A 61,131-nucleotide genomic window follows, 5' to 3' on the forward strand; every position below is an offset into this window, starting at 1 on the left:
TGCGGCACAGTTCTAGGATCTTGGGAACCCTGTGTGGGTTCAAATCCAGCTACCGGACTTCCTGTGCGGAGTTTGTATGTTCTCCCCATGCTTGCGTGGGTTTCCTCTTCGGTTTCCTTCCACATTCCAAAGACATGCATTTTAGGTGGATTGGCCGGTCCAAATTGTCCCTAGGTGTGAATGAGCGAGCAAGTAGTCCTGCGATTGGCTGGCAACTAGTTCAGGGTGTCCCCTGCCCACTGCCCGATGATTGCTGGGATGGGCTCCAGCACCCCCGCCACCCTACTGTGAATAAGCTGTGCAGCTATTGAGATGAGATGAGATTCTGAATGCCAATATATTGCACTTTGGAATGACATTAACATTGTTTCACGTTTGTGATCTGAGATGTTTCTACAGTAAAAAACATCTGAATGAGGGCCTGTCCAAGACTGGTGATTCCATACTTTTTGCTAGGGGTCTAAGATGAGATTCTCTAGTTTGAATAATAGATGCATTAAAGGTCTTCAACTAGCAGTTCGGTTAAAATGTATCCGCCAAACAACAATGTCAACCTCTACGTTGAAGAGGAGATGGTTGCTATCAAGGCAGAATAGCAAAGAAAAAAAGCCATATCTGAGACTGGCTGACAAAAGGAAGAGAATAATATGGGCAAAAGAAGGTGAAAGAAAGTGTGACTTTTTCATGGAAAAAACAAAGATTGTCTGGGGGCCCCCTAAACTTTTAAACAGTAATATATATTTATAAATGAAAAACAAGATTGACCAAGGCTAAGGACAAGTTAAACGAATGTTTTTGACGGTTGCGCCCACACAGAAAGGAATATAACACACTACATCCTCCATCCCAGCTGTGATCGATTTGTGAGCTGCAAAGACAGGATGAGGGCCCAATGCCGGTGTTGGTGGTGCGAACGAGGGTCGTTGACACATGTTAATAGCCTCCCCTCGCGCTCTTTCCCTTCCTTTCGTCTACTTCTCCCCAGCTGCCGCCTGAATCGAAGAACTTCTAGAGGCATCCGCTGTGATTGGGCCAAACTGAGCTGGCCCCAAAAGTGGCCATCTTAAAGATCGTAACAGACAAAAAGGAAGTGAGTCACAAGCGGAAGAACCCGTAATTGGGAGTCCTTGGCTGCGGCAGAGAACCTTAGGACAACTTTTTAAAAATAAAAATAAAACCGTCATCTATTGAAAACACTTATTCCATGTTTTTATTAGCTGTACTGGTATTGCACTTGCATGTACCATAGTTTACACTAGAAATGTGCAGTCAGGGGAGGCAGGTGAGACTGTGCCTCACCTGTCATCGTGGAAATATATTCAATGGTTATGTTTAGTGTTAAGGTTCTTTTATCATTTCACCTCACAGTTAGTGTACATTCAAAATTGCAAACTTTTCAAATACAGAATTATGAATATTATTAATATAATTACAGTGGATCCTTTTAATATAGGTGTACGAAGTGTTTTAGCCCCTAATTGTGCCTCCGAAGAAAGCCAGTGCGAGCAGCAAAGTTGCTACAGGTGAAAAAAGAAAAGTAGTGCGTACAACTATTGCATTTAAGAAAGAAATAATAGCAAAATATGAAGGAGGTGTGCGACTGTCTGATCTTGCTAGGGAATACCCCACCGTCCACCTGCACCTTCTGCTGACCACCACAAAGGTAAGAAATCCTATTCATAATTCTTTTCTTTATAATTTAATTTTTTATTTTTACACGTTCATGTTAGCGTAATCTTTCGTACGGAAAAATACGATAACGCGAACGTACGATTAGCATGGGTTAGCTTTATGTTTACGTTGAACATTCAAGGTAAACATTCAGGGTGTTGGACCGGAGCCCCCTTTCCAATGAACCGCTCACCACTTGTTGTGGAGACCCGGGTGCTAAATGACTTGTAAACGACCTGATTTTTTTATTTTTACACGTTCATGTTAGAGTAATCTTTCGTACGGAAGATTACGATAACGCGAACATACGAATAGCCTGGGTTAGCTTTATGTTTACGTTAAACATTCAAGGTAAACATTCAGGGTGTTGGAACGGATTAAAACGATTTACATTATTTTTAATGGGAAAAATGATTTCGGTGATCAAACAAATCGGTTTTCGAACAGGGTTCTGGAACGGATTATAGTCGAGAACCGAGGTTCCACTGTATTATGTCATTCGTCACTGTGCTGAGTGTCTGCAAATGCAATGCGAGGCACAAAAATCTCATGCCTTATGGCAGAGGGCGATGGTGAGACCAAGGAATCTAATTTGGTGCACAGTGCACACCCCAGCCCCAAATTAAACATAATAATTAGTGGTGGTATTAGCAAGTCAATGCGGTAATTGTTTTCCTGTTGCATGGACTTTTTTTTTCACAAAGAAAGATTTCTTTTTATTGATGCTTTCATCCAAAAGGAGGATCACACAAATTTAATTCATTAGTTAAGGTTACACATTTTTCTTCTTTTTGTATCCTTCAGTTTGTATATTGCTTTCTTGCACTGACAATCAATTGATGAATAAAATGGAGATTATTGTATTTTCAAATCTGACTGTCCCCTATTAGACACACCACACCACACGTTACCATTGTACACTGATTTGGAAGTACAAATATGAATAAATATGGACTAACATAGGATACTAGTATTGTGTACTACGTAATGCATGCAATATAATGTGCTAAACGTGCGTTGAAAGCCACAGTGTAACACACTTTGTTTACACTCACCCGCACTTTGATGATAATAGATGACAACACAGAATATATATATACTGTACGTATAGTCTTTTCTATTTTGTATATGCATATTTCTATTGTTTCTTAGTTTAAAACCTCTGTTTTTATCAAAATTGTACACCGGGTTTGCAAAGAAAATATCATTGGCATTTTTATGTTAATGACAATAAAAACAATATTGAATCTTGAATCTTTCTATATTATACTATAATTTATTACAGCGTGTAATGTGTAATAGGTAATAAAAAAAAAAAGATCTAACCTGGCGCACACAGGCCCATGGTAGCCCCCAGGAACGACAAAATCACACCGGTGGGTCATTGTAATTCCTTAGGAAATTTGGGGACAATATTTTTTTTACAATGACCTTCTTTTATTAGTAACTGGCTTAAGGAATCAATAACACGATTAGCATCCTCACATACATGATCAACTATTTATTATAACTCTCAATCATCAATTATACTTAATACAGGAGAAATATGCTTTTTTGTTTGACTAAGCCTGTTTTTCATTTTATTATAAATTGAATTTTATTTTTGAATACCACCGGCTTTTTGCAAGCTCGGTCTTTTTCCCGTCAGCCCTTTTTTTTCCTTTTAGTCAAGTCAAGTCATTTTAATTTGTATAGCCCTTAATCACAACGAGTCTCAAAGGGCTTCACAGGTTATTACACAGACTATTTTTTCAGACTATTATTACACCATCCCCTGATCTGGAACCAACATGAGGGCAAGGAAAAACTCAAAAATCTCAACTCGAGGAAAATGAATAAACCTTGAGAAGGGACCGCACATGTGGCATCCCCCTTTCAGGATTACCAGACAGCAAAGGATGTTGCAATCACTAATAATACAGAGATATTGTCCACGAAAAGTATAGGTTATTCATATGCTATAGAGTAGAAGTGTGTTTTAAGCTTAGTTAAACATTTCCACTGAGGTTGCAGATCGGATCTCAGAAGAAAGAGCATTCCACAGCACCGGTGCCCGGATGGAGAACGCTCTTGAACCAGCTATGCTGTCAATTGTTTTTGAAAGTTGTTGATTTTGAGTTCATTGTAATCTTGTATTTGACGATCAGTGGAAAAAAACAAAAATGTAAATCGACGTATGCCACGATGTAAAATACACAACAGTCAATGCACGGCCCAGCACTGTCATTTGCTACATTATGTAATGTGTACCACAACACACCTGAGTTTGTTGTGTAATTCTTTGTGATCTGATATAGTACTAAACGTGTTATGTCCTTTTAAATGAGGGAGTCCAATGTGGGGATTGAGCTTTGGCGTGGTGGGACTTGATGTTGCTGATCATGCTCCAACGAGTCTCTTTGTCCAGCTGCCATTCAGCACGCGTCCTCATTGGCCTACATACTGTCTGCACTACGCAGCAAAATGCGACAGAAACAAAATGAAAATAAATCCAAACAGCTTCCCAACATCATTTTTGCCGTTCCATGTATTCCATTACTCCGCAAGCCTGGACAAATGATGATTGACACATTGGTTAGCCAATGAAACGCCGGTAAATAAATCCCAGCATACATCGCGGACTACTTGGCATTCGAGGGAAAATCTAGTCGGCGGCTGCAAGTTAGTTGCAAGACTTTGCAACTCAATATTGATAAATAAAGCGCATGGTCAGCTTTTTAAAAAAATAAAGGCTTTTAGGTGCACCTTATAGTGCGGAAAATACGGTAACCCTTTTTTGCTGTACCGGCCACCTGCACACTTTAAAGGTCTGCGTTGTGTTCTGGGTTGATGTTAGTAGTGGGGAGGGATCGAAATGTGGCTGAGACTTTCACCTTTACTTCCCTTTTCAGACCAAACAAAACACTTCTTCTCATAGCATTAGCAATGCTAGCTACCAAGTAATACAATGTTCCTCCTGCCATATTTACACATCTAAACAAATCGTCCAGTCTCTCTGACTTCAGTCCACACCATCTATACTACCATATTATAAATGGAGTATCCCCATACACCGGTGCTGATCTAAAAGATTGTAAAAGTCTGGATGCTCACCAGTTCGGTGTAGCTGGTACACGACAGGAAATGTCCCTCTCGCGTAAACCTAAAACGAATATGTATCTAAATTTTGGGGGAAAGTAAAGAGTAAAGCACAGGGGCACAACAACAATCCCTCCGTTTGACTGCAATAAACATTGTCGTCTTCGGTCTTCATCGAAAGGAACAGAGTTGAAATTTGATTGTTTTTAATGTTTTTTTGAATTCTCACAAAATCTGTGTTTTTGTTGTTTTACTTTTAATATTACGGGTACCTCATTCAATTGTTAAGTCATGGGCGTCTGCGACTGTCTTTTTTGTTTGGCACTTTATGGGCTTCAGCGCTTGCCGTAGCTTCAGCTAATTTGCATTGCGCTGAAGGTAAGATGTGCCCAATATCAGTTGGATAAAAAAATGCATATTTTTCTAGATATAGGAGCTGCTTTCACAAATTATTTTTGTATATAAAGATATATAAGTTGTGCTAAATGATGTATATTAAAAAAGCACTAAATAAGAAGTAAAGTAATACAGCTTGAAACGATGATGCAACATGTCTTGATGCAAACACGCCACGAGGTGCGGCCTGTTGAGTGATGACCCGTTTTTGTATTTTTAATGTTTTAGATTATTGCAGTCGTGAACAGATACCCTGACTTTTGTATTGTTTTGTTTACTGAATGCAGGTACGTGGGAAAGTTATGTTCAATTTTATTATTAAAGTTTCACAATTAATGTGCTCGCATGTTGTCTGCTTGCCGTAGCTTCAGCTAATTTGCATCGCGCTGAAGATCATTGCAGTCGTGAACAGATGCCCTGACTTTTGTATTGTTTTGTTTACTGAATGCAGGCAATAAACCGAGTTACTGTGAAACCTCGTGTCGCGCATGATTGAGGGTCGTTACAATACAATCCCAAATCGGGCTTAGAAGCTTGCCTACCTCACATGATTAAATCACAGTCATAAAAAGTGGTGATTCTATTCTTCTGTCGTGGTTATCTGTATTTGTTTTAACTCAACTGCCTATTAGACAGTCGTGCGCTCAAGTGCCTCTTGCCGTCCTTCATGGCTCTCATTCTGCCAGAGAAGGCAACGTGATGTCAAATGAAAAGGGGTCAGTGGTACGGAAAAAACGTAAATGACACAAACACACACAAACACACAAACACACGTACACTGCATTCAAGTCTCAAAATGATCATAGACGTCGACTTTGTGAATTGAAAACGGGATAAAACCATCGGAAGCCTCCCACCTTGGCCTCGCCATAATGCGCCTCGCTGTATAATTCCAGCTATTATGGAAAATTGCCTCCAATTTGTCACCATGGCGATTGATGCTTGCTCTTTTTTGGAAGCTTTGTGCTTCCTTGCAGGATTGAGTGAGAGCACAGCACTCAGCGTGGTTGTGTGTGTATGAATAGGCTGCAAGGCAGTGACCTGGTAATAGTCAACATAACCACGGGCCCTATTCCAAGATAGTTGCTATGGTGACGATAATTGGGTGGCAGAGCTGCACAGACGTGCACAAGTGCACGGAAATCGGGTTTCTGTTCGCTCTTAGAAGACCATTTGAATATATTTGGAGTTCTTTACACTAAATCAGGGGTTGGCACCCCAAAATGTTAATGCAGTTAGTCATTCCTTGCTCGTCTTTTGGTTTTGTTTGGTGTGATCCAAGACAAGCTGAGAATAGCCTGCAAATGTGGCCAGACATATTTCTGCTCATATCATATTGATGAATTACCGTAAATTCCGGACTATAGAGCGCACCTGATTATAAGCCGCACCCACCACATTTTAAGAGGAAAAACGATTTTGTACTTACACAAGCCGTACCTGTATATAAGCCGGATGCGCCCACATTAAAAAATGTAACACAAACACAAAATTAACCCAAACCCGACTTTAAGTCCCGCGATTGAAACTGAATGTTCTTCATGAAAGTACACAGTCCAAAAATCACATTTCCAAAGGTAAGGGTGGGAAGAATATATATCCACTATTGTCCGCCGCGTCCACAAACACTCACCTTTACCGGTCCCCACTTCCCGTCAGCCCGCATTCTTTTTGCCCCTTCTTTTTTATTCGCCCGTGCAAAACGTGAATAAGTGTCTGAAATAAATACATTACAAAAATATACAGTTGCAAATACATATTATACATGGTTACACATATTTACAAAGAAAGACGGTACACCGAGAGAGTTTTCAAAGCTTTAATAATAATAATAATAATATAACGTGCTTCGTTTTGCTTTCGCTTTTAATATAGGTGTACGAAGTGTTTTAGTCCTTTTTTTTATTTTTACACGTTAATGATAGCGTCATCTTTCGTACAGAAGATTATGATAACGTGAACGTACGATTAGCCTGGATTAGCTTTATGTTTACGTTAAACATTCAAGGTAACCATTCAGTGGGTTTGGAAACGGAGCCCAACATTCAGGGTGTTGGAACGGAGCCCCCTTTCCAATGAACCGCTCACCACTTGTTGTGGAGACCCGGGTGCTAAATGACTTGTAAACGACCTGATTTTTTTATTTTTACACGTTCATGTTAGCGTAATCTTTCGTACGGAAGATTAAGATAACGCGAACGTACGATTAGCCTGGGTTAGCTTTATATTTACGTTAAACATTCAAGGTAAACATTCAGGGTGTTGGAACGGAGCCCAACATTCAGGGTGTTGGAACGGAGCCCCCTTTCCAATGAACAGTCTTCCTCGGCGCATATATTCCACCGGTCTAAATCTTACCTTTTGTACTCGAGCGCCGCTGGCGGCCGTTAGAAAAATTACATAAATTGGCCGCATCACTTAATAACCCGCAGGGTTGAAAGTTTGGGGAAAAAGTAGCGGCTTATAGTCCGGAATTTGTTCTCAACTGACAGCTTTTAACATTCCTGGAGTGGAAAGGAGTCGATTCTGAGGGAATACCGCGGGTTCCTGAATCTCTGTCCAGAGTCAAGGTATTTGTTTAGACCAGGTGTGGGCAACCAAAGTGTTGAAAGAGCTGTATTGGATGAAAAAAAATGTTCGGAGCTGAAAACAATCACAAGCTTTATATAAGCGTTAGAAGTAAGGCAACACATAATGTGAATATATCTATATTTATTGAAAAATGTTAAGAATGATAGAGTCATGTTCATCCTCCTACGGAAACCATATAATTTTCCATGAACAAACATTTTTGAAAATGCGCAAGGGGGCCACGCAGAAGCGCCAAAAGAACGCGAGTGGCTCCATAGCGCTTGTTGCTGACCCCTGGACTAAATTAATATTTTTATGCATACAGCATTAACTTGGGCACTAGAAGAGTCAATATAATTCCTTGGAAATGCTAATAAGACAAAACGGATTGCAGGGATCATCGCTTGTTTTTGCTTAGCTATAGTATTGATTCGATCGCAGAGCTAGGATACTTGTCAACTTAAGTACCTTTATAGCTAGTCATTGAAAAGGTCAAGGCTGAAAATGACTGTCACGGCCCCACCCAATAATACATGAATTAATAGACCATGAGCCAAACATTAATTATATTCACAAAATAATTCCCAAAATTGTATTTTATTACATTGATAAATACTGTATCAATATTCCATGCATATTATCACCACAGTTTGTTATTCCATTAAAGGGACAGTGTGCCGTATTTAAGCACTAGATGCCGCAGTATTGAGTAGTGCAACCAAAAACGAGTGCTAAAAAGCACAAGGAAGAATACAAACAGCGGAGACTCAAATTGACCCAACCAAATCATTTTTCTTCTATTTTGTTTTGCCCAGCCTTTCGCAAGGTTTTGGTTTTCAGGCACACACATGTCAGCTCGCTCTAGGTGAATAAATGCAAATGTCTCCAGACTTGAGTACAAGTATTTAAACATATGGACAAACCTATTCTAGTCAGTGTGCATTTGCTTATTTTTAAAAATAATATAGTTGTTTTAATGAATGATTCTTTTTAACACTAGGAGGTGCACACTGTCTCTTTAAATAAACCCATCCTAATTAATTCACAACCATTGAGTGCTATAAGGTGAAATATATTTACAGAACTTGAGTTAAAATTGCTGCCTATTTGAATTAAGTTAATTGTGTTAGTTAAAATACAATTTTTCCCCAGAAAAACCTTAACAAGTAAAGTGGAAGCCACTTTTCCTTCTCCTCGTGTTTCTGTTTAGGCTTTTATTACAGAGTATTCTGGGCACAAATTAGGTACTCAGAGCAATGGTTGGAAAAGCAGAAGTGCACAGCCAAAATAGCTGACAATTACTCTTATACTCTGAGGGCAGAGCATGACAAAAATAAAAACCCAAAGTAGAATGATAATGGAAAATCCCACTTTGCAACAACCTTCTGGTTCTGTAAAATACTGTTGACATCCAAAGCCTTCTTCTGACTGCAAAATGAAACACCAGTGACACAATGTGGAAGTTGAAAAATAACAACTGAATAAATTGATGTATCAAGAACTCAAATAGTTACAACATAAATGAATAATCATGAAGTAAAATAATTAATAATTAGGTACAGAACAAGTGGTTTGATTAATTTGTCGGAAATGAAAATGGCTGGCAATCACTTTTATACCAAAAGGGCAACCTATCACTAAAAACAAAACTTAAGAGGAAATAGAAAAATCCCTACTTCACACTAGTCCTTTGGACCGGTTCTGGCATGTATTAATAAAACTCTAGTCTGTTTTCTATCTGCAAACTAAAATTAGCACTCAAAACAATGTAGTGAAAAAATGCGAATAACAACGAGTGAATGAATGAATTATTAAATAATTGCATCAAGAAATAATCACACCCAAATTAATGAATAGTCATGAAGTGAGTGAATCAAGACGTGAAGGAGTTATACATGACTTGAATGAATCTTGAAATTAATCTTACAATGACTGTGTGCGGTGACACATTTCAACATTAGAACACAACACATTAATACTTTTGTTAATAAAAGTTTCTTATATATAAAGGTGGGGTTTGTCGTTTGGGGTGTGCTTAAAAACTTCAAAGTAAAATATTTTCTCTATTAAGTACGTGTAAACAATGCCCACCACTAGTAACATTATGGTGCTACCGTGTACTACTGTTATCTCTGATCATTATTTAGTGACATTTGAGGTGCTAACTAAATGTAGAGTTAATAAAGCTGAGGGATTTAGCGGACGCAATATAAGCACTGGCACAGTTTCTGAGCTCTTTGAACTCCTTCCTGGAGCAGTTGCGTCCTTTCCTAAATACAATGGCTCGATTGACTCACTCATGAATGAGTTCAATACCACCCTGACTAGTGTGCTGGATTCAATAGCGCCCATAAAACTAAAATCACGTCCTAAAAGACGCACACCTTGGTTTACTGATGAAACTAGAACCCTTAAAAAAGAATGCAGGAAATGGGAGAGAAAATGGCGCGCTACCAAGCTTGAGGTTTTCCATCAAACCTGGTGTGACAGCTTGTTAAAGTATAAAGCGGCCCTTGCCTCTGCAAAATCGGCCTACCTTTCGAAGGTGATTGCGTCTCAAAAGAACAACCCCAAAGCCCTTTTTGACACTGTAGCATCGCTTACAAGGCAACAGGCTATCGCAGACAGTTCGACACACTCTGCTCAGGACTTAATGGTCTTCTTCACTAAGAAGATTCAATGCATACAGGAAGAAATTGCAAAAGATATTGTTAGTACCACACGTATTAAAGGACTGAAATTTACAGATGCACGACAGGGTTGCTGCCCTGGAAAAATGGCCGGTTTTAGTGAACTGTCACTTGATGATCTCAAACAAGTGGTGAATGCGGCCAAACCGACAACTTGCCAGTTCGACCCGCTCCCAGGTTCACTTATTAAAAGTCTTTTTAGCGTCCTTGGGCCTTCAGTTCTAAATATTATAAATACATCACTCTCCTCAGGTGTAGTTCCAGCAGCTTTTAAGTCCGCCGTTATTAAACCCACACTGAAACGACCCAACCTTGATCCAGAAATATTAAGTAATTACAGACCTGTGTCAAACCTACCTTTCCTCTCTAAAGTACTCGAAAGAGTAGTGGCACAGCAGCTGAATGCTTTCATATCGGAGAATAACCTTTTTGAATCCATGCAATCAGGATTCAGGGCTAACCACTCTACTGAGACAGCTCTGATCAAGGTAACAAATGATCTCCTAATGTCAATGGATTCTGGCGCTTCATCACTTTTGCTGCTGCTGGATCTTAGTGCTGCTTTTGACACAGTGCGCCACAATATCCTACTAGAACGGTTGGAAAAATGGATTGGTCTCTCTGGAGCCGTCCTCTCGTGGTTCAAATCCTACCTCTCAGATAGGACGCACTGTGTTAAATATGGTGAAACGACATCTGAGCCCTTTAATGTTACCTGCGGTGTTCCGCAGGGTTCAGTGCTCGGCCCCCTACTTTTCAACATTTACATGCTTCCATTAGGTGATATTATTCGCAAGTACAATATCAGCTTCCACTGCTACGCAGACGACACTCAACTATATCTTCCGTTGGAGGAATCTTCCACACTAAACTGTGGAAATTTGGAGGCCTGTCTCACTGAGATAAAAGAGTGGATGTCACTCAATTTCTTGCGTCTTAACTCTGAAAAGACCGAAATGTTAGTCATTGGTCCTTCTAAATGCCGGGACTTATTCTCAAAAACTGCTGTGAACATTGACAAATGTCACATCACACAGAGTGACTCAGTTAAAAATTTAGGTGTCATATTTGACCCTGATCTATCCTTTGAGATGCATGTAAAGCAAATTACTAGAACTGCCTTCTTCCATCTTCGCAACATTGCTAAAATCCGTTCAATACTGTCTCAGTCTGATGCGGAAACAATAATTCATGCATTTGTTACCTCCCGTCTCGATTACTGCAATGCACTACTCTCCGGTCTCCCGAAGTCCAGAATCAAGTCTCTTCAGCTAGTACAAAATGCCGCAGCGAGGCTTTTAACTAGGACAAAAAGTACGATCACATAACACCGATTTTGGCTAACTTGCATTGGCTCCCAGTTAGCCAAAGATGTGACTTCAAAGTTCTCTTAGTATTGTACAAAATCATACATGGACTTGCTCCCTCTTATCTTTCAGATCTGATCTGCCACTATGTCCCAGTCCGAAGCCTACGATCTGAGAGTGCTGGTCTTCTGATGATCCCGAGAGCATAGAAGTCTTCTGCTGGTTCGAGAGCGTTCTCCATCCGGGCACCGGTGCTGTGGAATGCTCTTCCCCCTGAGATTCGATCTGCAACCTCAGTGGAAATGTTTAAATCTAAACTTAAAACTCACTTCTACTCCATTGCATACGAATAACCTACTCCTCTTGTCGGTTGAAAATAGTTTGTGTAATATAGTGTAACAATCTGTGAAGCCCTTTGAGACTCTTCGTGATTTAGGGCTATACAAATAAAAATGACTTGACTTGACTTGACTAGTGTTTTTTCACCCTGCCTATCTGCTTTTATCTTACTTTTATCAGAGCGGTTCGGGACGCGCAACACATAAGGAATCAGGAAATGGGTGAGGGAAGGAGGCGGGGTTAGGAGTGATTTAGTGGTCATCACCATGTTTTTGTTAGTGTAGCATGAAAATGGCAAAAGGAATAAAAGGCCTGTTTAAAATATGGCCCAAACACCAACCCAAACCCCTAGAAAGATGACAAAACAAGAATATATTTTAATGCATCTAAAAACAAGTAAGTACTTGCACGCACTTCACAAGGAGCTTGGAAAATGAGCAATGATGACTTAAGCCAGAAGATGGCGTCAGCTAGTAAAAAAAAAAATCAAATCTGGACAGCACCTTTAAAACTTTTTATGAAAATGCAAAATAAGAAATTAGTTTTGTGATACCTATGGGATTTGTATATCATTCTGAACAACCACACATCTTATTAAAATATCAATAACAAGTTTTAATACTTCATCAATTGGTAGAGCTTGGCAGGTCACTTTACCAGCTATTGGTATCGGTGCCGTTACCTGCCCTTTTTTAAGGTATCAACAGCCAGGGTTGGGTAGGGTTACTTTAACTTGATTACTTTCAATTACTTTTGGATTACTCCAATACCAAATATGCTAATAAAAGACAAAAGAAACTAAATATGAATAAAATTATGACTCACAACACGTGGTAAGCTTTCTCTCTTGGCTTTGATCTCTTTAATCTCCGGCAAAACTAACATAAAATGCGACAGAAACAAAATGAAAACAAATCCAAACCGCTTGCCAACACCATTTTTGCCGTTCCATGTATTCCGTTACTCCCCAAGCCTGCACAAAATTTAGTCATTTTATTCATATATGTCACCAGTCACAGAGATAGGGAATTCCCTAATATCACTGGGAAGCCATTTGAAAATATACTCCTCAAAGAAACATCACGATTAGTCTGAAACAAGATACCTGAAAACCATAAAGCCTGTGTAACTCACCCAAAAGTGCTGGGTACTTCTACTCATGACACGATTCCCAGCAAATATGGTGTGGTTACATTCACGAAAGGTCAGTGAATCGAACCATGTAAAATATTTACTCCAGAACACACGATTATGCCGCCATATATAAAAAAAATCCACCTAAAAGCATTCCTGCATTGTTAGACGATCTTTATTGTATCCATCTGTTTGGCTCCATTACCCGTTAGGGTGGTCCTTGATGGGGGTCGAAATTTTTTTTTTTGAAATATTGGGCTCTGACCCCCCGCATATGTTCTTATATCGATAAAAACACACTGTGTGCAATTTTGAACAATTTGGATAATATTTAGAGGTAGCTCAACGACTTTGAAATTTCCCAAAATGGTAAAATTTTGGCAATTTTCGAGAAAAAACGGAAATCTTAACCCTATGTGTACGCTGTTTTAGAACATCCAATTTCAGTCCATTGCTTATAATTGTAACACAAGAAAAGTTACAAGTAACTTTGTACACTAGGTCTGATATAATGTGCGAAAAATCCTTATTTTTCATACCAAAATTTCAGAGGCCTTGAGCGACCTCTAAATATCCTTTGATTTTGATGAAACTTTGCCTAGTTACGTTTTGTATATATTGGAACATATTCAAGGGGTCAGAGCATGAAATTTTAAAAGTCGAAAAATAAGGACCACCCTATTACCTGTCCATTGAAAATGAACAGATTTGTCAGATTGTTTTCAATACTTGTTAGCCTCTGATGTTTTGATTGACGCCGCTCTTGGCCAAATGCAAGCTTTTTTGCAAACCTTCGCCTGTGAAAACCTATGAGGGCCTGTTTAAAAAAAAAAAAAAAAAAAAAAAAAAAAAAGAAATCATGACCAATTTGGATTCAAACAAATCCTTGACCAATAGTGACCAATGCAAATGTGGATTAACACATTGGTTAGGAAATTTCCCCCAAAAATATGTATATACTTACGGTAGCAATTCAAATCAGAGCCGAGAGTAAATTTGCGCAAAGCTAATTGTGATTCATTTTCATGCACCGTTTTTACGTGCAATCATGGATTGACTTCTATAGAAAGAGGAGTCAAACATTTACAACTCTTTCACATTGTCTAAAAAATGGCCGAAGAAAAATACAAAAATTCAAAGTTTTTAGGGCTTTGAACACGTCGTCTCTAAATGGCCACTTTTGAAAACGCCCTAGACCTAACATGAGAAAAATGTGTATAGTAAAGTTTATTTTTTCAGATTGCGATCCAATTCGACAAGGTACTTTGCAAGGCTCCACTCATCTGCATGCATTTGATTGCAAGTGAGAATAAAAACCTTCTTTTTCTGTGCGTTCCAACTCAGATTACTTAATGTTAGTAGCACTTGCCGTGTGTCACCTTTTCAAAGAGACCAAAACCATTGATACTCTCCAAACGGTTCAAGAACAGCATTTAATAAACTTTGGGTACGTGATTGGATTGGGATTTTTGGTGACTTTTACAGGAAATTAACGAGTTAAAAAGAGCATGGATAACAGAATGCGTGCAAACAACAACAAAATTGGTTTCAAAATATACTTCAGTCACTTCCTGTCTTCAGTCTTCCTGTCCTTTTTCGTTCTCCTCTCGCTGTATATCGTCATCATCATCATTAACATCTTCAGCATCGTCTTTTGACACACTGTGTGACTGACAACCTCCGCACCCCCTTAAACCACAAACGCTTTGCATTTCATGTGTGTTACAGCCCTCCAGCGTCTTTCTGACACGTCTACTCTTCTTTTTGTGCACTCAGGGATGCCCTATCGGGTGGGGGGTCTTAATGCCTGGGAGTTTGCCCACGTGCAGGTCCGTCTTGTTGTTTGTCTGTGCATGTGTTACACATGATCCAATTTTGATTCCTAAAAAACTCTTTGGGCAAGTTTCTGTCCAAAAGATCCCAAAATTTGCAGAACCAAGCTAAATATCTCAAGCAAATGTTGCAAACGATACCTTTGGCAATACTTAGTGAGACTTTTTACGCTTGATGGACTTGATTACCCAGTTCTACAGGGCCTGCATTCACAAAGGAAAGAAATGTGGCAAAAAACATGCTTAAGTTTTACCCAAAGGGACGGTGTTTATATATTGACCACTAGATGTCACTGTGTTCTGTTGTGCAACCAAAAGCAAGTGCTAAAATGCACAAGAAAGAACACATTCTACGGAGACTCAAAGTGACCAAACTGCACCATTTATATCATCACTTTTTTGTAAAGCCTTTCGCTTTAAAGCTTAGCACCCCGGTGCGGTGGTACAGTCAGACAGCGGACCTCGTCAAACAACTCTGGATCAGTTCGGTGCAAGAGATGGGTGTTCGACAATGTTTACATAAGGAACTTGGAATATTTTGTTAATGGAAGTTTTGTCTTTGACACCACAAACTTTATGCACTTTTCCTTTACCTGGTACGCAATTTTTGTTAAAATTTATACGACAGCTTTACAGCAAATTTATACTTTAACATTGTTGACATAAAGTACTTGAATATCTATGTTATGAAAGCTATCTTTGGCATTTCAGTCTGCATGCACGTTTACTTTACTTGGTATTGGCCTATACCATTTGGCATATTAAATGTAATCTTACTTTTCTATGCATATTCTTTCACATTTACTACCATTTCTAAAAATCTTGATTTAATAAATTAATTGCGATTAATCATGATTAATTTATTTCAAGTGAGTTGTCTGTCCCCGTGTGCCCTGCGATTGGCTGGCAACCAGTTCAGGGTGTCCCCTGCCCACTGCCCGGAGATGGCTGGGATGGGTTCCAGCACCCCTGCGACCCTAATAAGGATAAGCGGGACAGCTAATGAGATGAGATGAGATGAGAATTCCCAGCCCTTATACACGCGCACATATGTATTGAAGGATTTTATACTTTTGACTATAAGGGATTTTATATGATTGAATACAAGTTACATTTATTGAGTGCAATGAAGATTTTCGCTGAGGGGGCTTCACGTCACGCTGTTCCAAATGCGGAATGTTTTGGCTGGGCAATTTTGATAACAGGACTCTGACGCAAGACGGCAGGCATTGTTTTGATAAACGCTCTGCTGTTTTGAGTTTATCCAGACATCGAGGCGATGGGGTGGAGCCCACGTGGCACACCAGCTTGCGGAAAGAGGAGGCTGGCAGAGACTCGAGCGACACTAATTCGGCTAATTCAGCCATATTCGATGAAGTTCACTTAGTTAATTTGTTTAAGAAATTAAATCTGCCCCCGTGTGGAAATACCGGGGGCAGATTTAATTTATATATTTTTAATGTATATATATAAATATATATATATATATATATATATATATATATATATATATATATATATATATATATATATATATATATATGTATATTTATGTGTGTGTGTGTGTGTAGTTGAGGTGGGAGAAACAAACTGAGTAGAGTAGACAGCCCCTTGGGTCTGCATACCCACGTACACATGCACACACACATCATACACGCTGTGGACATTTGGATGTGGTTGTCGCGGCGACAAAGATTGTGTCACTCACAGCATCCCATCTAGCTATGCGGACATGCATGCAACACGGAAGGCAAACTCCAGCCGCTCAATTCACATTTTTTGTGTGCATGCAGCCAAATGATTGGCTTCTGTGTAGACGTGTATATATGATTTCCATTGTTCGGTCAACAGATCAGAAAGCGATAGACATTTTCTTCCCAAATATTTTGGAGGTAAAAAAAGTTAAAGAAAAGCAATTAATAACAAACCACAGCAATCGTGGAAAACATTTTAAAAATGGAAAATAACCCACAGACATTCTTTTTTTCCAAATTTTTCATAGATTTTTGTGACTTTGAGGTACATTTATGTAGCACCTAATTGTGGTAAAAAAAAAGTTGATTTATTTAAAAAAAAAACATTATTGACTTAAAAGAATAAGCAAAATTATACACGAACAATCATCTAAATATGCGGTTATAGGTTGAGAAATCTGCATTTATTTTTCATAAGATAAGCCTCACGTAGAGTGAGCTAAAATATCACTCTCTCGTCTTACTGATACGGGTATCCCCCCACCCCCCACCCCAAAAAAAGGAAAAAAACGTGTGTTTCGGTCAAAATAAGTCTCTGTGGCTTGTATTCTTCATTGTGCTTTTTAGAACTTGTTTTCAGTTACAGTACATTACACAATACAGCGAGAGTGACTTTATGCTCGTCACTGTAATTCTTTGTGAGTGTATCATGAAAACGGTGAAAGTAAGAAAAGCCCTGTTTCCCGTACAGAACAAATGCCAACCCAAAACCCCAAAAAGATGAAAAAAGAAGAGTTTGTTCGAGTGTGTCCAAACAATGCACGTACTTGAAAAGGAGCTTGACACAGGCCGCAATGATGGCGAGTAAAAAAGGTTCAAATTCTGTACAGCACCTTGAATGTTACATTATCATTGGTAATATTTGGATTAAAGCAACAAAAAACCTAATGAGCCATTTGGGACCCAAAAAAGACGTTTCTTTTTGGTGAACCGAGCCGAAAAGCTCTATAAAGTGCTAGAATTCCCATAACTACACCCTGTCATTTAAAACAGACAAAATAAAGATCCTGATTAACACAAAACAATACTTGATAGTTTCAGCAAACTACCTATTGCCACCTCTTTGATGAAATCGTGAAAATATGATCCACATCAGTCCTGCCTCGAAGCATTTTGACACCGATACCGATACGGTATCGAAGCCATCCATGCACTGATAAATCGCCCGGATCTTTTGCAGATGAATCGGGTTTAGGTGTGAAAGGAGGTGGGTTATCGGCAGAGGAAGCCGCCTCCTTCAAACGTATTTGGCGCTGATGGCTATTGAAAAGATAAACTCACAATTTTGCGCCATCATTTTATCTTTAATTACGCTTGTCACAAAGGAGACATTTTATATGGAAATGCGACCATATTAAACATCGCACATGCACGTGGTGCGCATTTTACAGCTGCTGTGTAATAAGTGCGTCCGTTTGAGTGTGTTTGATGTTCTTCTCACATTATTCACCATTCTGGAGCACTGATAGCACTCTCTTCATTACGCGCTTCATTAATTCCGATTATAATTGATTCCAGATCTGTGTGTGCTCGTGCCAGTGCACACGCTTGTGATGCACACGTGCACGAAAGACGTCCAAAAAAAGTGAAGGATTTAAAACGACAACAGATGCCGGGATGGTGAAAAAAATGCTGGATTCTGTGTTGCTAGGCAACGATCGTGGCTGGATGGCGGAGATAAACGGTGGGATGTACGACGCCCCCCGCTGAGGTGAGGGAGGGGGAGACAACAAGGAGAATGGAGATAGTAGTGAACGATGGGAGGGCGTAAAGAAGAGGGGGAGCGGGGAGGGGAGTGGGTGGGAAGCATGTGGCACCACTGATACGGTTTTTAGACATTTTTCTAAAGCAAAATTAAGGCAAAGAATTGTAACACTGCATGAGTAATCTTTCGTTTTTCGTAAGGGGTTCCAAAAAAGACCACTACCCACAAAACAAAAACCTGTCCTTATTTACTATTAAATACACCACTATGCAGTTAAATCCAAGAACAAACACTATTTACAGTCTCGAGCTTTTGTATAACAAATAAAAGTACTGTACAGCAATCTCTCTTGCTGTATCGGGGTTTACTTTTGGTGGTTTGGCTACTTTTCGGATTTTGATCATCCAATCTGTTTTGATTTCTGATTGGCTAGGCCAGGGTTCGGGAACCTTTTTGACTCAAAGAGCCATAAAAGCAAAAAATATTAATTTTATTTTGGGAAAGAGCCACACCATATATTATGAGACAAATTTACTAAATTGCTAAACCCGCGCCCCAGACAAAAGCTTAGTCTTCAGCACATTTATTTTTGATGATTTGATCAAAATTATGAAAAGAGAATAATGCCAGAGCCCCTGTCCCAAAATCAACAAACATACCACTTTAAACTTGTCTCTTTTTTGCAATTACTAAAGATCGGTTAAACTCCTTTAGACCCTTTTTTTCATACATATTGGTTTCAAAACCAGATGCAAGCAGTTATTGTGTAAAAACGTCACAACATTCTGCAAATAGGGAGCCTGATGAGCTCACTTTTGGCGCAGACGGCGTAGGGCGAGAGATGGGAGGGAGTGCTTGCACTTTTTGCATAGCTCCACCCATCCCTCCCACTCACCCAATCAAATGACTAAGTTCTCTTCCGGTGTTTTGGCGTATTTACAGTTCTGTGGATTCATCATAAGGTATCTGAACACTGAACACAGATTATATAGTGAACTTTAATATAAAGGATTCTTTAGCGTTGTACAGCAAAACGAGTTTTTTTTTCCCCCCTTTTTTTGTGTGACACCTTGACTGTAAATTGTAGTGAAAACGGGCCCTATATATACTGCGAAGTAATACCAATTTATTTAGCTCAGGTTTGGCTTTGCGTGTACCTGAATAGCATAGACGACTCAAGGATTGAACAAGATGGAGAAATTTTGCATGCAATCAAATTTGTCTCTAAGCTATAGATACTCATAGAAAGAGCCATATATGGCTCGCGAGCCATAGGTTCCCGACCCCAGGGCTAGGCAGTCAACCTGCTCCTTTTCTGCCTGTGTCTGTCTGTGCGTCAATAAAGTTGCGGGCTAAGTTGTACACAAATGTAATACAGCTTGATAGATCTTCATTACAAACGCGCAAATATTTTTCAATTCAAGTTTCTTTAAAATCTATCATCTCAACGATACGCTCTCTGGACCCATAAACATATCAAAACACAGAGCAAGATGCTTTCTATCGCCAACAAATAGGACTTCTCGACATACTGGAAGGTAAAAGCGTTTTTACGCCACACTTTTGGTTTCAAATAATGTCTACAAGATGGTGACAAAATATCATCTGAAGTAAGGATACTGTCCTGTAACCGCTAACACCGCAGCAAGATTATCTTCAAGATTGTAATTTGACTGAACAGAAGTTATTCCAAGATGGATTCCAAAAATGGGTGGAAATGGACACTACAGACGATGCCCTACTTACAAACGATGCTCTATAGAGATAAATAAAGTGAAGTTTAACTTACTTTTGGAAGATGAGCTTCAAGAGGCCCTCCTCCCTGGTAGAAAGTGGCCGAAAAAAAGTGTTCCGACTGTCTTCTCAACCGCATCAAGGTTTCTTATCCTACTTTCATTTCAAAAGAAACAGCTCGCCTCTTTTTTACACTTCACACAAACCATATTGAATGAATGCTCGAGATATTGAGCAATAAAAATGTCAAAGTTCTTAGTGCGCTGGAGATTTAGTACAGTATGTTCACACACGAATTAGGAAGAGGAAGCCGGATTTCTTTTTTGGGGTGGATGCTGGGTCAGCTCTCACAGCGCCACACTCCGGTAGCGGTGGAAAGAAGCACTACAGTACTGTGCTCTACTCGGATAAAGGCGCACTCAATATTATATTTTTCGAGATCCCGAATTTCTTTCTCGCGTGTAGCGTTTTTCGTAATTTGAATGTTCGCAAGTAGGGGAGTGTCTTTATCCTCTTTTTTTGACTTTAGATGATATTTTGTCGCCATCACGTGGACGTTGTTGGACAACAAAAATGTGGCATTAAAATGTTAATGTGAAAAAAAACATTCCAAACAACAAAAAAGATTGCGGTACAAACCAAAATGTCGGAAACAAGCTTTTCCCCCCCTCTTTGTGCCTTAATTACCACTAAATGGTAAATTTGATTTAATCCGATAATTAAGTCAATGAGAACTAATATAATTATGAAGTCTCTCTCTCTCTCTCTCTCTCTCTCTCTCTCTCTCTCTTTTTCTCTCTCTCTCTGTCTCTGTCTCTGTTCCCCCCCTTCTCTCTCTCCCTCCCATATTTTCATGGAACATATTTTACATTTTTCATTCGCCCAAAACACAATCCTCCCTATTTTCTTCAATCAATGTGATTCATCTGCGCGGTCGCTTCGGCCAGTGCTTAAATAATCAAAGTTGATGAGGCATTTTGGAGAAAATGTGGTCTGTCGAGAAGCACCTTAGCGCAAGCAGCTAATCTGCCCCATTGATTAGGACACAGCACTTTAACTGTGACTGTGACGTACAGATACTCTTGATGGATGCTCTTCCCTGCTGATTCCATCTCTCCATACGTAGCCATATTGAAAAGATACATCACCCGTGACATTGGATTCACGTTTATTAGCAAGGAAAAGAACCGAAGGGCTTTTTTTTTGTATTCCCAACTTTAAGACAAAAACAGACTGTACATGAAATGGTTGCTCACACAAGCACACGCGCCATTTTATTTAAAAGGTATGTTTTATTTCAGCATTTAGATCAGAATGACAACATTGTAGTTAAATTAATATTAACTGTGAAAATGAGTGAATAGGGTGAAAAAATGTAAGAAGCACGCATAATCCCAATGTACAGGACCAGTAGTATCAGGTGTTATCATATTAATAAGATTATTCTGTTTGAACATTGGACAACTGCAAAGGAGATTTCACAGGATGCTGGTTTGTTATTTTGACCATTATCGTGCACTGTTGTCCGTTGTTTGGACTATTACAGACGCTCCTCTACTTACGAACGAGATACCTTCCAGATGATCGTAATTGGTTCGTAAGTTGCTTCAGTGCTGGATTTTGTATGAAATGTATGCTTAAGGTTTATATAAGTATGTTTAAGGCTTGTATTGTCATGAACCAGAAACAAAGACCGGACCCAGTAGCGTCCATTTACTCAGTTTTATTGATAAAGAGGGAGAGCAGGGCTTGCATCCACGATCCGATGGTTGACGGACAAGGGTAGCAGGTGGCTGGAAATGCGGAAATGGCACTTCCATGTCGAGCGAAGATAATCGTAGACTTGCAGGAATACTGGTCGTTAGCTGGGACGGGAGAGCTGGGGCGGTATTGAGTTCAGAAGCGAGGTCGGCAACAGGTGTCAGGCAGGAAGCGGGGCAAAACAGGTCGCATGTCGGGATGGCAGAACAGGGCAGAATCGGGACCATAAACAGGTCAGCAACAGGTGTCAAGCAGAGGAAAACAGGGGAGGAAAAATGTCTGAAAGTATGAGCTTGCCTAGCTGGGAATATCGGTTCGCAACGATCTGACGGCTTCCTCTTGAAAGCCGGGGGTTTAAAAGGAGTCTCTTAGCCAATCAGCTCTCTTTATTATTTTGTATTTAAAAAAAATAAACATTTCATTAAATATTATGCTCTATAAAGATAAATAAAGTTAACTTACTTTTGGAAGATGAGCTAGTAGACTCTACTAAGTAGAGAGTGGCCAAAAAAAAGCAATCCAATAATTTTCTCAACCGCATCAAGCTTCCTTATTCCACTTTCATTTAAAAAAATAACGTTTCACCTCTTCTTTACACTTTACACCAACCATATTGAATGGATGCACAAGATATTAGACAATAAATATGTCAAATATTATTAGCGCGCTGGAGATTCAGTACAGTATGCTTACACACTAACTAGGAAGAGGAAGCAGATTTCTTCTTCGGGGTTGATGCTGGGTGAGCTCTCACAGCGCCACATGTCGGTAGCAGCAGAAAGAAGCACTACGGTAATGTCCTGTACTCGAAAAAAGTTGCACAATACAAAATCTAACTTACAGCAATGTCTGGATATTTTTCGACATCCCCAAAAAAATGTTCGTATGCACCCGTTGTTCATAACTCGAATGTTAAGTAGGTGTCTGTACATCATTGTCACAATCAGCCAACCATGTTGCTGTTCTTTCGATACCCACACCCTTTAGTTTGGAGCTACTTTTTTATTGTGTAACTTTTTTTTTAACCACAAAATTGTGTCCCAAAACTGAGACCAAAGGCAATTTACATTCCTTGCAGTGTTGAGACTAACGCGTTACAAAGTCACACGTTCCTGCAATGTGATTACTTTTCTTTTTTATGAGTACACGTTTTTAATCAATTTATGTTACTACTTGATACGTTACTATATTACTCTGCTACTTTATAAATGCAGATTATGAATTCTAGTGTCTTCTGTTTGTCAAGTGATCCTGCTTCTCTTTCATCGTCACAAACTTTCCTAAACTAAATACAGTTATGGTGGCATTGTCTCAAACAAAGAGTACAAGAATGCAGAATTTTTCCTGATATAGCTATTCTCCCTACCATATAAACTCAAATGTAAAATAAAACACTAAAATCAGGGAGTGACCTCATTTGGCTTTGTGTGACCAGTAGCAAGTGTTAGGCAGCACATGGTGATGGGGTCTTGTCTTATAAATGAACAACAGGCTGCTGGGAAACTAATTGGGCAAACGTGATCACAGGATTTGCAGCAAAAGTTTGCTGAATTTTTATTTGTAAAATTATTTTGCAATACACCATGCCTGGAAATAAAGGAAAGGTCTTGGACGGTACTTAGAAATGAAGAAGGAGATCTCCAAATGTTTTTGAAGCCTAGAGACAAACCGGATACTGAAGGTCTCGGTTTAGAAGCGTGTTTGCAAGATCTCTAATGAGTTCACTGCTTCTGTACAAGTTTTCTTCTATTTATTTTATGATATTTTATAAGGTTTAGTGTTAGGATTTGGGATGCCACCTTCCCCCAGAGGGCGCCAACCGGGTGTGGAGCAAGACACACCTGTGCCAAATCTCTCCATACTTCGTCGTGATTACCCTGGCCCTATACAAGGACAGATTCTGTTACGTTTGGCTGGTGGAGCCATTTGCAGGAGAAATCACACTGTTTTCCAGTTCCATCCTGGTTTGTAAGTTGTTTTTTTTTCTTCCCCGATTTGTTTGTTGGTTTTGACTCTTTGTTTTTTGTTACTTTCTTTCTGAGTTTTGTTATTAAACATTATTTTTTCGAGCACCTAAGGTCACACTTCCCTAAACTTGGGTCCATTCACCAAGCATAACAGTCCGCTTCTATGCGAGTATACACGGTAATTTTGTATCTATCGGTTAATTTCAGAGCACCGTGATATTTTTTGTGGTGTCAGTAATTTGCGGGGTTGGGGTAACTGAGAAATTTCTGAAATTAAAGTAACTACAGTGTTCTCGTTCGCCCACATCCCTGCGTCCTAGACGCATCATTTTTGCTGGGGACGCATAGTGTCAAGTCAACGTGTGTCCCTGGGACGCAACTTTTTTGACACAAAATTGTCATTATTACCCGATTACGTTTTTTTTTTAAACAAAGATTTACCGCACTCCAAACTTTTCGTCAGACAGATCCGCCATTGTTGTTTTGGTCTCGCGATTCGAGATTTCGTGCACGCCGATCTCGGCAAACGAGCTCTCGTTGCTTCGAGATTACGTCATTGTTGAGGTGCTTGTCGTCGAGGGAAGGTGAAAATCAACACAAAATTGGTAATTTCTTCAGTGTCAGTAATAAGTCGAAACTTAATGCAGAAAGTGATAACAACGGCAGTAATTCCGGCACGAAAAAACGGCGGAGAAATTCTTCGGAAGATCGCGAAGGCAAAGACAACACGTGTGCTGAAGCGAACGATTCGACGAAAGAAAACAAACAAAAGAATACTCCTAGCAAGAAAATAATTTTCTGCCAAAATGGACTAAATTATATTCCTGGTTACGCTATGAGGAGGATGATAATGGATTGGACCTTGAGAAGCCATTACAACTATGGCGGGACAGCAAACCACAAAGATAATATGAACTGAAAGATCTGAAGTTATAACTGCTTTGTATTACCAATTAACTGTGATGATTAAAACTGCAAGAATATATAAATATTTCATCAATATTATTTTGTATATTGTACAACATTGTGAACTGAAAAATCTGAAGTGATAACTGCTTTGTATTACCAATTAACTGTGATGATTAAAACTGAATGAAAATATAGATTAATATAATTATTTCAGCAATATTATTTTAAATAATGTGCAATATTGTTGTGAACTGAAAAATCTTGAAGTGATAACTGATTTGTATTACCAAACTGTGACGATTAAAACTGAATGAATATATAGATTTATATTATATGTTTGTCGCCAATTTCAACCACGATAACACTAAATTTTGGGGACCCATAGATCTCTGTTGGGACCCATAGAATTTTGACCCATCACTTTTCAGAGGTAAAATGAACACTGTAACTAGTAAGTGTAACTAATGACTGTTTTTCAGTAACGCGCCCACGACTGCTCGTAAACGCACAGATGCAACGTCAAGCGGAGGGCGTGACGTAACATGACCCGGTGAGGGGCCCCGTGGGACGCCGCCTCAGAGGTGACCTATTTCCCCTGATTGTCAGCAGAAGGCCGCTCCATCAGCTCGCTTTTGTGCGCGCTCGCTCAACTGTGTCCTTGTGATGAAGCTCATCACACACATGCCCGCACACACATGCGCACACTGCTGTCATGAAGTCCTAAATTTATAACAGCCATTTATTAGCCTCCCATCTTTTATCGGCGAGATGATGCATGCACCCGGGCACCGTGACGCTCCATTACAGCCCCGGATGAAGGCGAGACGGCCATGATGGATCATGTGGCCGGCGTGAGTGCGTGCAAAAGCACCAGTCGCAAAATGGCGGCGCCGCCATGTCGTACACCTCGGTGCAAAATGTACTGAGCGGGTGACAAATATGTAATGTTGTGGGCGTTACTGATAAACAGGAATTAGTTAGGGTAACTAGTTACTTCATTTATAAAGTAACAAAATTAACCCCCCGCCCAAGATTACTGACACCAAAAAGTAGTGCGTTACTCTTATTGTAACTATCAAGTTACACACTACCATATATACTCTGATAGAAGCCGACAACATATATATATATATATATATATATATACACATACCACAGCCATATCCCCCTAGTGGGAGGTGGCTAGAGTCATTTCTGACTCTTTTTGGGAGATTAATTCAGAGGAGGGGATTCCTAGCCCCCTCGCTCAACCCAACTGAGGTATTGGGAGTCATTAGGTGACCAAACCCCCCAATTCCAACCCTTAATGCTGAACGCCAAGCAGGGAGGCAACGGGTACCAATGTTGAAGTCTTAGGCATGACTCGGCCGAGGCTTGAACCACAACCTTCCAGCCTCGGGGCGGGCGCCAGACCCCCAAGGCCACCAAGCTGGTTACACACTACCATATACCTGTATACTCTGATAGAAGCCGACAACATAAAACTGCTTTAAAACCGCCACATGATGAAAAGAATAGAATAAAATGTGTGCACGAACCTGTAGAAGCAGTGGACCCCTAACATTTCTCGGCCTATACAATCATGAGAGCTTACAAAAGACACTTAGCCGAAACACTCCATATCCATTTTGTCTCCGGGGTTCAAAATTCGAAGTCGGTACTGTCCAAGACATTTCCTTTTTTTTCTCCAGGCATGCTGTAATGTAAAAATAATTTTACAAATAAATTGAGAAATATTCAGCACACTTTTAGCATGAATTCTGTTCTCAAGTTTGCCCCATTGATTTCCCGCTAGTTTATTGTTCTTGGTGTTCACTAGGGTTTGTGTACTGTTACCTAATGCAAAATCTATTCCACCCTGATTATCCTGGAAAGGGGATTACCACTTGTGAGGCCCCTTCTCAATGTTTCTTATTTTCCCAGTGCTGAAGTTTTAGGTCAGGGGATGGTGTAATCATAGTCTGTAGTTTGCAATATTCTGTGGTCTGTGCAGCACTTTGAGTCTCTTTGTGATTAAGAGCTAACGAATAAATGTGACTCGACTTGACCACACACTGCCTTCCATTCGCTACTGGTGACGCACAAGCACATAAGCGCATATAATGAGATTCCCTGATTACAGTATTTTATTTCATAGTTGTAAATTGGGCTTGGATGCAAGTACAGTAATCCCTCGCTGTATTGTGGTTTACCTTCTGCGGTTTCACTACCTCCCAGATTTTCACCACACAATCTGTTCTGCATTCTGATTGGCTGAACAGTTGCCCCATCCCTTTTCTGCCTGTGTCTACCTGACTGTCAATAATATTGCGGTATAAATTGTACACATACATAAACAGCTTGAGAAGGTAGAATATTCACACGTAAATATTTTTCAATTTCAGGTTTCTCCAAAACCATCATGTCAACAAAAGCACCGAAAGGCAGCGGAAGATGCTTTTTTATCGCCAACAAAGTGGAACTTTTTTTAAAAACGAAAGAAAGTAAAAGCAGTTTTCCATAACATCCACATGATAGTGACAAAATATCATCTGAAGTAAGAAAAGTGTCCTAAATCACTTCCGACCATTGCAGTACAGTAAAGCAGCGAGATTATCTTTAAAATTATAATCTGACAGTTTTTTATTTTTTTATTTTTAAGAAGGACAGTAATTTTCATTATTAAACAAATGCTTGAGCCTCTAAATAGGGTTTGTTCTTTGGCTTTAATGTATGATAAAATAAAAAAAAGATTTCTACTTCAATGATTTTGACTATCCCGGGTCCTTTTTTGATCACACCCCCTGCCAAAAACGAGGGATTACTATAAACAAGGTCGAGAAAATATTTCCATAAGGATACATTTGGTGTCTTCGTACTATTTGCTTGAGAGGGCATGCAAAAACTGTATTCAGGTGTCTTTTTTTAAGTAAATTTAAAGATGCCCACCATGCAAAGGATTCTGCTGGCGGATCAAGGGTTGTATGTGAGAATGTGAATGACGCAGGTATGTCCAGCAATCAAAAGACACTGAAATCCATAATCTAATAAGAATCAGAACGACGCAGTTACACAGCATGTGGTAAGGACAGTATAATTGCATAATCTTAATAATAACGTGTTACAGTACTCTTTACCGAGAAAAGTATTTGCATTCCAGGAAAGTGTTCCTTTGTAACGCATAAGTCCCAATACTGGTGACAAATATGTACATGAAACAGTGAAGTAAATGAACAAATACTAGCATCACAAACACACACATGACAACTCCTTCTTATTCATATAAATAAAAGTCCCATAATAACCCCGCCCCCTGATTTCCCAAGGTCCCTTGCAGTGTTCACAACAATGAAGACCAGCTTCACTGAATCCTTGAGGAGGTGACACCGTTTGACTTCAAAATGTCCTTGTGTGCAACGCACAGGTTAGGAAGTCCTTCGATGACAAGATACCCATCAGTGTGCATCTAAAGGGCACGCACGGGGAAAAAAAGAGAGGCCAGAAGGAGAAATACGTTGTACTGTCGATCGAGGGGAGGCAACATACAAGCAACTGATTTCATTGATTTCTGTTTTCTACTCCACAAAATAACGTCAGGATGTCAAGAAGCATTAAATGCTCCCCAGAGTCTGAACGTTAAAGAAGCACTTCTGGTCGTGTGAGGGACATCGTGGCTCACGACAGCATAGAAGACCTCATACTTTTAAGACACACATTTGATACCCTGTGCAGTCCACCTAGGAATTTGGAGTGTTACAGCCAGTAATGGTAAATAAAACTACTGTAATGCATTATTTATATCACTCGTTTCTGTCTTTAAACTCAATATTCTAGAACAAATCAATTGATCAAGGTTTATTTGAATAATTGATTAATCGTTGATAACCCCTTTGGATTAAATATTCTTGAAAATGTAACTGGTTACGTTTTCAACTTTTTCTACTATCCTTTAATAAAGACTGTTAATGTATGTGTATTCCAAATCAAATATTGTGCTGAAGTCAGTATTACACCTCAAATTAATCATTTTTTTTGATGGCTTGAATATGACTTACCCCACGTGTGTGTGCATGTGGTTGTGGGGTATGGGGGGGTTGCCGTGTGATGTCATTTTTTACAAAATATTGATCAAGATCAAGTCTTATTTTTACGAAACAGTTTTTTACTTGGTTTTCAATAAAAGTGATAATTTTGAAAATAAATGGTTTCAATTTTGATTGAATTAATTTACTTTGGACAATAATGTTGACCATTTTTATAGAGTTTCTTTTTTCGGACCACTATTCAGAATACAATGTTAATTTATACCAACCTTTTTAATCTGAGAGATATTTTTTGTGACATATTCGCACAAAGACTACAATTTTTATATACATTTTTAAAATAACAACTCAGTAATGTTGTTAGAATGTTATTACCAAGTTGTAATTATTAGAAGTTATATCACTACTGAGCTATTTTCAGAACCTCTCCGTGGGCTACTCTGATGTTCTAAGAGGGGGCTACCTGGTGAACGTGGGCACCATGAAGGAGAACCCATGATTTACACTAATGTTCTGTTTCAGAATACAAGAGTAACAATTTAAAAATATTGATGAATTAATCTCCCAAAAATTGTGGACATTCATCCTTTGGACAAGTTTGTTTTTAAAGGCTACGCGGAAAAAACTTATGGCCGACTTGAGGATTTTGAGATGTTTCGCCCTTGAGAGATTGTTAAAATTCAAGCATATTGATTAAAAAAGGATTACAATACTGGAGTATAAAAAGTGACCTGTCAGAAAAAATGTTCACTCGCATCACTTATTAAAAAAAAACTTTAGCTCGGTCCGGAGAACGGTACAAAAAAGAGCTTAAAAGGGTTGGGTTGGGCTGTTAGCTAGAGTGTTTCCTGTTCTCTTCCCCTTGAGCAAGGCACTGAACTGAACTCTCGTCGAAATAAGAGCCCGTGCATAAAAGCTCGTGATGATGAGAAGGGGGAAGGTGGAGGCGAGTGTGTATAGCCAGAGGTGCTAGCGGGGGCCCATCTGCTCGCTCTCGACCGGCGGTGATTGCTGAAGAGAGAAAAGATGGTGCACCAAAACTGCCCAGGGTTTCTCTTGGCTCTATCTTGCCCTCCTGCGGCTCTCAATGCACCACCAGGTGCATCCTTCAGCTGGAAGTCATGAGTCACGTACAAGAGAGGAAGGGATGCAAGGGATGCAGAAACGCCAAGGCGAAGGGGGTGAAGAGAGTGCTGGAGGACTGTTTTTGGGGAGGAGAGATTTTTCTCCCGGCAGATTGCTCATCTGTGCTCCATCTGGACACTTCTGCCTTGTTGCGCTTTCATCGCTAGCATTTCTTTCCGTCTTTACGCTCTTTCACATGCTCCTACTGGAGTTGGGCTTCATCTTGAGGACCCATTCGCCTCCCAAGTTGCTGTTGTACAAATCCAGGAGGTGTGCGTCAGGGTGAAGCCGGTGCTCGCCTAAAATTACACAAAAAACATTAATTAGGTGCAAAGTCATGCCAGTGGTTAGATACTCCTGCAAATCTACTGAAGCCAGTTGCAGGAATTGTAAAAGACATTTCACCCGCATTGAATTCTTCATACATTCCTACAGGGTGGAGGAGAGCAGGGTTTTTAAGTGTCATTGCGCCACCCAGTGCAAATCTTCTGAATTGCACGTTTCCTCCGCCCATCCCAACTTTCGCATTTCATCTGGTGACTATGGGAGAAGGCTTTCGGCCATTTTGAGACCCCACATTAGTATTCTGTGAACGTAATTAGGTTTTAAAAAAAAATTCGAAAGAGTCGGTGAAATTGTTGAGGAAGAACGTTCTGTACCAGGCAGTTCAGCCAGAAAATGGAAACCAATAATGTAATGTAAGCTCAGGGGTCTCAAACTCAATTTACTTGGGGGCTGCCGGAGCTAAGGTCTGGGAGGTTTCCCACAAGAAAGGCTTTGATAAAAAACATTCTACTCTCCTCAAAGTAAGGTCTAAAAAAACCCAAGAATTAATATTTTTTTTAAAAAACCGATCATTCAGAAATAAATGTATCCATAATTTGCATGAGCTGCACTTACATCAAAGGCACAGTATGTATGATTTGACCACTGGATGTCCCTGTATTGTGTGGTGCAACCAAAAATGAGTGCTAAAAAGCACAAGGAAGAATACAAACTGAGGAGAATATCCATTCATTATCTGCACCACCTATCCTCAGTAGGATCACGAGGGTGACACCATGAACTGGTTGCCAGCCAGTTGCAGGGCACACAGAGACAGACAACTCACTCGCTCATTCACACCTAGGGACAATTTGGACCGGCCAATTAACCTGACATGCATGTTTTTGGAATGTGGGAGGAAACCCGAGTGCCTGGAGAAAACCCTCGCAAGCACAGGGAGAACATGCAAACTCCACACAGGAAGACTGGTAGCTGGATTTGATCCTATGACCTCAGAACCGTGCCACAGACACGCCAACCACTCATCCGCCTGTGTATGTATATTATATATGTATTATATATATATATATATAAATCATTCACAAAATATAACATTGTGTATTTTCCACTATGATTTTAATCAATATAGTTTTTTTTAAAGAATTTATTTTTTTTTTCAGTCAGGTGCTAAACCAAAACTGTCTATGCTACTTGATTCATCCTGAAGGCAACACAACCAGGAAGTATATGTTTTTTTATATACTTTAATACAACTCAAGTAAATAAAATTAAATCACTTCATTAAATCAACATAAAATGTACGATATCCAAAATACTCACACCCAAAAATGAATAAGTAAAATAAATAAACCTGACTGTTTGGAATTAAAAAAAAAAACGTGTACAAAAATTAAACCACCCGGAAATAAACGTGTCCTAGCAGCAGCCCAACGTTGACACCAACACTATGCTACAGGTATGATTTCTTTTTTCTTTTTTATAATAATTATTACCATACACAGTGGCGCTAAACCATACACAGTGTCCCTTTGTTTGTGTGAGACATGTGTTTTTGTACATACAATGCTACATTTGGATGCCCAATATGATTTCCGTTTCACCCAACAGAATGAGGATATCAATTTATATTGGCTCGAGAGTCTAGGTTTGATTCACACGTTGGTACGGGTTAGTCAATTAATTCTGATGATCAAGGTAGGAAGGCAAAGGGCTATGGATATCCTATAAGGAGATTTGCGTGTGCAGCATAATTCATCGCATGTTTCACTATCCGCACATGCAAATTGAGTTACATAAAACAAAGACTTACCAATGTTCCCACCCACTTCGTACAAGGAACAATCCATGGTGCCATTCCTGTCAAGAGAAACATTATATCTAAATTGTTCTTGGACATTATTCAAGACTTTCCTCTCCTTTGCTGTGTCACCGGACAACATTAGCACTTTATGACATCACAGATTTTCTACTTTTGTTTTCATGCTCATTGTTTTCGCCAGCCAGTCAAATTCCTTCTTTAGTTCACCTCGAGTCAAAGCAGTTGCCACGTACCTTCGCCGTTGGCCCTTCCCTGTTTCAGGGCTGACGAACTGGTGGACAAACTGGGACAGCAGGTCGGACGCTCGAGAATCCACATTGATGTGGAAGTCCATGCTGCCGCTCACCTGGTCCCCGATATGGATCTTCACTGTGCGCCATGCCTGAAGGAAGCACCACAACGGTTGGAAGATGTTTTAGTCCACTGAAGAGCATCAATAGACACTACAGTGCTGCTAACGCTCCAGTTCCTCAGCCCTCTCAAATCGATTGATGACCGACAAGTTCTTTTTTTAGAAGAGTTATTGATAAGTTTATTTCCTTTTTAATATTGATAAGATGCCAGTTCGTTGTTTTGACTACTACACCTCACTGTTGTTTGTCATTTGGACTGTTATGCACTGTTGACGTCATTGTCACCATCAGCGGAAATGCTTTTTGTAACCCAGGAGATTTGATAAAAACAAATGGCTCAGGGGAGGGCTTCGAGAACAGATTTGGAAATTGGCATTGTGAGAGTTTTTTTGTACAGTTCTTTTCTTTTCTCCTTGTGAGTTCAACATTCTTTGATGTCTTCTCCCCCTATTCTAGTGTCTAGTAAACTACAAACCTATCATCTATTATTTCCCATTATTCTTTGAACGAGGAAATATTTTTAGTTATTTTTGTCAGGACCAGAACTGAGATAGGACCCACTCGCGTAACGTTTCTCACAGTTTTATTGGGAAGAAGGGAATCCTAAGATCGCGAGTCGCGGGGAGCAGGTTGCCCGGACACGGAAGTGGGACTTCCGTCGCGAGCGATGGTGGTGTCAGGAATGGAAAAAAGTTAAAAGCCAGGAGAGGAGAGTAGACGTGGTCGAGATCAAAACACGAATCGTTATTCGGGGCGAAAGAACAGACGAGGTCGAGATCAAAACAGGTCGTAATTCGGGACGGGAGAGCAGACGTGGTCTAACTTAAAACAGATCGTAGCGGGAGAAAAACAGGAGCAAAAACATAGGGCAGGCGAAAAAGTGCTTGCCGTGTAAAAACGGAGATCCGCAGACAGACCGACAAAAGGGGACTGACAGGACAGAGTTTAAATACTGACAGGGAGCCAATCTGTTAACAAGTGGCAGCTGGCGCCCACGGGCGGGGCCAATTGGGCGCCATGGCAACAGTGACAGAAGCTGGCGCCACACGGCGCGGGCCAATTGCGTGCCATGGCAACTGTGACAAACAAATAAATGGAATTTTAAAAAAAACACTAGTAAGGTTGTTTCCCAAATAATGATGTAGGCATTCTGCGGTTTATTTTTATAATAATTTCAGGGAGCACACACACTAGTTTTTAGAGTGCATGTTGTGTTTTTGGGTCAAAAAGAACCTCAGAAATTGACAAAAAATTGAACGATTCATTATTTTGATCAATTAAATCACATTTTTTGTATTGTTTTGTTGAAAAAACAACTAACCAATCTTTAGAGGTGTGTTTCAACACAAAATGAATCTGTTTTGGGGTTGCTTTTTACAACAAAACCCATTTTTAAAAGCAAATACCTTAAATATTATTTTGCTTTAAGTCAGTGTGTTTCAAAACCAGTTCTATGACATAAAATCGAATTCTAAACAAATATAAAAGAAAATACACTATAGTCATGTATATGTCATGATTACCTAAGTGGAGCCACCTGGTGTAATCATCTGGCGCGCTGGAATGCGCTTCCTCATTGGTTTATGTTCCCTTTTTAAGCACGCTACGCCGAGACCTCTTTGTCTGAGGATTACTTTTGTACCCCGTTTGACTCTCCTGATTTACCTGTGTCTTCTTGACTTGTTTACCTGATTCTGCCTGCCTCCGATCCGACCTGCTTCCGTCCCACGCTACAATCTTCTCTCCAGTCCCGATAAACTCGACCTGCTTCCGTCCCACGCTGCGATTGGCTACGTGTTCTGAAGTTGTCTTCACGGCGTTGCTGCTGACGTTCGACGGTCATCGCGTTTCCCGCTAACCATTTACACTTCCCCAAATAAAAGAATTGTACGAACGCTCTGGGGTCTCCTGCTCTGTTCTGGTCCCCCTGACAGTATATCTATTCATTGATGTGAATGAGAATGATTGACAGCTCTACATGATCTTTTCCCCGTATATTGCAGATGCTTCGGATCTGAAGCAATCGGCAGATACAAAAAACATCAAATCAATTATTTTTTTCCTCTTGGCCCGGCTCCTCTACCAAATTGGCCCGGCCCCTGACCAAATTATTTAACCCCAAGCACCCCTGCCCTAAACTGATTTTACAAGGTATTGTTGTATGCTAATTTGGCCCAACCACAAAATTTATTTTTTTCTCCCCAACAAATAACAGAAGATATGCTCTTAAAAGCAAATAAGTCAATCTGCAAGTGAATCTATGGAAGCAAACCTCTGAGGAATTTTTGTCTGTTTTCTCCTTGCTCTCGGTGTGGTTTTTCCTCAGCAAGTTCTTGAAATGACGATCGTAGAACTGGTAGCGCCGGTTGCTATTCTCGTTACGCTCCCGCACGTTGTTCATGACAAAGTTTGGAATCTGTGGAGGGGAGAGATCGTGAGAAATGCTTCACACACATCACACAGCTGCTAAAGGTATCAAGCAGCACCCGCCACGAACCGTCCAAAGCAAGTCCTGGTAGACGATAAGCAGCCTCATGATATCGGCAGCCTTTTCCACTTGGGCCTTCTCAGCCCCGTCGGTTAGCCTGTTGGGAACGGCCTTGTGAAGGAAGAGGTTAGGAGCCATGATGGTCGCTACGGCCCACAGGTTCATCCGGTTCCTCTTCTCGTGACTCACCACTTTGCTGAGGAACTCTAACAGGGCCTGAGACACACATGCACTAATAAGGAAATGTCCAACACTGTGACAATTCGAGTTAGAAAATTGAGTTAAAGTACAACATTTTTCTGACTATAAGGTGCACCCGAACACACTAAGTTGGCCAGGAATTTGAAAGAATGCCTGATGACCCAGTGTGCCTTGTATACTGTAGAATACAGTGAAAATGAATAGAATGAATATATACCGTAAATTCCGGACTATAAGCCGCTACTTTTTTCCCAAACGTTCAACCCTGCGGCTTATTAAGTGATGCGGCCAATTTATGTAATTTCTCTAATGGCCGCCAGCGGCGCTCGAGTACAAAAGGTAAGATTCAGACCGGTGGAATATATGCGCCGAGGAAGACTGCAACTTCTTGGCTTGACTAGCGGCGAGAAATCTTTCACTAAAACTGGCCGCATGCGAAAGGCAACTTTTTCGCAAGTCTGCCAGTGGATCCTGACAGCGTGGGGCAGCATTAAAAAATCCACCATCACCAATGGGTTCCGAAAAGCCGGTCGGAGAGGAGGGCACAGAATCGGGAGTGGATCGGAGTGTGGGACGACGTCTGTATGACAACGTTTCTTTCCGACACTGAGAAAGACGAATTTGATGGCTCCAGTTCTAAGGCAGAAGATGAGGACGGTTTACTGTGATTTTTACAAGTACGGTATGTTTTTTTAACAGACCCGTTTACTGTGTTGCGAGCTTGTTGCTAGCGTGTTGCTACCTGTCACAGGCACCGTTTGGGACGAAAGTTATATTATTATTATTAAAGCTTTGAAAATTCTCTCGGTGTACCGTAAATATGTGTAACCATGTATAATATGTATTTGCAACTGTATATTTTTGTAATGTATTTATTTTAGAGACTTATTTTGATATGTTTTGTACGGGCGAATAAAAAAGAAGGGGCGAAAACCACGGTAGCTGACGGGAAGTGGAGTAAACGTGAGACGTGTTTTTGGACTCGGCGGACAATAGTGGATATATATTTTTCCCACCCTTACCTTTGGAATTATACACTTTTTTCCTTGGATTACTTTCAACGGGACCCGGACTCTGCAGGTCTGCATCAAACCGTAAGTACCGGTATCATATTCCGTTCATTTTGCCGGCTGTGTTTTTTGGACTGTGTACTTTAATGAAGGACATTCAGTTTCAATCGCGGGACTTAAAGTCGGATTTGGGTTAATTTTGTGTTTGTGTTACATTTTTTAATGTGGGCGCATGCGGCTTATATACAGGTGTGGCTTGTGTAAGTACAAAAACAGTTTTCCTCTTAAAATGTGGTGGGTGCGGCTTATAATCAGGTGCGCTCTATAGTCCGGAATTTACGGTACACAAGATTTTATTTGTGCAATGATAGATCAATCGAAAACATAGCTGACCAAAATCACAAAGTATTGTAGGAAACGGGATATAAATCCATGCCGTGGCACTCTCCGCCACCACTTAACTGCTAGACAAATAGACTAATGACATTCGTAAAGCCTTCAGGTTTTGTCTCATTATCACACTATTTTTACTCACAGTGTTTGAAACAAACGTTGGAGAATGGAGAAAACAGATACAGATAGAAAAAATACTTGAGAATAGCAGAATGTTTTTTTATTTTGTAGGAAACCCAATTCTTCCCCAAGGTAAATTGAGTTTGAGACGTCTTATTTAGTGTGTTACTTTTCCTATTTCATAAGAAAAATCACCACCCCCCAAAAAAAAACAAAAAAACAAGTGGCATTGGTATTATTGTTTTTGACAAGTAAAACAAATGAAAATTAAATACCAAAATAACAAAACAATACCTAAAATGAGATTTTATTATTTTTAACATTTTTTTCTACGTTAGAAAAAAATAAAATAAGGTTAAAAATAAGCAAAGTTGTCTTAATTCTGCCTTATTTTGCTCATTTTTGTATGATTTTTTTTATCTTAATATTTTAAACTTGTTTTTAGTATAAAAAAAAGAAGAAGAGTATTATTATTATTCATAATGTGTATTTAAATGAAGAAAGAACTTTACACTTAAAAATAAGCAAATTTATCTGAAATGACCTACCCGAAGTTACTACAAAAACAAGATAATAAATTGTAGATTGAGAAAATAAAAAAATACTTGATTGAAAAACAAGTTCTCGTCATTTATTCATTAAAGGGACACCGTGTAATATTTCAACATTAAATACTGATGTATTTTGTAGTGCAACTGAAAACAAATGCAACAAAGCACAAGTAAGAAAACAAACGACAAAGACTTAAAGTGACCAAACCAAACCATTTTTAAGATGGTAGATGATGGTGGGCGTCATGTTTTTGCAAAATAAATACAAACTTCTATATGTAGAAGTGTTTAAAAAGACTGCACATTTATATAGTAGTTAATGTATGATTACTTATTATTCAAATTGAAAACATTTTTTTACCATAGAGAGGGCGCTAAATAAGTGAGCCTTTTAAGTGAAAGTCCTTGTTTTTTTTACAATTTTAGATGTTAAGTTGTTCTTGTGCACCTTACCTACTAACCTCCGTGTCTAACTAGGCATCGTCAATGCACAATTCTATGAATTCAACTCTGTCCATGGTCATCGGATAATGTGGTTTTCCAATCGAAACCCAAGCAAGTAGTTCTTACATAGACAGATGTTGTTTGTGAAGTGCAATTTAAAAAAGTGACGATCCACATTGGAATAACCAAAACAGTAGCTCTCTTGAAAGTAGTATTTGTTAAACAGCACAATAACAGGGCGACCCCGAGTGGACAACAACAATAACAGTATCTCAAATCATACTTGACCCAATTGATTAATGGGATAAACAGCCATAAAATATTTTTTGTATCCAAGACTTCCATGGTTTGCAGCCTAAGCTATGAAAGACTATAAGCAGCTGCTTATGCCCTGCAGGTGCATCATGCCCTCTCATTGCCCACGACCAGCAATTGCCTTTTAACCACTCCATGGATTTGCGTTTTCAAGTGTGTCCTCGGTTTAGGGTGGAAAATGATCACATGGCCACCGATTTGCATTATTAGCATCGCAACAGCCAATCCTGTTGTGCTACGCCCGCTTTCTTGTTGGTGCTAAACTCAAGTGTGACCACGCAATTTGTCATTTTGTTAGATTCAACAGTAGTTGCTTGGCAACAGTCTGGAGGAGGCTTGTCGGAAAGACAATCGAGTCATGTTCCAAACACTAAAAATATCTGAGTGTGTTTTTGTTTCTGTTGAAGATGTGACGGGTGTGCGCACCTTGAGAGTGTTCCTGTTGACTTCAGGCAGCAACAGAATGAGCAAGTTCAACACGTGAAGTTTCTGTTTGAGGTCCGTGATGTCTGGTCGAGGAAGCACAAAGAAAAACACGAGACGAGTTGTGAACTTACACACACACAATCATATCTCTCATTTCCTCCGTGTTTGTGGAAGAGTAATGGGACGCTTCAAGATGGATGGCGCTGTGACATAGGGTCATTATTAGCTTTCCTGGCTTAGAATTCTGCTTACCGACGTCGTTCATCACAATGACCAAGTCTCTATCAGCAAACCATAAATCAGACGATCCACATATTGATTTGTATTGTGTGAGGACGATGCAAACAAATTATTTTTGCACACCCCTGGAGAAATGGGATGTACTGGTGAAGCAAAAATTAAAGCTTGAAAAATGCTGTTATATAGGGTAGGTGTTACTCATTAGCAAAGGACTACCTGTTTGATATGCATCTCTGAGATATTTTTTATCAGGTTATTACATATTACCAAAGTTTGGACTAACGCGTTACAAAGGAATGCGTTCCTGGAAGGCAATTACTTTTCTCTGTACAACAGCAAAATCCTCTAAAGGGTGGGCATGTTTTATTTACCTACAAGATACAAGTAAAAACGTTTATGGCAGCGGCGTGACAAGCATAGAACATGAGGATGCTGAATTTCTCCTCATTGAGATATTCCCCCCTCCCCCGTTATATATACTCGCATCTAAGAAAGTATAAAATAAAATACTGAAATTACTGAGTTTGCTTATATACCGTAAATTCCGGACTATAAGCCACTACTTTTTTGCTAAACTTTCAACCCTGCGGCTTATTCAGTGATGCGGCCAATTTATGTAATTTTTCTAACGGCCGCCAGCAGCACTCGAGTACAAGAGGTAAGATTGAGACCGGTGGAATATATGCGCCGAGGAAGACTGCAACTTCTTAGCTTGTGCATAAAATAGCGTAAACATACCCTCATCATGCAAAATGCAAAAAGAAAGGCACATGACGCAGATTTCAAACTAAAATCAATCGAGCAGTCCGATAAAGAAGGAAACAGGGCTACTTCACGTAAATTTGGCATAAACGAATCGATGGTGAGACGCTGGAAACGGCAGCGGGAAGAACTGGAGAAATGTAAAAAGGCGAAAAAAGCTTTCCGAGGTAATAAAACTCGGTGGCCCGAACTGGAAGACCTTATAGAAGACTGGGTGAACACATAGAGAGCAGATGGCCGAGGTGTTTCAACTGTGCAGATCAGACTGAAAGCAAAAACAATCGCCACCGAAAAGGAAATTCCGGATTTCAAAGGAGGACCGTCGTGGTGTCTTAGATTTATGAAACAAAAAAGTCTGTTCGTCAGGAGATATATATTTAGTGGATATGTATTTTCCCCACCCTTACCTTTGGAAATGTACGCTTTTTTCCTTGGATTACTTTCAACGGGACCCGGACTCTGCAGGTCTGCATCAAACCTTAAGTACCGGTATCATTATCCGTTCATTTTGCCGGCTGTGACTTTTGGACTGTGTACTTTAATGAAGGACATTTAGTTTCAATCGCGGGACTTAAAGTCGGGTTTGGGTTAATTTTGTGTTTGTGTTACATTTTTTTATGTGGGCGCATGCGGCTTACATACAGGTGCAGCTTGTGTAAGTACAAAATCGGTTTTCCTCTTAAAATGTGGTGGGTGCGGCTTATAATCAGGTGCGCTCTATAGTCCAGAATGTACGCTACTCATATTTGATTGTGTGTCAGCAGTAGTGAATGAATGTGGGGACTGGGGCGTGGATTATACATGAACAAAAACTCATCAGAGCAAACCTCAGCACAGAATTTACAGGAAAAGTGTGCAGGATTTTGGTATTTTTATTTGTGAAATTATTTTTGCAGTAATCTTTGCCTGGAGAAAAAAAGGAATTGTCTTGGACAGTACCCAAAAAAAGGAGAAAGAAATCTTTGAGTGATTTGAAGCCCAGAGACAAAATGGATTTGGAGTGTCTTGGCTAAGTGTTCAATTGCAAGCTCTCAAGATTGCAAAAGCTAAGACATATCAAGGCGTCACTGCTTCTACTGTTTGGTTAACACATTTTCTCCTAATTCTTTTATAAACTGGCTATTTCAAAGCAGTTTTAGGAAGCTGCATGTAACTAGATGCTTACGTACGGAGTAATGCATTACTTTTTGGTGTGATTAATCTGGGGGGAACTGATTTCATTTTTAAATGAAATAATTAACAACTCTAACTACAAACTGTTCATCAGTTACGCACACGACACTGATAATTACTATGCTGTTATAGGTTATCCTCATGTTATAACAGGGTCAATGTTATTAAAAGGAACTGATTGATAAGCTTATTTTAAAAAGGCAAATTCAGATTTATTAAGAATCGATCCTGTATGGAAAGACAGATCATGTTAAGATTTCATATGCTAGTCATTTCCAATGTTGGTGTAACAGAGTTGAAATTTGATTGTTTTGAATGTTATTTGAATTCTCACAAAATCTGTGTTTTTGTTGTATTACTGTTAATATTCCGGTACCTCATTCAGTTGTTAAGTCATGGGCGTCTGCGACTGTCTTTTTCGTTCGGCACTTTATGGGCTTCAGCGCTTGCCGTAGCTTAAGTGAATTTGTAAGCGCTGAAGGTAAGATGTGCCCAATATCAGTTGGATAAAAAAATGCATATTTTGCTAGACATATGAGCTGCTTTCGCAAATTATTTTTGTATATAAAGATATATAAGTTGTGCTAAATGATGTATATTAAAAAAAGCACTGAATAAGAAGTAAAGCAATACAGCTTGAAATGATGATGCAACGTGTTTTGATGCAAACACGCCACGAGGTGCGGCCTGTTGAGTGATGACCCGTTCTTTTGTATCTTTAATATTTTAGATAATTGCAGTCGTGAACAGAGGCCCCTGACTTTTGTATTGTTTTGTTTACTGAATGCAGGTACGTGGGAAAGTTATGTTCATTGTTATTATGGAAGTTTCATTATTAATGTGCTCGCATGTTGTCTGCTTGCCGTAGCTTGAGTGAATTTGTAAGCGCTGAAGATAATTGCCCCTGACTTTTGTATTGTTTTGTTTACTGAATGCAGGCAATAAACCCAGAGATTGTGAAACCTTGTGTCGTGCATGAAAGAGGGTCGCTACATTTACACTTCAGTAACTCCTGTTTGGGCGTTTTTTTTTTAAAGTTCCTAGTAAGAAGAAGTTCAAAATTAAAAAGAGTGTTCTTCTGACCTCTGACAGCACTGAAGGTGTTGAGGTACTCGGCAGTGAGCAGCGGAGCAGGAAGCTCACGAATAAATTTCTTGAGAAGCGCGGCGACGTCGTTGGGACTCACATCGTCCCACTTCATCCCTGCGTAGAAGTTGGCCTCCAGGTTTTGTTGCAGCATCTAGGAAAAAGACATTTTCCAAAATGTTTAAGGCATTTTGAGTGACAGTTATTGCGAGTCAATTAATTCAAATTTTTTTGTTGAAAGAGCGGCAACCCTAACCGAACCTGAAAAAACTTGAGGAATTTGGCAATCCAACGCCAAAATTATCACCTGAGGTTCATGAGTAATGTTTGAACTGAAAAGAGGAGAAAAATGGAATCTGGATTTAACAAAAAAATACAGCGACTACATAAATGGATTCATTCTACATAAAACAGAATAATTACGCTACTTAAAGGGACTTTGTGTATTATTTAGCAGCTCCAAGTGGTTAAAATAATTTTAATCATTAAAACAAAAACAATATTGAATTCAATAATAGGCAAAAAGCTATCATAGAAAAAAAAATATCATTTAAACATCCCTAGAGATAACAAATATGTGTGAAAACCAAAAACCTTGTAAAAGTCTGGGCAAAAAATATAAGAAAAAATGTTTGGTTTGGTCATTTTGAGTCTCTTTAGTTTATGTTTTTCATTATGCTCTCCGGCGCACATTTCCAATTGTAGCACAACGATACAGTGATGTTCAGTGATCAAATATGACACATTTAAAGAAATAGTAAAAGTACTGCATCAAAAGTGTAAAAAAATAAATATGATATGCATACGTAATATATATATATATATATATATATATATATATATTTATATATATATATATATTTAAAAGTCTCTTCCAAAAAAAGCATTTTGAAAAAAATAGTATAAGCACCATAGATTTTTTTCTCAAGTTATAAAGAAAAACGTTTTTGGGGGTTTTCCTCAGGAGCTACATGATGACCCATTTTGAATGACAATGATCAAAAGCATAACAGTTGATAGCTCTAAAAACTGAAGTTGGTCTTTTAGGAAACCGAGTTAAATATCAAGGTAAATACAACATTTAGAGGGAGAATAAAACCAATTGTTTTTTTGATGGTCTTATGCGGATCTTCGGCGCTCTCTAGTGGCTCGTAGGCACATTTTAAAAAATGTTTTATAAAGGAAAATAATATGTTTTTTGTAGGAGGACAAACAGGACACGGATATTCTTAAGGTTATCCAATATATATATATATATATATATATATATATATATATATATATATATATATATATATATATATATGTGTGTGTGTGTGTGGTCTAAACAAATACCTTGACTCTGGACAGAGATCCAGGAACCCGCAGAATTCCCTCGGAGTCGACTCCTTTCCTCTCCAGGAATGTTAAAAGCTGTCAGTTGAAAACAAGGACTGATTAATTTATCATTATGATATGAGCAGAAATATTTCTATGACACATCTGCAGGCTATTCTCAGCTTATCTTGGATCACACTAAACAAAGCCAAAAGACGAGCAAGGACTAACTGCATTGACTGTATATGGAAATGTGACACCAGAAACTCTCAGCTGGCATTGCGTCAGACCACAGCACTATGCACCACAAGCGAGTTTTCATACCTCCAGCAGGAGAAGAGGTGTGGTTGTCGCCGCTTTCACTTTCTGGTCATTCTCCAGCAGTGTTGCAAGTGGGACGCCAAACAACGGGCTATCTGATGAAACACATTTGTGCAGTTTTTAATTTCATTTTCAACTGTTATTCCTGCATTTCATGTACGACTTGTCTATTTAAATAAAATAAAGTGACATAGACTTCAGTCTTTATCACTTGGCATTGAAAAACCATGCAATCTATTTCTCCCATGTTGCAAAAATAATGGGCCTACACTTTAATGCAGAGCCGGCCTAAGAATCATGTGATCTTAATTATATTTTGTCCAATAATACTTTTTAAACAATTCTAAATTGTCCGTAAGCTTCTTTTCATTGCTCCCTCATTGCCGTGTCCCTCATAGCTTCTGTCAAACGGATGTTTTCATCCCTAAATCGAATAAAAACTTATACCAGACATATGACAGAACAGGTTCAACTTTTAGCATTACTTTTAATGCCCTAGGAAAATGAATTCTTGATAACATTAAAATGCAATGATAATCTGTCCCAGTGTCTGAAACTCATGACAAAAAGTTACCGGACAACTTTTCAGAGTTGTCTGCCCAGCCATAAAGTTGCCTGCCCCATTTTTCACAACTCGAAACACAATGAGACGACTACTCGCAAAAAAAACCAACATTGTTGCAAAGTATTAAGGATTGATAATCAGAATATATAACGGAATAACATCTTGAAATTAAGTTTATTATAAATCTACTTATAACATTCATTGCATGGATATGACATCGCTGTTTTCCATTCATGCAATGTTTGCGTTGCGTCGTCTGCTACAAGCCACGTCAAATCCTCTTTCCACGATGCTTTTAATGTACGTTTACGTTTTGTAGAATTATAAATTTTGTTAGCTTCTTTTGAGTCTTTCTTCTGGGGCTGAGGTTTTGGCTTGATTCCTAACCACTTATCCATTTTTCCTGCATTCTCTGTGCATCTACTATGGAAAATGATAAGCAAATGCGTGACCTTGCAAGGCTCGGGAAAGTACGGAAGCAGGAATTTATTCGATGCAGGCTTCTGATCGGCTGCTGAGTGTGCAAATTGCCAAACGAACCGAAATTCCGAAATTTCCAAACTGAACGAAGATTTCAAAATCGAAATAAAGCAAACGTTTTATTTGATTAGAATTTTTTTTTTTTTTCTTGAAAAAGTTGTCGGCCACCCGGGCAGAGACGTTTTGAAAGTTGTACGCCCGACGTAAAAGATGCACGCCCCGGGCGTCCGGCCAGACACTTATTTCAGACACTGTCTGTATGACAGAATAATTGCAATATTCTTGATGAAAGAAATGATGATGAATTTTGTGCATAAAAAATGAATTTTGCTGAGTAAAATGTGGTTTTATACCTGAATTGTATAGCAATTTTAGGAGTTTTGCTTTTTATTGCGTATTGCTCCTGTAGCTGCAGCAAATGTTTTATAGCCATAAAAGAGTTACTGAGGGTTAAATTGATTGAGACATAGAACCACTGAAGGCCTAGGTGTAAAATGCACGGCCCGCCACTGCTTTAAAGTGTGATGAAGACGCCATACCTTGCATTTTCCTCTTGGCCATCTTGTGTCGCTTGACCTCCAGCCCGATGTTGTCGCACAGCGCCGTCATTTCGATGAGAGTATATTGCCGCACCTTCTTCATGTCAGCAGGAGACAGGTCTTGAATTTGAGTGACTCCCAGGCGGCATTTTGCCCACACTACGCGCTGGAGAGGATCCGCAGTGAGACAATCGCAGCGAAAAGGAAGAGGGGGTGGGGGGAGACAGAGTCATAATGGATGAGGAAAAAAGAAAATCCAAAAAAATAATCCAAAAATAAGATGAGGCTTTTGGGGATCATATAGTTGTAATAGTCAGGCAGAAATACAATTCATTTATCAATCTGTAATCCACAGAAGGAAAACTTGCAGTGCTCAGAAAAGCACACCAACTTCTAACGACCCTCACTGCACTCCATAAAAAATAACTATTTAGGGATCATGTTTCATATTGTACTAAATTTTCAACGTATGTCTATGGTAACAAGATGAAAAGGTTAGTGGTTCTTAAAGGTTATTTTACTCTATTTTGTCTTGAGTAAAAAAATGAATAAAAAAACTAAAGAGGCCAATATCATCCAATATGGAAGATGGCTGAACTAAAATTATAAAAAAAAATTTGCCATCCACCAAATCACACATTTATTGTATTATTCTCCTATTTTTAGTGTTATGTCCCACATGTTTTCCACTTTTTTCCTATTCTAAAACAAGGTATTATATTTAAACACTTCTTATAAAATACCAGCGCTTTTTTTTTTTTACGTAATAAAGAACTCAAACTTTGAGTGTGCGTTATATACGAAGTTTTATTGCAAAACATTAATTACAACGGGATTCGAACCCAGTTTGCCATGGTGAGCTAAACTCTATCTACTGGATCATCAGTGATAAAGATGCATTGTTTTTTTTAATATCAAAGTTTCTTAAGTCATGGCACCAGAGACAAATAATTTTTTCACATGTTACAATGAAAACAAATTTGTCACTTAGAATAGAATAAGAGATTAAGATACAATTTATTGTCCTTGTAAAATGTGAAACTTACAAGAAATTAACCTTCGTCTCTGGTAAATAGTTTAGTTTTTAAAATGAACCCAATAAGGCTGGTCAAATTAAGCTGAACGGAGCACCTGCATTATAATTTCACTCCTTTCGATGGCAAACTTGGTTTGAAAATGCAATGGAAATGTATTTAATCCTTATAGCACAGACCTTTATTTTTCAACCAATTAGCACGAGCTACAGAAGTACAGTGGAACCTCAGTTCTCGACCATAATCCGTTCCAGAACCCTGTTCGAAAAAAGATTTGTTCGATCACCGAAATCATTTTTCCCATTAAAAATAATGTAAATCGTTTTAATCCGTTCCAACACCCTGAATGTTTACATTGAATGTTTAACGTAAACATAAAGCTAACCGAGGCTAATCGCACGTTCGCGTTATCGTAATCTTCCGTACGAAAGATTCCCCTAACATGAACGTGTAAAAATAAAAAAATCAGGTTGTTTACGAGTCATTTAGCACCCGGGTCTCCACAACAAGTTGTGGGCGGTTCATTGGAGAGGGGGCTCCCTTCCAACACCCTCAATGTTGGGCTCCGTTCCAACACCCTGAATGTTTAACGTAAACTTAAAACTAACCCAGGCTAATCGTACGTTCGTGTTATCGTAATCTTATGAATAGGATTTCTTACCTTTGTGGTGGTCAGCAGAAAGCGCTCGCACACCTCCTTCATATTTGGCTATTATTTCTTTCTTAAATGAAATAGTTGTACGCACTACTTTTCTTTTTTCACCTGTAGCAACTTTGCTGCTTGCACTGACTTTCTTCGGAGGCATAATAAGGGGCTAAAACACCCGTACGCCGCTCAGCATCGCACCCTAGCGTACGCACTCACGCATTACCGGCGTTCGAACTCCGATTTTTTTGACCGAAGAGCGAGGCAAGAATTTCTTGAAATTTTGGTCGAACACTGATTCGTTCGAACTGAGAGGCGTTCGAAAACCGAGGTTCCACTGTACAAGAATATTGCAAGTGCTTCATAATGCTTCATTTTCTCCATCACTAAAATAACATCTCTATCAGCTTAGGAGCAAGAGAAAACGCTTACAGGCAAGGTGCCGTCTTCCTTCCTCCGCTGGATGCCGTTCTGAGGCAGTTTGGCCTGTTTGAGGAAGATGCTAGCTTGATCGCTATAAGCCACATCGGTGTAGAAGAACTCCTCCTTGGGTGCTGGCCCGGGGACAAATGTGCAGGTTACAAATAAGATCTGTCATTAAGTATCGTTGGAAGAATATTTGGAAAGTACTGTATTATCGAATCGTTGCTTTAATTTTGAGAGTGGCTCACCTGTGGTCGGACTTTTGGAATTTGACGTCATACTCTTCTGGGCCAGTTCTTCGCTATGCTGAGAATCAGTCAAACCCTGTTGGGAAATGTTTTCATTAGCATGCCTGTAATCTCAACTCTTTGAATTTGTTCTATGGACTACTTCATCATGTCATGTTCACAGATGTGTCCAAGTATGTTCTGTGATTATAATGCAAGAGGAAATCTAAATCCTTGAATGACTCAGGTATGCGTGGTGTAATATGAAACCGCGATGGTGATTTAACTGCAGTGTGTTTAGTATGAAGCAGCACTTATGAATATCAGAATTTTACCAGAGGGAATACATTTGAGGGGATATCTGACAAGGTTTGCAAGACAAGCATGAGCAGCTCCTTTGTGGCCAGAGAGGACAAAGCTTGACCTTTTCATGGGATTTGCTTTTGTGGTCCAGAGCTGCATACTTATGCAGGCCGTCTCTATTCATGTCCACTTATCAACATAAGTATTTCGATTTACAATGTCCAAGACATACATGGTTTTGTGCAGTATAAAGTTGTTGTTGTTTTTTTAAATGTAACTTTTGTTTTTTTATCTGAATGTTTGAATATTGATGGCCCAGTAAATGATTTTTTTGATAATAACAATAATATTATTAAATGTGTTAATATATTTTATTTCAAAGCGCTTTCGGACACCGAAAGTCACCATACACAGGATCTACCACAATAAGACAAGAATAAAACCAACAAGCAATGAATACAAAAAAATTAAACAAAGTACAGTTTAAAATGGGGGAGGGGGGGTTCATGTGAGGCAGCTTATTATGGATCGGCAAGTCTGCTATATACATATTCGCATTAGTTTTTACGGATGTTGGATGCGACATTTTTGACTGACAGAGGAGTCAAATCAGGATTAGTCATCAATACCGATATGTTATTGCGATACTATTAGTTCATACATAAAATTAGTTCTTCCCTCTAAAAAATGAATGCTATTTTGAAATAAACACTTTTAAACCCGACGACTTATTTTTCTTATAGCCCTGGTGTATTTAATATTGCAACCCCTGGTGTAGTAAAAATACTTCATTAAAAATAACACGTACTATCACATATTTTTTGTACTGATATACAACAAATATGTAATTGTATTACTTGGCTTGAGATGCCATAAGAGGAAACATTTTGAGGCCATCTTCCTACTCTGGATGCCAGGATGACAACATCCTCACTGGTATCAGCTACTATCGGGAATACCGTTACCTTAAAAAAGGCTACTTATGCCTCGTATTGGTACTCGTCATTATCTAGGAGCTAAAACTTTTTCTTTGATTTGATACTATAAACTATACCACCTTATTACTAAAGATTTAAACTTTTCCATTAGCATTCACTGCTAGCCCTTTCAAAACGGAGCTTTGGCGTAAACAGCAGTCAATGGCAGAGAAAAAAAACAGCCTCCATTTTAAAAGGGGCCTTGCTAAAACCGAGCATTGGGCTAGCTGTTGCGTGGCAATATTGCATTGATTTTTTAAGGAACTGGTAAAACCATATCTTAGATTCGACACCTTTACCACAACACACTGTCTGCAACAAAGATCTAGAACCATCCATGAAGATTTTGTTTGTTAAGACTTTTATTTTTAAATATCAATGCAAACTAAAGAAATGAAAAACATTTGTTGTTTTTTTGCTGCTCGGTAGAAAGTAAGCCATTCAAAGAAGTAGTACTACGATCCCCTGTAAGTAAACACCCAATGTAAATATCTTCTGCTTTTACATGCCCACACTTTCTTGTGTAAATATGTTTGTGTTCTTATATTCACATATTCTTTTTATCTTTGTTAATCTTTTGTCTTTATAGTCAAAATGTGTAATGGAGTGCCGCGTCCAATTTCGTTGTCACAATATGTTCAACCCGTTTTGTAACAATGATGATAAAGGTATATTCTATTCTATTCTATTCTATTCTGTAAGAGAATGTGACATTTACCCTTACATGACAGTCAAGTCAAGTCATTTTTATTTGTATAGCCCTTAATCACAAAGAGTCTCAAAGGGCTGCACAGGTTATTGCACAGACTATTATTTCAGACTATTATTATACCATCTCCTGATCTGAAACCAACATGTTGCTCCACAATACAGATGTACAGATGTAAAATATGTATGGTCAATCATTTCATTAAAAACAAAGGCAATACATAAAAAACATTTTGGACATTGGTGACGAAACCAGACTTACCTGATGGATTGGTTTCTCAAAGATTTCGCGTACATGACGCGGTGTAGGTTTGTTCCTCTTGCGCAGGGACATTGTGTAGGTATCCACTCTGCGCTGGACCGCCGCAGCCTGCGTCCGCGTCAGCGTGGATAGAAGCACGGCATTGTCCACATCCTCGTTGCCTTCGCTGATCAGGTTGGACAGGCCAGCGTCGGCCAGCCACTGCTCCTCTTGCTCCCCCTCTGACACAAATATACGGATGATAGGTGTATGTCAGATCTTTTACGATCACATATCCCTTAACCTGGGTCGTTTGGGCTTTACGTCCTGTGGTGTGTCTTAGGTAAGTACAGCTTGGTGGCACCTACCCTCTCCAGGCCGTTTTTTGGAAAAGGGTTTGCTCCCCCACATGAGTATTGGTTTCCATGGTTACCAGAAGCAGGAGAAGTCTCCTGATCTGACTCAGATACAGCACTTTTATCATCTGGTCACTGTTGGTTGTAAGTTTAAAGAGTTATCCTGCTCTTGAAGGATGAGCTGGACCTTGGCACTGCCAAGCAGCAACATATGAGAGCACTGATATTAGATCCTAAATCACTGTCAAAAAAAACCCCAATTTGTTCCAGAATGTTGAGTATCACATAGTACAATAAGCATTGCATCGCTTGTGGTTTTCATATTTTTTGTAGAAAAACAAACATCGTGCCTATGCAGTTGTAATAAATATCAAATATATTTTCCACGTAAGTTGTTGTATTTTGGCAAAGTATTTTTCTAAGCTGAATAACAAGAGTATGAGTAAGGATGTTAAGAGAGGACTGTATGAGAGTGTGATTGTACCGACTGTGTTGTATGGTGCAGAGACTTGGAGCCTGAATGCAGATTTGAGTGTTTGAGGAGTATGTTAGGAGCCACAAGATTGGATAGATTGAGAAATGAAATTGTGAGAGACAGAACTGGAGTAGTAGTGGAACTAAGCAAACGTGTGAATAAGAGAGTACTCGTTTGGTTTGGACACATGGAGAGGATGGATGAGGAGTGACAGTTGAACAGGATCTACAGAGCAGAAGTCAATGGAAGGAGACCAAGAGGAAGGCCACGATTGACGTGGATCGATGGTGTTATGAGAGCACTGGAGGAAAGAGGTCTAAATGTAGTGGAAGCTAGAGCGCTTGTTGGAATGAGTGGAGAGGTGTTGTGAAAGGATAGTGGGATGTTTGGACGCATTCTAAGGGATGGGCAGGGCACCTGTATGATGCGGCAGGGGTAAACCAGTAAAAGCTGTCGGTCCCTGCTGTTGAGCAGAAGAGTGTGTCGTGTCACATCGAGTGACATGGCCGTTTTCTTGTGTCCCGTTTCATCTGGAGGGACGAAAGCATGACCAACTTCGGTGCCGAGGTGCTAAACTTGTTTGGGTGTTTTTTGCTACTTTTTCCTTTTTTTTTGTTTATGTGTATGTGTTCGTCTTGCTGTCAGTCACCCCTCTTGAGGGATATGACCAAGATAGATAGATAGATAGATAGATAGACACAGATTCCACATCAAATGACAAAATCCCAAATAAAAGTAAGAGATTACAAAACATTGATGTATTTAGAAATAAAGTGTATTCTTTTCATTGCATGCCAATAAGTAAACAGTATATTTCTATTCTGTGTCAGTGTTTTTCAAACAGTGTTACTGTAAGACCTTGTCTGGTGTGCCACAATACAATGTCCAATTTCATCTAATTTGTGATCTAGAAGTAATATTTATTTGTAGAAAGTGTATTGTTGTCTACTATATTTGGTGTATTCCAGTAATGAGGAGTAATACCTGTAATATTCTTCAGTATCACTAGATTACAGAAAATCACTATCATTTTATTTATCTCCTCAGTAGTAATTTTACATTTACTGCATCATGTGAATGTGAACATAACAGGCCCACTCAAACTTTCAGAACAAAAGAGTTTTCCCCCAGGGATTTACAATGCAGACATACTCACTGTCGACTCTTTTATAAAGAGCAGCAGGACGCTAGTTTACACCAACACTCATAGTGAACAGATGATGAAGGTGCTGTATCTGAGCCAGAACATGAGGCTTCTCCTGCCACCGGTATCCATGGAAACCACTAATATCTGCTTTATGTCAGTGAGCAAATCCTAACTGGCGCCACCAGGCTGTATTTGCCCAAGACACACTAGAGGAATCGGTGCACAAACGGCACAGGCGGTTTTGTGGTCTGTGAACGTCAAATAAGTAATACGGGTCAATTATTTTGTTTCAAGATGACATTTGTGCTCACTCGGGAAAAAACTGTGATCATTTTGCACATTTTAAGTTTCAAAATAAATGAATAATAACACCATGAAAACAAAATTAGTGACCAAATTTTGTTAACTGTCCTACCGCCTGAGCCCAAGCTTCCCCATGTAATAATTCCTATTCAAAACACTGATTAGAACAATTGTATATAGCTTACTTAGGCTACCTCGAGACGAAAAAAAATGGAAGCAAAATTACAGTTGATATATTGTTTTCAATGATTTTTTTTCTGTTAAGAAACATGCCTTGGCTTAAAAATGCTGAAAAATGCAGCTGTAGATCAGGTTCAGTTATATGATTAAATGAAATAATTAAAGAAACACCTTTGCACAAAAGTACTTCCTGAAAACATGCAAGCTATTGCAGGCGAAGTAGCAAGATATCGTACATACAATGTTGTGCTTCATCAAAGGGTTTACACAAAGACAGTCATGTGACCGTGCTGTGTGGTATCAAAAAAACGCGTATGGACTTTTTATCCCCACTTGATGAAATTAAACCAACAAAGGGCTTCTATTTAACATAACAATGGCGCCTAATCAAAGGGTAGAGTCAGACAATTGGGTGAACACAATAAAATTAGTGTGTAAATAGCCACCCCTCAGCCCCTCCACTGGGTGGGTGTCGCCATGGCAATGCGCTCTCCTCTGAAACCTGATATGTTGCCATGGCGAGAGCATCATTTAGCTAGTAAGAAGACAAAAAGCTACTTGAAGGACCATTAGCGATTGAATACCTTCCGATTGCCTGGAATCCCTGCGGGTACTGTCGGGTTCTCCGAGGCCGCCCACCAGCCGAATATTCTCCACTTCCTTCCAAAAGGAATCCAGGCAGTTTTTGTCGAGATGCTGCTCCTGGTCCTGGGAGGAAGGTGAAGGAGGCAAAGTAGGTGGCGTGCGTGCGCTGTACTCAGCGGCGGCCTGGTCCTGCGGGCTGGCCCAAGGCTCTGCGCTCATCTCGGTGGGGCTGGAATCTCTGGTGCAAACATACACACACGGGAAAAAGTCACAGGCGTGCATGCAAACAAAAGGCTGGCGGGATGCGGATAAGATGGATGAGGGCCGATGACCGAGGGGGCGGAGCGGTGAAGACGGGAGCGCCGGGACGGTGGGACAAAAGGAGCGGGATGGAGAGGAGATGGCGAAGGGGAGGGGGGGAGTGTCTTTTGTTCATGCCAAAAGGCTTGGAGACAGAGAATCACCACTAGATGTCACTATATTTGTATTTTCTGTGTTTTACTTGTTAGTTTGTTCTTTTCAGTCATGTTGCAACAAACACAACACATCACAGAAAAAAAGGGATGACTGGATGAAGCCAAATGCTTATGAGAGACACGTCCCCCAAAAAACTTCAATCATATAGCTTCTTCAATCATATAAACAAATTATCATATCTCAGTGTTTCATTTGCCCGCGTCCCTGCGTCCTAGACGCATCATTTTTGCTGGGGACGCATTGTCTCAAATCAACGTGCGTCCCCGGGACGCAACCTTTTTGCCACAAAATTGTCATTATTACCTGATAACTTTTTTTTAACAAAGATTTACTGCACTCCAAACTTTTTTGTTGTTTTGGTCTCGCGGTTCGAGTTTTCGTCTGCACGCCGATCTCGGCCAACGAGATCTTGTTGTGTAGTAAAAGGAAGTCCGCCTTTTTTTTAGAGAACCGGCTTTTTTGCTCAACTCATTAAAAAGAGCCGTCTCTCAAACGGCTCACTTGCTTTGATGATTGATATTACGATTTATGTTGTATAAAGAAGTTAAGAAAAAAAGGAAGTATAAAAGGAGAAAATTAAAAAAAAGACAGGTTTGGTGGTTATCCCTTTAATCAGTATACTACCAACAATAATTTGCGGCTGAAAATGAATTAATAATTTGCTGATTAAAACTGAATCAATAAATAGATTTATATTATATATTTGTCGCCGATTTAAGATTTCAACCTCGATAACACTAAATTTTGGGCACCCATAGATCTCTGTCGGGACCCATAGATTTTTGAGCATGCGAGTCCCCGAGACCCATCACTTTTCAGAGGTAAAATGAACACTGATATCTTACATCATTCGAACAACCGTTTGTTAATCCGTTAAAAAATGACCACATTGTTGAACCACAATATGCTGTATACATTATTTTACAGTTTATGCGAAATTATTATTATCTTCACATCATTCTCCTTCTTACTTTCTAACAAAAATAATGTAATGTGTAGAACCTGTGACAAACATGCATTTTTCTGTGAACATTTTAAAGTGGGATTGGACGTGCACCAAGAGTGAGCCACAAGAGCTCCTCCATCAGTTTTTGCAGCCCAGGTGACACCAGCCATGGATCTCGAAAAAATAATTTTCAAAGTAGACAGTTTGACCTCATATTCCCTTAGAGCTGTGATTTCAACGAATGACAGCACGAACACAAAACAATGGTGCATCTCGTTGAAAAACAGAAGACGATTGTAGTATTTAGCGAATGCATAGCGCTCATTTCCACTTGGAGTAATTGGAACTTTGCTTACCGTTTCACTAAGGGACTCCTGACTGTTTTGTCCGAGTCACGTACTTTGATCTAAAACTGCATGAGACAAGTCTACCTGCCGTCATGTACAGCGTACATTTCTCTTTTGCCTTCGCCTCCTATTAGGTGTGTGATTGGGAATTTTCCTTTCGTGTTTTTTGCCGCATGTCTTGCAATTAATATAATATTGTCCAGATAGCTCCCCACTACTGTGTGGGCTCCCAAAGGCTTTCAGTTTTGCTTGATCTAGGTTAGAATTGGAAAGTGGTAAGCACATTGTAAAGAGCTTTGGGAGGTCTTCAATGACTTCAAAAGCGCTATATAAATGCAGACCGTTTACCGTTTACTTAAGTGAATAGTCAAAATATGCAGGCTTTTCTCTTTTCTCTCCTTCTGTCTTTCTATTTCTCTTTGGATTTCTTTCCTCCTCACCCTTTCTTTCCCCCTCTCTTACAACTTCTCTTTTTATCTCTTTTATTTCTCACGCTGTCTCCCTTTTTTTCTTTCTTTGTCCCGCCCTCTCTCCTTTTCCCTCCATCTTCTCTCTTATTTCTTTATCTCTCTTTTTCTTTCTCTTTTATCTACGAGTCCGGCCCCCGACAGAATGTTTGTTCTATCGTGTGGCCCCCGTGTTAAAATGAGTTTGACACCCCTAGGCTAGAGTCAAGAAAAAAAATGCCTTCTGACTAATATTGATCCAATCGTGGTTCTTTGACATCTATAGCAGTCAGCGCTGGCAAATGAGTTAAAAAACACTCAAATAAAGGGATTGCCATTTCTCTAGAGAAACTTATTTTTGAGTGTTGCCAACATTTGTCAACAAGTGCTGTCGAGAGTTGTCGAGAGAAATGTAAAATGATTTATACACACTTCCTTCTCCCAAGTTGCAGTGAACCCAAATGCAGGGAAGCATGACGCATGTCGAGTAGCTCAAAAACGAGGGTATTTAATCACAAAATCCTCAACAAGGTAACAAACAAGTGGTCAAAAACAACAATAAAACCGTTAGAAACAGAAATAAACTTTACAAAATAGGATGAAGCTGAATGTAATGATTGAAGTTCTCGGTGGAACCTCCACAACATAATGACCCGACAATTAAAAGACCCACAGTGAGAAGCTTCCCAGCCCCAGCTACAAGGAGAGTCCCTGCACTCTTCAGCTCTTTACCCCGGCTGCAGAGAGAGTCCCCGGACGCTTAGGCGCCCTGCTCCAGCTGCAAGGGGAGTCCATGGACACTTCAGCTCCTTACTCTGGCTGTGAGGAGACTCCCTGGCCGCTTTGGCACCCTGTTCAACAAAGACCTGTCCTTTTGCAGCAGCCTGCATATTTTTCTCCTTTTTTATGGAGGTTATGTATAGAGGTCTGGTGCACCCCTATCTATCAGAGAGCGCCAAATGGGTTTGGAATTGGGTCAGGTTCGTGTCCAATTCCTAATTATCCTTTGCCTTCATAAAGGACACTTTGGACAACACTCATGGTCGGGTCATATTCATTTTCCACCATCACTTTTCCAGTTTCATCATGCTTTCTGAGGTTTGTTTTCTGTTTTCTGGTTCAAACAATTCTATTGTTGGTTTTAACCACTTTTTGTTACTTTGTTGAGGTTTTTGTGATTAAATACAATAATTCTTGTGCATGTTGCCTTGGTTCCTGCTTCCCAGCGTTTGGCTACACAGAAAATAACAAGATCCACCCTTTCAAGCACTACTTTAGTTTTTCCTTTCTGTTTTACAATATAACTAATCAGTCAATTAGTAATAGGAAAAAAAAAAAGGATTTAGCTGGGATTTGCAAATAACAGTTCTTGGTTTTTAAAAGTCTCTTGTGTCTTTCAATTTTCTTGATGTGACTCTCCAATGATAAAAGTTTAAACATCCTTAATTTAAGTGAAATCATTCTTCATAAAAACTTGACTATGAGACTGCACTGTACTTGCACATGGAGAGCATGCTAGGAGCGAGGTAGGATGGGGGTGCAAGTTATTTCACTTGTGTAGTTCAGTCACATTCCAAAAGGTACAAACTCAATCACAAATTATGAGCCAATAAACACAATGTTTTTCGCATGCCTCCCAAAACACAGAAGGCCAAGAGACTGTTTCAGTTGACGTGAACGCTTAGTGTCAATATAAGGGAATAATCTGTTAAGTGTTTTCTGCACAAAACTAGTAAATACAATTAAATGAAAGCCAGAGTACACAAAGTATTGACCTCATTTAAAAACGCAGCCAGGAGTGAATCAGTAGGCAAGCAAAGAGAAACAATGAGCCATTACATGGCTCAGTGATCCCTCGTTTTTCTCCTTGCATTTGCAAGGAAACCAAAGTGCCAAATTGCTTATTTCCTGCAGATTAATCAACAAGTTGTCCCCTTTACTCTCTTGAAAGGTGTTGATTTGTCAGAGGGGAACACTTACAATAAGATTTAGGATGCCACTTCTATTTGCTTTGCAGCCAGAGTGCTACAGTATATTGGCCATTTTCTGCTGATTGATCAACAGATTGGCTCATTTACGGCGTGTTAACACGTTAAAAAAAGGGCTTAAACTTCGCTTAGGAGAAAAACAAATACCGTGCTCAAAGCAATTTATATCCTGGATGCTTTACACACCCTTTATCATAGGTCTCCAAAACTGTACTGGCAATCCTATCAATGCCAGTACTGCATATGTTCTCAAAAGATCTTTTGATTTAAGAACAGTTCATAATCAATTTCAGCACCTTGAAACTAGTTCCTACCTGACTTTCATCTTCTGTGAGGACCGTTTCAAGTTTCGGATCCTCATGGGTTTCTGTGCTGGCCGCAGCCTGATATTGTTACAGCGTGTGAACTGCATGGTGGGCCTCGGAGCTCTGGTCACCATGACCTCCTCCCCGCTGCCCATTTCCAACGTCCCAAAGGAATCCAGGAATTAAGACGGTCCAGAAGCCAGCTCAACAACACAGCTTGTGAGTGAGTTGGGATTGTTGCGCGAAACAGAGACCTAAAGTTCTGGTTTGGCTTGCATGAAACTTTTGCCAGCTGAGGCGTGAGAGTGAGGCGAGTATGCGGTATGGGAGGGGCGACGCCTAGCAAGTGAAGGCATAGTTCTTACCTAACTTCTCCCTTCTTTCCAAGTGACACACCCTGCCAGTCATCACATGAATATATGAGAAAATACTTTTTCATTCATGAGTATCCTGTACATAAGAGTAATACTTTTTCTTCTGGGAAACTTTTTTTTTTGCCTTTGTGAGAATGTACAAACAATACCATAGCAACCGGTAAAGAAACCTACCGTGTAATGCTATGTGATTTGTTTTGAACCTCATTTATCACATAATAGATTGCTCTATATGTGCTCCAATCGCGATTAGACTAAAACTGAGATTGAGCTATTACTTATGGAAGGAGTTGTTTTCTTGATTTTTAAAGGAAAAACGCCGATCAGAAATACATCCATACATTACTAACATGCTAAATGACTATTTTAGCTGCAAATGTCTGTTTTTTAAATCAATTTCTACATAGGTGTATTAAGGCATATTTCCATCAACCATCACTCCAGTGTTCTAATAGTAGATCGTGTTTGCTAATTGTGTTAGAACGCTAACGGATGATTGGAAAACCCATTTGCAAGTATGTTAGCGCAGCTGAAAGCAGTTTAGCTGATTAGAGAATCTATAAAACTGACCCTCCTGCAGCTGGTCAAGTATCTGGAGCATCACATTTGTTGGTGTGATTAATCCTATACAATGGGCAGAAAATAAAAACGTAATGTAAACTCCTCATTCCCTTCTTTTTCTAAGAAATCAAGACTGTTACATGCGAGAAATTGCCAAGAAACGGAAGATCTTCTGCAAAGATGTGGAGTAATTCCTTGAGAGAACAGTACAGCAAGGGTCAATGCAGAATAGAAAGAAAGGTAGGAGGGACACTGAACAACAAAGCAAGAGGACAAGTACGTTAGAGTCTCCAGTATGATAAAGAGAGGCCTTACAGGTCTTCAACTAGCACCTGGGTTAAATAGTAGCCGCAAAAGACCAGTGTCAACGTCTACATTGAAAAGCGACTCTGATATGCTGGCCTTTAAGGCACAGTGGCAAAGAAAAAGCCATATTTGAGTCTTAGCAAGCAAAACTATGCGATTAATATGGGCAAAAGAACAGAGACATTCTACAACTTGTTTGATGAATAAAGGGTAACTTTTTCACGGAAAGATTTTGAACGGTACTGTATCCTTGCAAAAACAACAGAAAAATCCTAACCACCTATTACAGTATGTTAATTGTTTACTAATTTCTATTCAGAATGACATACCTGACAACTTAGTTCCTGTATACATACCTGAGCAGTAAGAATGAGCAACAGGTAGTTTATTCAACACAAAGGAGCTGTGTGTGGCAAAAAAACTAGGTGAAGAGCTTTTTTGTTGTTGCTCAAGCATGACAGGTCTGTCAGCATTTGGGCCTGGGCCTTGTGAAATCCCCTCTGCAAATCCTCCATTTTACTATTCATTTAGAAAGTGACCTCAAAATAATATACAAACATAACAGATACATACATAGATACAATCAATCATCATAATAAATGCTGAGTTTTGATTTGTTTCTTAATTCAACCCCATTATAGTGTTTTCACTGGTTGGTGAGCATCTGTAAATTATTTCTGTGTTACGTGGCCAAGTATGCCGAAATACAATGCAGGTGAACAATTCGAGCAATGTGATGTATTTCAATGGAATTCAGGTGAAAGATACAAGGCAGCTTGAAATGTTTGTCAATTTAAACGGGCATCTCAAGTTTTTAAATCAAAAGTATATCATATTTACTTTTTTTTAAAAATTTCATTACAAAATCGGTATTTGCTTTTTCACTTCACTTCATAATCCGGTTGTCAACATAATACTTTTTACCTTACGTACAGTTCAAGAATGATGGATAAAACCGATATGTGACTATATCCCCAACCCACACACACAAATTGAGAATTATGGTTATGGGGAAAGAAACCATGTAAGGAAAGACACCCATCAAAAGTACATCCAAACTAAGAAATATAACTACTAATAGAAAGTACATAGGTAGCAGTGTCATCCCAGAGATGAATAAATCAACAACTCTGAAAGACAGTTCACCGAGTTTGCCGGCTGAGCAGTGGGCCAGAAATGAAAGCATAGAAGGTGGCCACAGACAAAATAACATAGCAGTAGAAGATGGCAAAAACAAACAACAAAACATAGAACTGGGTGAAGGCAACCAATAACAACAGACCTTGTGCTTGCACTGATTTGAAACATTTTTTTTTCTTTTTTTGCAAATCATCTGCAGATTTTTCTCATGAAATATAGTGATCTTTAAATTCCTGGATTTCCATTAAAAGTTTTCTGTAGCGCAAGTTGTCTTTTGTACCAAACTGAGGCTGATGACAACTGGGAATTCATTTGAATGCCCAAAACAAAAGCACATCTAGACCATTCAACTTTAGCATATAATCTTCTAAAAAATCCCAAAAAGAAAAGGTTAAAGCATTCACTGAAGATAATTTTATCCTAAAATTTAATGTATTAAATTGCACAAATAGGGTAACAATTTTCTTGGGAAGCTGTCACACCTTTTATGATTCTCGACTATTGAAAATGTCAAGTTGCTGGCATTTTTATGATTTGCTTTGCTTGTACACTCAAGCAGGAAACCAAAACTGCCCAAAGAAAAGAATGGGCAAAATGTAAAAAGTGTTTTTTACGTGAATAGCTTAAGGGTCAACTTGATAGCAATAATAACACAAAGTAACCCTAGCTTGGCCCTGTCAAGGAATAATGTAATCCACTAAGAAAAAAAGTGCTCATGTCGAAAGCAAAGCAAGGTTTAATCCTCGAGGAGGAATGCCAAAAGCTTCTTAACCTTTACCGATTGTAACAAGGAACTCACTCATGCATGCTTCATCAAGCCTTTCTTGGCGAGGATTTGGACACTGATACCAAGAACATATGGTTCCAATCACCCCGATATCAATAATATTGAAACAGCGCATGCTTTATCAATAACTTCCCAAACAAAGCTTTCGAAGACCATTGATTCTGATCATTACCTGGCCTTGGCCCGCCTGATGCCTCGGGCCGTGAGCAAAAGCAGGGCCACCGCGCCTCCTCTGCCCCACGGCATCCTGCTGGATGGTTGAGGCGGTCCACCCCCCCAAAGCGGAGGAAGCAGCGGCCGCCTGCCGCAGGCAAGCTGTTTCCTTGCAGTCTCTACAGCGAGCAAACACATCTCGTACAACTAGGGGGGCCCGGCCGCCTCCACGACCACGTCACTATGTTGCATCCTGAAACAGGAAAGGGGGGCTGCTTCAAATGCAGATGGCTTGAATGGGCAGCTGCAAGATCACAAAGACCAGCTGTACTGATAAAGTTGAAACAAGTTGACTTAATATTTTTAATGGTTGACTCAGCAGCAATGGGGAAAAACTGCTCGGGTTTTTGTACACCTTGATCTCTGCTCCTTCGTCCTCATATTGGTGATGTCAATTATTAACAACAACAAAAATATTCAAGACGATATTGCTCATTGGAATAATGGTAAGGTTTCCTTTTGTGCTCAAACCAATCAATATCTTCGATTGTGCTTTTAAAAAAAATCCACAATACTCCAACCAGGACAGTGCTCTATGATACCAGTCTGCATTTGAATTGCCTTTTTATTGTAACTGAATCAACAAGGTGAATCATTGTAAGCAGTGAGATTAGACATGGCACTCCAGGGTAAACATGTAATAAGACTTTCAAGAGGAAATACTGTCGGAATAAATACGCAAAAAATATTTGCAACGTAGTGCTTAGAGACTGGTACAAAATATAATAATAGTACGATGAAAATGAGTACAAT

The 61,131-nt window shown here is 39.5% G+C and overlaps 1 protein-coding gene across 3 annotated transcripts; it reads right to left on the reverse strand.

The window, feature by feature from the left end:
* Positions 1-28,871: 28,871 nt before the first annotated feature.
* arhgap40 (Rho GTPase activating protein 40) lies at positions 28,872-60,493 on the reverse strand. 3 transcript variants are annotated; one of them, XM_088338791.1, is made up of 15 exons: positions 60,338-60,493; positions 52,488-52,726; positions 49,464-49,684; positions 47,235-47,310; positions 46,996-47,117; positions 44,884-45,049; positions 43,303-43,394; positions 42,997-43,074; positions 41,659-41,815; positions 38,401-38,483; positions 34,950-35,156; positions 34,725-34,868; positions 32,333-32,481; positions 32,091-32,137; positions 28,872-30,294 (listed from the first exon to the last, which is right to left on the reverse strand). In XM_088338791.1, the coding sequence occupies exons 1-15, from the start codon at positions 60,409-60,411 to the stop codon at positions 30,188-30,190; spliced, it is 1,962 nt and encodes a 653-aa protein (XP_088194917.1). In that variant the 5' UTR covers positions 60,412-60,493; the 3' UTR covers positions 28,872-30,187. The 3 variants fall into 3 exon arrangements, with proteins under 3 accessions (XP_088194917.1, XP_088194918.1, XP_088194916.1); XM_088338792.1 differs by lacking the exon at positions 60,338-60,493 and adding an exon at positions 57,942-57,956; XM_088338790.1 differs by lacking the exon at positions 60,338-60,493 and adding an exon at positions 57,007-57,292.
* Positions 60,494-61,131: the final 638 nt, after the last annotated feature.

The sequence above is a fragment of the Urocampus carinirostris genome, chromosome 6 (genome assembly GCF_059441175.1).
Source record: "Urocampus carinirostris isolate Australia breed hairy pipefish chromosome 6, RoL_Ucar_1.0, whole genome shotgun sequence".
NCBI lineage: Eukaryota > Metazoa > Chordata > Actinopteri > Syngnathiformes > Syngnathidae > Urocampus > Urocampus carinirostris.

Excerpts from the sequence above, each read along its gene's own strand:
- arhgap40 (XM_088338790.1), bottom strand. The coding sequence starts at position 57,152 with ATGGGCAGCGGGGAGGAGGTCATGGTGACCAGAGCTCCGAGGCCCACC. Across the intron at positions 47,118-47,234 it reads TTCCAAAAGTCCGACCACAG|CACCCAAGGAGGAGTTCTTC; the intron begins GTGAGCCACTCT and ends TCCCCGGGCCAG. Across the intron at positions 43,075-43,302 it reads CACCTCTTCTCCTGCTGGAG|CTTTTAACATTCCTGGAGAG; the intron begins GTATGAAAACTC and ends TTCAACTGACAG.